Consider the following 53,095-nt stretch of genomic DNA (forward strand, 5'->3'; position numbering starts at 1 on the left):
TTCTCCGACGGATTACTGGTTCTGGGGTTATCTGAAATCTAAGGCATGCTTATCAAATCCACGAATTTGTCAGAACTGAAAGATGCCGTAAAACGTGAAGTTATGCAGTTTCCTCCTGCGATGTTACGTTCATCATTGTTGTCAAAAATCTCCCGCATGCAATGCTTTATCGTCTGCAAAGGTAGGCACGTTGAAAACTTGTTATTCCAATAAAAAAAAAATTCGTCCCCTCTCTTATATTGTCATTGCTCCTTTACAATGCTTTTCTTTGCAAATGTTTTACACCAGCAATTTTCGTCATACATATATCGCTCCAACGCCATTTATGGTTTTTCAGTGCGCTGATCAATTTGTGCAGGAAAAAAAAGTGTTACCATTCGAAAATTTCGGAATTTTTTTGCTGTAGCGTAATTGTAAGAGCTCTGTTGTTTTAAACAATCACTATCTACGGAGCATACCTTCAAATAATAAAGTTTTATTTGGATTAGTCGAGCGGATATTCCGCTAGAAGTTAGGCTCCCTGGGTGTTCATATATTGGGAAAGATTTTCTGTGGCCATCCTGTATTCAAAATATTAGAAACGCATTGTATTTATCATGCTTATAATATAAAATAATACTTATTGCTAAATGTTATTCAAAAATGCACAAAAAATTTCAATTTCCCTCTGATGAGCATATATCAGTGTTATAAGAACAAAGAAAAATAAAAGATCCTGTGTAATTAGTTGGCACCAACAGTCGTCCACTAACAGTTACCGTTAATGGATGACAAATTCTTCGTGATGCTAACTGGAGTAGAATTCTGAAAAATCTTGTCAGTACAGAATAGAAATTTCTGAAATTGTAAAGTAACCGGATCTGTGCATTTCAACTGTGTTTACTAAAAGAATTTATTTATTCCAAATTTTAGGCTGTTAAATTCTTCAGTAAAGCTAAGTACTACATTCTACGTCTAACAACAAGTTGCAATATCTATTTTGTATGTGATAATTAGTAACTAATAACCCATTATATGATATTTCTAACTAATAATTCCTTAGGTAAAAAAATGCAATAAGTTCTAGAATAGATTTAATTTCATTTTTATTTTTATATTTTTCAGCATATAAATCTATAAATACACTCGGATTAAGCCTACCATTCTTATGTACACTTAACAAGGCATTTCTTGGAATAACTGATTTATTAAAAAACATTTTTGCCTTATGCCCCTCTTTCACCATTGCCAGTAGTTCATTCCTCCCACTCTTTTTCAAAACCTGAAAAATACATTTATTAAAATTTGGATTATTTTTTAACATGTTTTATTAATTAAACACTAAAAAGTACAGAAAGGGTTGATAAATTAAAAAACTTGAAAAAAAAGTAGTCCCCCCCTCCCAATAAACTAAAACTAAATACTGAATAGTTAAATGAAAGGCTGAACGCATTCCCCCCTCCCCCTGAAACTATTATATGCCCCACCCATTGGTTGAGAATCCCTGCCCTAGGTGTGGGATATGTGGACAATTTTCCGTTAAAAATGAAGTATCTGTGCGCCAGTTAACCATTTGTAGATAAGTTTCATGAGAATGGTAACAGAACTACTCAACAGATTCCAAGGTCTAATTAACAGAGTTCCGAAGTTTTCGAAATGGGGGATTGCAAAATTTTGAAGTATGGTACCTGGAAGACTTTTGTATCACAAATCATTGGTGATTAATATTGAATTTAAGTCTCGCTCATTAACTGTGTGACATTATCTACATTCAGATCAAATACATATTTTATACAGTTTTAGATACAAATAGCTCGAATCGGAAGAAAAGTGTTAAACAAATCAGCGGTGTCTTAAAAAGCGTAACATCTTCTCACAGAAACAGAAGAAATACTGTACTTACTTAAATTTATTATCCTGTTTTCTGCAGAAAACAACTTTATTATGCTATTTAATAATTACTAGATCATAAATATGATTTTCTAAATTATTAAGTCTACTTTCCCGAAACAAAGAAAGACAAGAAAAGAAAAAAAGACCAAATATTTAACATAGGGGCTTTCAACCGGAGGGTGATCCTCCGTGGGGGGATTTCATAGTTTCTGGGGGATGGGAATTTTAAGTTTTTGTTGGTGTTGTCTTGTTCATGTATTTCATGCAAAATGGTTGCCAGAGGCTGAAGGAGGTTGGATTTCTTTCACCTCTATTTTGAGGGAGAGCGCCCTGGCGCGGGGAGGGGGGTGCAAAGCTCTCTCTCCTAAACCACAAAAGAGGATTTTCGACTCGCCATGTATTTCGAGTGCCCTCGTGTCGCAAAGACTATATACATTTTTAAACATCTAAGCCTTCTCCGGAATTCGAGCCCGCGCACTTCGTATGCCAGTAGGCTACCCTAAGCGCTATGCAGTCTGGACGGCATTGTAAGCTTTATGTTTAAGTTTATGAAAATAAAAACTACTTTTTTTTCAAATTTTGTTACTTATCGACATGTTCTATACTGTTTCTTGTTTAATTTATAAAGCACATTAAAAAATAACTAATCTAGATTTGAATAAACTTATATGTATTTTACAAGCGTTGGGAAGGAGTGGACTAATGATCGTCTAACAAGTGGTGAAAGAGGGTGTGGGGGAAAAAAAGATTGAGAACCACTGATTTAACAAAACAATATAATATATATGAAATAGAAAGAAAATTTGCTGCTAATTTTTTAAAGACTGCAAAGGGTTAAATAACACTAATTTTTTGTAAACGCGCTGATGTTTGACCTAGTGAACTTGATTCAAGCGCAAGTACGCTTAGAGAATTGTGAGAATGATTCTTCAAAACGCTCTGCACTCCTATTCCTATTGTGCAAAATTCCCCGAAACTTACCATTATACGAAACTTACCATTAAACATTATACGTACATCCCTTATAGTCGCTTCTCTGAAATAATGGTTTCACCTGTCAGCGACCCGTGTTAACTCGTAAGCAGGTGCCAATCATTGCACTTGCATTTATTCCCACTTGATTCAGGGTCATGTTCAAAACAGCGTTATGCATGGTTGAAAGAACGCAATAATTCAACAGCAGCTTTTTCTTACATCTGCTTTGTATATATATACTTATTATAGATGGAAATAGATCAAATAATGCGACATACAAATACTTTATTTTACCTCAAGAAATTTCGCATAATTATTCAAAATATCTGAACACACGTGGAATTGATATCCGTTAGGTTTTTGCAAGCCTTTAATAGACTTTTATTCATTCTATGGAATTTATGAAGCGTCATTTCACGTCTTTGCAAATCATGGTGTTAAATGAAGCTTCATATTTCACTCGATTGCCATTAAATAAAAAGTTTATTCATTTAATTAATTTTGTTTACTTAATGTGTAACTTAAAATTGTGCTCTTTATAAAAAGGGTAAAATTTACGGTACACAACTGACTTTTCTCTTCGTCTCCCCCCCCCTATTTCGTAACAGTTGTCAATTTTGTATATTTATTGTCTACGATGCTTTTTCTTTAATACGAGAAATAAAAAATAAAAAAAAAGCTGCTTTTGAAGCAAAGCAAATTATAAGCAAATTGTACTTTTCAATAGCTATTTTATAATTTATTTTAGCCAAACTCATTAAAGAAACTTTCTTTTTAATTTCTTATTCTGTTTTTCATAGATTTTTCAAATTTTAATTTTACATTTTGTAATTACTATGACATCACTTTCGAAAATTCCTTTACATTTTTACAATTCGTGACTTCAGCGTATAAATTAATTAATTTTAGCGTAAAAATGACTAAACGATTATTGTCCGAAATACAGGCAAAATTAAAGCTATAACCCTGATCAAATTATAGAATCATATCATCATAGCTTTGATTTTACTTAATTTTTTGTTTAATACTTAATCTAATTTTAAATCTGGATTACTTTTACTATGGATCACAACATAAAACGTAATACAAAATGTAAATATTCTCTTTCCCTTTAAAATCAAGCTTTTAAGTATTTCCTAAAATAGTGTTTTTAAAAGCACCTAACATGTTTTCGAGGTTAATAAATAAAATAAATAAAGGATGGAATTTTTCTGTTACACCGAATAAAACTGCTCTATTCCTTATCAAATTTGGAAGTTATATAAATACCCAGAGAAGTTTCATGCATTTTGCATTGAAATTATTATACTTTCAGTATCACGATTTATTGGACCTAGAATAACATAAAAAATTAATAAATTCATTCTAAATGTTATCCTTCTTCAAGTACAGCAAAAAAAAAGTCCTCAAATGATGAATATTACTCCTTTCTCGTCTTACCCTTCGTCGTTACGGGTAGTGCACTTGTCAGACTTGTCAGTGCGCTTGAGAGGAAAGAAAGTGTAGAGGTTGCTTTCGCGCCTGCGCAGAAAGAACAGGGAGAAACCACTTTAGCCGATGTAGGTGATTTCAATAAACTGTCGTAATGTTCTTTTAGTATTGAAGGCTTGACAAGTGAATTGACAAGTCAGTGGATTAAGGCAGCTAGCGAGATGCGTAGCTGGGATGATGTTCATAGAGCTGATAATTTAAGCTGAAATCGGATGCGTAAATATGCAGTTATTCATTTTTTTGTATCGAGCGACTTTCATCCGGCGAATTAGTGCTACGAGGGTGTTTTTTTTTACTTGCAGCGGGCTTGTAGCTTTGACCAGGAAAGAATTTTAAGAGTCGATTTCTGCGCTTAGAGAACAATTTATAATTAACTGCAAACATACTTGGTAGTTATTTCAAGCCTTTAATCAATTTTATAAGTAGGACTAATATTTTTTTGACTGAACTATTATTCCTTTTTAAATTTTCCTGCCTCCTCCCTCTGAGCAATTGATTCAAACTCTTAATTTTTAATCAGTATAATTTTTGGAATATAATTTTGTAAATGAGGTACATGCCTTTCTTTTTATATACAGGAAAGGCATAATCTTTCTGTTTTTAGCAATAAGAGACCTCAAATGTTTTCCCCCTTCTAATGCACTTTAGATGTGTCTCTGTAGGATTTGATAAGTTAAGAAACCTTCTCAAAATCAAGCTCAATTAATTATCAAACTTCAACGAATTTTTACAATTAATGTTAAAAATTTAAGTTATGTTTTCATTGCTTTATGTATTAGATACGTAAAATTTAGGGTTAGTTATGTAGGCGTCAACTGTTAAATTATGTCAATTTTAAATCAAGTACTTAACAATTTCGCTTAACTACATTTCTGCCTGTACTTCAAGTTACTTTTATGACTCTTAGATTTAGAGTTTTAGGGTTTGGGTATTCTCGTTTATGTGCACAGACGCACATATTTTTCAAATATTTATGTTTAGTAGTCTTCTCTGTTCTGCGCAAAATTTCGCTTTAACACTTCATATCAATTCATTAGTTCAAAAGGTGGTTGCTGAGATTGGATCCCTTTGATACTAAATCAACACTACACTAACCTCTGTTTAGTTTTGACTTATGTGTGGTTGGAGATCAATAAGTAACATGGAGAGACAGATCATCCAAGAATTCATCGAAATCTACAGAAGCGAACCTTCATTGTGGAAGGTCCGTTCTTGCCACTACAACAATAAAACCATCAAGAACATCGCGTATAGGAGAATGGTGGCCAAACTGAGAGAACTTTATCCAAATGCAGACGTAGAAATGGTAAAGAAGAAAATAAATGCATTGAGGACCAATTACAGAAAGGAAGTACGAAAAGTAGAGGCGTCCAGGGAAAGAAGCCGTCAGACGGGGGAACCAGTCTATGTGCCCTCTTTGTGGTACTACGAACTTTTCCATTTCATCGGTGATCAGGAGAATGAGCCGGATGTCCAAGAGCTTCTCCAGGTGGATTGGGACGAAAATGTCCCGTACGAAGGTGGAGAGAGTGAAGAAGAAGCGTACGAAGAAGAGGTAGGAAAACTATATTCTTCATTTTGTTCTATCTTAAAGTAACGTCTTGAATAATCATCATCATTATTATTATTATTATTTCCATTTACGGAAAATATAAGAAAAATATTCTTACTCTGATGTTCATGAATTAAGGTGTATGAAATGTTGTTAAATAATTTGTCATAATACTGTTAAATGTTGATGGCAAATACTCCTGTGTATTCCAAAAGTTCACAAAAAATCAGCTGCAGTAACTGAATTTGATTACTGATGAATGTCAGTGTACTGTTATGAATGAAGTGACTAATTCTTGCTGTTGGACAAACGGAGTTAAAGCATATTTCGATTATTCGGCGCGATCGCCTTAAAAGGCGCCTGTGCAAAAAAAGGCTAGGAATTCTTTGGTCAGAAACATATCTATGTCATCCTCAAGCACATATTAGATACCAGCAGTATTTCAGATATTTTCTCCTGACCCCTTTTTTCTCTTGTCAAGGTGTTTGACGGATTTAACGTTTTCAAACAGTTTTTGGAGTACCAAAAACAATACGACGACCAGTCTATGGAAAGGTACCTAAAGAGGCTTTTTACTACTACTTCCAGAAATGCCAGGAGTGTGTATTTCGATGCATGTTTCTTCAAAAATTTTTAAGTAAATTTTCTTTTTTACATTTCAAATTGCCCTTCAAACATTTTCTGACAACTTTTTTGAACAAAGGAGTATATTTTTAAATCACACTGTTTCGAAATAATTAATTTATTAATACTTAATTATAATACAAAGATCTGTATGTTAAATTAATGTTGTATGATACTTTATGTATTCTATAATTTTGCAATAAATTAACTAAAACCTTTTATTTATTTAAATTTGCAGTAATACGTAACCATAAAAATGTACTGAAAATTTTATGGAAGATCATCACTTTTCTAGCTGTAAAAATATATATACGCATGATGGTGTGAACTGTTTTACAGAATTTAGAGGAAGAGAATAATTATTTCTTACCCCTCTCCCATAGATATATAACAGATATAATATTTCTCATTAAGTTTTAATCTCACAAAATAAATGTGCATTTGAAAGTAAATGGCTGAGTTAATTTAAGTGTTTAGGCGTTAATTTGAAATTAAGTGTAAGTATTTGAAACTGTAATGTCTTCATGGAGCAGAGGCACGTAAAATTTATGGGTCCGAAAACTTCTCCGGTATGGTTGGTAATAGATTAAATGCCTGTGCTCTGCTTTCACTTTTCCGTGTTCAGAAAATTAAAATATATACGTCGAAGAACATATTTAGAGAAATAGCTTAACACATTTTCAGTTCAGCTAACTGAAGTGCATATGCGAGTACAACCTCATACAGATCGTAATTCTTATTTCCACTCAGTTTGAAATTATTAAAACATGACTGAAAATACGTTCACTTATCTAAGATACGAAGAACTGATTTGAGCTATTAAAAATTGTCTGGAAATTTACTGAGAAACGAATAAAATTTCTGTTTTGACATTAAACTCTTGATTACCTATGTCAGAATTTTGCGTGAGTCGTCCGCAAAGTATTAAAAATAAACCTCTGAGACGGGTATTTGTAGAAGATAACAAATATAAGAGTTTGAGAAGAACGGTTAAGTTTTTTGGCATATCATAGCTAAAGCTTTTGATGTAGTATAATTTCCTAAATCTCATTGCTAAGGCTTTTAATAACCTAACCCTAATTCCTGCCTGAAAGAAAAACTAATTTTTAATATCCGCTATTAAATAATGAAGAATCTGTTTGTATGTTTGTTTGACCCTCGCATTGCCTAAAAACGACGGTACCTAGAGCCACCAGATTTTGAACACGAACCTTCCATCCGAAGGTGTGCACCTCGAAGCTCGAATTTTGAATTTCAAGTTTGTTTTTCATACATTTTGTATACACTAAGTTACTGAATTTCTAATTAAGAAATTCAGCGATTTGAAAGTGAGCAATACCAACACTGTTCAAAATAAAATATTTTTATCTCCAGCTCTAGATATTTATTTTTCCGTTTTGATCAACAAACTTGCACATTTTTAAGCAGTGTGTAGCCACTGCCTGACATAAAATACTTTATCTTCCACGTGTTGCCATTCGGTAAAGCGTAAGATATTTAGCTTTCAAATTTAGTTCGTCTGTTATTAATTAACAAATTAAGCGATTTAAAAACAATAAATACAGTTTTTAAGAATATTTTTTCTACTTTTTCTGATTCATTTAAATAAAAATTCGTTTAAATCATAAGATATCTAATCAGAATTATTAAATTTTTAATAAGAAATATTAAATTTTGTGTGTAAAATAATAAATTTTGTTAGCCGGACTCTTTAAAATGATTATATATATATATATATAATGTAAGAAAAGCTTATGAACTAAACTGAAAGGACCTGGGAGGTCAAGAATTTTGTGCATTGAGCTGCAAAATTTGAAAATAAAATTAAAAAGTAATTCTTCAAGCTATAGCCTACGAGTAAAGTGATACTTCGTCTCTATGCAAATAAGTATATACATATTGTAAAGATCAAATTGTAATATAAAATGTAAAAACATAGAATGTATGAAAAAACAAGAAAGAAAAAACTAAAGATGAATGCTTAACTTGATTGTATATGTAAATAAAGTGTAAGCTATCTCATATAAATGTATGTAAATGTATGTAAAATAAAGTGTAAGCTATCTCATTACATATTAGATAAAATACAACAAAATATCATATTGAAAATTTATCGCATTTACATACGATATTATTATCGTATTTTACATACATTTTAACTTTTAAATTTCAATCAAGTTAAGCGTTCATCTTTAGTTTTTTCTTTCTTATTTTTTCATACATTCTATGTTTTTACATTTTATATTACAATTTGATCTTTACTATGTGTTTATACTTATTTGCATAGGAACAAAGTATCACTTTACTCGTAGGCTATAGCTTGAAGAATTACTTTTTAATTTTATATATATATATGTAATTTATTCAAACTCAGAAGCAATGACCAGGAAATTGGACGGAAAGCAGATTAAATCTTTAGTTTTATTTTCAAAAGGCTTACATTCTTTTATTACTTTGTAGCAAGAAAGCAGCAGCAGACAGACAGCGGCGTAGCTAGGCCAAAGTGTGGAAAGCAAGTGCGTAATAGTTCAGGATGAAATCTCAAGTCAGACTGAGTTAGTTTTGGTTCTGAAAGCATTTTGATTGGATAGTTAATATTGCTGCAAGACGCGTAAGAGCGTCTCCCCCCGTCCTTTCCCCTCCGCGAAGTTGACGTTCGCAAAGGAAGATCAAGTATCAAGGAAACACATGCTTTTATTTTCTAGTCTTAAGCAAAAATTTTGTCTAAGATGACTGCCCCTATCTAATTTATTCTGGCTCTTATTTTGGCGCAAAATTAGACCTTCTGAGTTTTTATATTTGTTTTCAGTGTGAAGGCACTTATTCTTAAAAGCTTTTTTTGGCTTAACAAAATTTTTACCGTATTAGAAAATTCCCTCTTTTGAATGATGACATTTTATTCTTCAGATGATGTGGAGGTAAAGGCGTTTATGCCTAAGAACTCCGTAACACGAACTTCCTTGATCCTTGAATTATCATTGGCTGCTTGAGTTTTAGTTCAATTTACATCACCAGAATTACGTAAGAGTCATATGACATAGATTTTTCTCAAAATGACGCAGTGCTGAGAGGGGTTACTATTTTTAGGATAGAGATGGGAAATTTAAGTTGCTAATTTAATCTTTTATATATTCTTTATCTTTCTTATCATTCTTTTATATTTCTTTATTTTTATTATTCTTTATTCATTTATGGTAATTATTTTAGGTGGCTAGCCGCATAAGCGTCTGTTATTATAAAAGAAGAAGGCTTTATTGATAAATAACAGTAAGAGAGTCGAACTTTTAACTTTTCTCCAACCTATATCCATAATTGCCGCCCAGTGTATACATAGGTTCCCGATAGGTTATACATAGGTTCCCGATAACTGGTTTAGTAGTTAGTGACGCTGACTTCCTTACCGGTGGGTGCGGGTTTGAATCTCGAAGAAGGCATGGATGTTGAACGACCTTGCTTAGGCTTTCTCTCGATGCATCCATTATCCTGGAATTGTCTCCATAGGTTACACACGACGCTGGGCGTTAAATTAAACTCTCTGCATATCTGGACTTGCGATTGGCCTGCCTCTAGCCTCCCCACAATTCGCCACCACATTCCATCATCTAAACGTTGGTGGTTACTCATTTTTACTGTTCCGATATGAATTTAACCGATTGCTGCCAATATTACACCAAGAAATTCGCCGGGGTGTGCTAGCGAACGCAATTCGTCTTACCCTCCACACGCTTATAAAGCCTGTTTTTCTGCTGGCTTCGCTTACGTATTTGCCGTAAAAGATTTGCATTCTTATCTAGAAGTAGCGGTTTTTCCTTCAGTTCAGTTCTTTTCATGCAATTCGATAAAATATGCAAATTCTATTAATTTATTTCACCAGTGTAGTAATAATCGCAGATAGATGTCTTGAGCAATTCTTGTAAAATTATGTATAGTAATAAGAATCTCCTGATCAATGAAAGTAATCTTTAAATCTTGATGTAAAACTTGACTTCTATGAACCGCGAAGCAGCCAGCACGATTCTGATGGCTTTGTTTGGAGTTTTTGTAAAACATCTTTTGAGCAGCAGCAGCCCAAACTAGAGATCCATAGAGCTTTATTGGCCTGATCATCTGTAAATAGATGACTTTTTTAGCTCTGAGGTTTAGAGTAGAGTGCTTATTTAAAATAGGATAGACACTCATAAGAGCTTAAACTGTTTTTTTCTTTAACCTTCTGTAAGATGTAGTTTGAAGTCAAGTTTAATGTCAAGAGAGACGCCTAAATATATCACGTAATTTTCTGTTGTAACTATTTGATTGTTAAGATAGAGATGGTCATTAATTGGCTTCCTGATTGTTCTTCTAAATATAATGTGGATATTGTTCTGGGAAATAATTTTAATTTTCCATTTGGTAAACCATGGATGGATGAAGTTAACGGCGTCTTGCAATTTATTTTGCGCATGTTGAGGGTTCATTGAAGTAGGAAAGAGAGCAATAGCATCTGCATACTGAGCAATTTCAATTCCAGGAATGTGAGGAATTAATATAGATAATAAAGAGATTAATATAGATAAAAAAAGATAAGGTGCAAAATTTCCTCCCTGAGGGACGCCATCACAAATAGATCTACTACAGGAATAAGAATTATTTACTTTAACTTGAAAAGTCTTGTTTTGCAGGTAGTTATAAATTAAGACAATAAGTGGAGATGAAAAGGCATAGTTGATAAGCTTATAAATCAGGCCAATATGCCACACTTTGTCAAAACCTTTCTTCACATCGAGAAAAATAGCTGCGACTGATTCTTTTTTATCAAAAGCCTTCGCCTATCTTTTCGACGATGCGGGAAACTTGATGTATTGAGGACTATCCTTTTCCAAAGCCATATTGGGTTGGAGAGATAATGTTATGCTGTTGTGCATAGTTGCTGAGTCTTTCTTGTATTATTTTCTCAGAAAGCTTAGAGATCGCAGGCAAAAGGCATATAGGTCTGTAATTTGTAGTTATTTTTCCAACTTTACCAGGCTTTTTAATTACAATAATAATTGCATGATTCTAGGTCTTTGGTATATAATTTCTTCTGAGGCAGGCTTTAAAGATATTGGTTAGAAAAATGAAGCCTTTTCAGGAAGATTTTTAATAGAAGTATTAGAACTTTGTCACAGCCACTTGCTTTTTTTTGGATTTAATTTTTAAATATGATCTTGTACTTCTTTGGGAGTTGTAGGTTCATTGGTTGTACTTCTATTGAATTCTAGGAAGGTAGTGACTTAATTTTGAATGGTAATATCTTCAGAACTGTGATAGTCATTTAGTTGAAATTGACTTTCATAATCATCAACAAAAGCATTGGCAATTTGATATGGATAGGAGATAGTGATTCCATTTTTGATGATGAGTCTTATATTTTGTTTACTATTTCTGAGAGACTTAGCAAGTTTCCAGATGGAGTGATCAATATGTGATAAATTACTAATGAATTCACTCCATTTTTATAATCATCACAAAGTTTTTTTGACCTCTGTGAGCCTGATTATAGTTAATTTTGTCTCAAAGGTCCTTTGCCAACTTTTTCTGAGATGACTCTCGTGCCTGATTTTCTTGAGATTGAATTTGGAAATGTTCTGGTCTTTTCTATTATATGTGGCTCTTGTGATGGCATTTTGAATTTTACTATTAAAATAGGAATCTGCATTATCTATGTCGTACTGGCTGGACATTTAGGTAGTAGCTGTGATATTATTATTCAAAATATAGTTAAAATCATGCCAATTATTCTTCGTAGGTAGGGGTGTTAAGTAATGTTGAACTCTATATAAGGTAAATAGAGCAGGATTATGGTCAGAGTGTAAATCAGTGATAGCATTATTACCTATTTCATATTTTTCAAAACTATAACGAATTTTTGATTAAGAAAAGCCATTTCAAAGCGAATAATGGCAACACAGTATGAAAAAAACATTTTTATCTCTAGCACGCCAGACTATCTATCGGAAATTCTAAAGATATGCTGTTTTTAAATATTTTGTGATATTGCTGTTGAACTGAAATTAAGTGCGAAGAACATAGAATTTAATAATTAAAAGTAACACACAAAATGTTAAAAAATTGCTCCTTTGGGTGTAATATAAAACCTGAAAGCCTTCAGATTTCTTTTTACTTTTTTATTTAAAGAATATTCTCCCAACTGTTGCCAATGCGCCAAGCATGCTGAAAATGTATCCTCTTAGTTGAATAGTAATAATTGTTTTCCCCCCTGGTTGGGCTGATTGGGCAATCGATTGACTGAAAACTGCTATCGTGAATAGCAACACGTAACGTAAAATTTGCTTCTCTAACCGATATTAAGAATTCTTTGTCATTTAAATCAGTATCTTTAATGCATGATAATACATTTAAGGGAGTTTCAGCTGCTGCTATTAAGCTTGTCTTATGAAGTGCAAAGAACGTGATACTTAATAAATAAACACATAAAATGTTAATAATAAAAAGGAAAAAAATTGTTTTCTAAAGCCATCTTAGTAAGAAAACTGAACATTATATGACGAACCGGAACATTATATGAGGATGAAAAGACCGGAAAAAAAAAAAAAAAAAAAAAAAAAAAATGAATACCAACACTTAAAGCTGCATCGGGGGGAATTCTAAATGTATACTGCTATGCTGCTGTTAAAATTTTTGTAATTTTGCTCTTGAGTTGTATGTGGCTTAAGGGCGAAGAAAGAAATTGATGCTTAATAATAAAGCTAAAAGACCAAAAAAAGGGGGGAAGCGGATTAATGAGTGTAACACGTAACACCAGATTTGTAGACTGCCAAGTAAAAATGGCCAAGTAAATATAAAGATAAGAACAAAGGGGGAGCCACCATGGAGAACTGAGATGATTAAACATACTATTAGATCAGAGATAGTCAAATTCTTTTAAGGCTATTTCTATTACATGTATATATGACATTTATTTATATCAAGCCGTAGAAGAGAATGATTTTTATAACAACGTTTCATTTGAAGAACTTCAAAATTCCTATAAAGCAGCCATGTTACTAAAAAATACACTTGCTATTCTCTTGCACTAATCGCAAAGTGCAGGGTAGTGACTATTCAGCTGTACAAAAAGTAACGAGCATTGTTTACTAATAACTATTATCGCAAGGATATACGTGCAGAACCAAATGCATTTAGAAGAATACGCTTTTTTTAATGTCAAGAAAGAGTGTCCAAATCATACAATTACAATATATTGTAACTGCATTCATTTTCATATCATAGGGGTATAAAATTCTTTATAGAAATTTTTCATTTCGGATAGAAAATGATTTTTTTCCTAATTATAATTATAAAATAATATCAGTAGAACTAAATTTAAACCGAAAAAAGAGAGTCTTTATTTTTCAGTCGAGTGATGAATAAGGCAGTAATTTAGAAATCGGAGCTAGAGTTTTTTTCCTCTAGCATCAAATCACATCTACTTTCTGAGGAAATACAAATATATACACTCTTTTTGCAAAAAGAAAATCGAAGCACCAAGAAGGACTTTTGCGATAGTGACGAAATTTGGTATGCAAAAACATCTTGATCGAACATGCAAATGATCAATGTTTCAAGGCAAATCAATGTTTGAAGGAATTGATCAATGTTTCAAGGAATTGCGATCATAGCGCGCATTTCTAGTGCGCAATTCGTATAAAACCAGTAACTGAGGTGGAAAATTTATCTTTTTCTGTTGCTGCCATTGTAATTTCTTAGAGAAGCAACTAAAGATGCCATTACAACGATGTCGAAGACTTTCAGACAACTAAACGACTTCGAACGGGGTCGCATTGTAGGGTTGCGTGAAGCTGGGTGGTCATACCGAGCAATAGGCCGCCACCTGCAGCGTACAGACACTGTTGTGCAAAGATATTAACAGCAATGGTTCCTACAAGGAAACTGCCGACCAAATGAAGGCTCTGGAAGGCCAAGGAACACAAATGCGAGGCAAGATAAGATGATTGCTCGCCATCCCCGAACCGCCCCAACTGTATCATTGTCGACTGTTCAGCACTACAGTACTACAGCTTATCAACGCACTACAGCCACGTCTGTACATCACGTGGTACCGTCCTCCACCTCACGGCGCATGTCTGAGGCGGGGTTACGCTTACAGAGGCCTGTAACGTTTGCCTTTGACTCCACAACATCAGCGGAATCTGGTGTCGAAGCCGATCATCATGGCCGCCATCAGATTGGCATCGTATAGTGTTCAGCGATGAATCCCGTTTCACTCTTGAAGCAGATGACCATCGTGTTCGTGTCTGGAGAGGACGGGGCCAGCGGTCCCAATCAGCCTTTGTTTTACAAAGGCATACAGCCATAACCTTTGGTGTGATGGTGTGGAGCGCTATTTCTTATGACCGCAAGTTATCTTTAGTCATCGTCCGTACATCTTTAACAGCTCAACGATATGTTGATACCATCCTGCGGCCGGTTGCATTACTCTTCACGGCACGTCATCCTGGGGCCATTTTCCAACAAGGTAATGCCAGGCCACATAACGCTCGCATATCTCTGGAGTGTCTCCGTACAGTTGATACTCTTCCTTGTCCAGCAAGGTCACCATACCTTTCACCAATCGAGCATGTCAGGGACATAGAAGGCCGCCAGATTCGGGGTCCACAAAATATCGCAGATCTAGAGCGACAACTGATGATTGCCTGGCAGAATGTGTCGCAGGATGACATTAGGAATCTCTACCACTTCTTGCATCGACAAATTCAAACATGCATTGCGGCCGCAAGAGGCGGTTCGACCAATTACTAATTTGAACACTCAATGAGTGATTGTGAGCCATGAACAAGTACTATAACCTTGACTTTTTAATAATTTTATTATCTGTGTATGAGCTATATATGTTATGTATTAATCGTTTTTATTTTCAAGCTTAAGTTGTTTTGCTTATTATTTCAGTTTTGATCTGTAATTCAAGTTCTAATTTTTTTTTTTTTTTTTTTTTTTTTTGTTTGTTTGTTGTTTAAAGTTGGTTGTAGTTTAAATTGTAACTTCTGTAAACTTTAAATTTAGGTTAGGTTACTTTAAAAGTTTTTGAGTTGAAGTTGTTTAATTTTAATTTGAGTTTAGGGACTTAAGATTTTTGGTTTTTGTTTCTTGTTGTTCTGACATTTAAGGTTGTTTAACTTTTAACTTTAATTATTTTAAAGCCTTGTTCTGCACTTTTGGTGTGCTAAATTTTTTTTTCTTAACCTTAAGTAACTTAATTTTTTATCCCTCTTTCTTTTAAAGTTAAACGAATACATATTTTCTGACTGGCGATAGGAAAAATTGATTGTAATTGTAATTCAATTTGGTTAATATGTGTGTATACTTTAATTGCGGCTGAAGGAACAATTTTTATAGTGCTGACATTTTTATTATGAATTATAATGTTGTGTAATTAGTAGTTGCATTTTTTTAAAATTTTTTTTAAAGTCATTTTTGTATTAACTTGGTTCAGAAAATTTTCACCCCTTGCCCTCGGCTTGGAATTCATTCTCGGAGACTCTTATCAGAGGTTTTACTGCACCCAAACGAAAAACCATATGTGGGGGATGAAGTGTTGGGTGGATACACCATATGGCGTTTCCCGGAAAGAGGACCCTGTTTTGCTGGACAGGCGAGCATGGAGAGGTTCTACAGGATCAGGGACAGCATATTTTATGGAGGGGAAAATATTCGTTGAGTTAGAAGCTTTGCATTGTCGACTGGGACCTCGAGCGAGGCTAGTTTCTTCCCTTCCCCTTGTTTTCGTCTGTGTATCTGATGACACATTGGTGTGGCCTTGGAAGCTGAGTGGAGGAATGGAGATAAATGGCTCTTCTATTAGTCGGGAAACCCCTTCCCGTGAAGATTTCTCGGTTCAGGTTGCTGGTTTTGGCTTCCTGCTGATCAACATCTACGCCAAATCTTCAAAAAACGCGCCAGCTATTAAAGTGGCTGCGCAGTGTTTTGGAGAGAAAGACGAGGAAACCATTTTGAATAACATGTTAGTTTTTGAAGGAAGGGACCAAGGAAATATTTTTGTTGTTTTCGATGACTTCCAAGATGCAGAGCAGGGACCAGCCGACGACGTTCCTGAGTAGACTAAGAAATTAAACAACTTACACCGAAGGACGGAGTTGTAGCACCTGAGTTGCAGAATGGCCAGCGTTTTGGTGATGACCGGAGTCCTGCCGGTTGGAAGCGGCTGGGGGGCGGAGAGCCTGGCCTCCGAAAGTGTTACACATTACTAATACTGATTGTTTTTCTTTTACAGAAACCTCTACCGACGAAATTGTTATTTCCAGAATGTTTGATGCCTTCGAAAGGTGAAATTGTTAAATTTGTAAGCAGGTATATTAAATTTGTTTCTTCAGAGTAAAGGCAGACCTGCCGCCACCCTTGTTAAAAATGTAAATTATTCATACAAATTTGCTCATTAATAAACGTTAGATTGATTTTACCTACTTAGCCTTTTAATTATTGTATTTAATTTCTTACACTGGACCTTAGACATAGAATGGGTTTAGCTTTCCACAACGCAATATGTTGAAATTTAGAATTGTTTGCTTATTTTGTTTTTATGTTACACTATGATAACTACTCATATACTAGGGTATGTGATTGATACAATATCAGTTGAAATGTTCTGTTATGTTACCCATATACATACAGTTACCTACCTCATAATCTAGTATGAACATTGATAATAGTAATTACACAGTAATGATGTTCAGTAGTAAATATTACGTATGAATTTCTATTATGCTATAATGATATAACATATACATATTTAACTTCATCAAAAACAACTACTCCCCTTCAAGGTGCTTCGATGTTTTTGCAAAAGAGTGTATATCATCGGGACGGCTGCGAAGAAACTGAGGTCGAAATAATAGAAATTATTTTGCTGTTAAATTTCCATGTTTTTTGCATAAAACGTAATAGTTTAGTGTGTCACATACAGCCACAGTGAGGATAGGCATACGATCATAGCTTAAAAATCATTTATTCGATTCGTTTAATATAGGAACTGAACCATCAGAATTTTCAGTTTCAGTGTACTTTTAGTCTCGAAACTTATTTTGTACCCGGATCACTTTTCAAATCATGGCCACCAAATGTTATCGCGATGTATTATTTTAAAAACAAAAATTAAATAATGAGGAATCTGTATGTATGTATGTATGTATGTTCTTCGCATTGTGAAAGAATGATGGCACCTTACAGCCTCCATATTTTTAATATATGTAGCACAACACCCGAACAATGGGCTCCTCGAAGCTCGAATTTGGAATTTATTTTTGATTTATTTCATATTTTGTGCAAATTTAACAATTTTTAAAAAAACTCAGCAATCTGAAAGCAAGAAGTAGCAACACTGATCGAAATAAAACATTTTTATCTCCAGCATGACAGACTGTACCATTCGGCAAAATGCTAGATATTTTATTATATAGCCCTAACCTTGTGTAATTTGATAAATAAAGTTCGTAATCCAGATGAGAACATATCGTATGTTTTCGATGACAACTCATCAGTGCGAGGAAACAGTAGAATTACTTGCTGGCAGGAAGGGGAAAATGCAGTAGCTATAGGTGGAAAAAAGAGTACCAAAGTTAGCAGGCTTTCAGGAAGGAGAAACTCTCACAGAAACCATACAGTTTAGAAGGAACAGGACGAAAATGAGGGAGGGGTATGAAAAAATATATCTAGAATAACTTATAAATGAATTAAAAGCTAAAATTAATGTAGAACTCTAAGGATAGCGCCGGGTTGATTTAATTCATATTAGGTTGATGAATTAGGATAGTCTATTGACTTATTGTTAACTTTAATATCCTAAAATAAAGTTCTTTGAATGCTAGAATACTGAAGAACAGTTTGGCGACTATTCGCTGAGTTCATTTTACGTAACAATTCCAGATAAAATTACCCATTTATTCTAACTCAAAAATAGATTCACAGTTGGCCCCTTTCGGACGTACAAGAAGCCTCTACTTTGTAGGGTTTATATTTATTTTAACTAATATTTGTTTTAAGTTTAAACTATCTTTCCTGTCAAGCCTTACTTTCCCCTGGAATTGCCAATGCCAGAGTATGTAAATTTTAGTAGAACGCGCAAGGATTCAAATTGTCAGCGGAAGTAATCTGAGTTAAATAGAAGGGAAACGAGTTCGAAAGTGTGCTTTCTTGCTTCACGAGCGTGGAGGTGGCTAGTTAGAAATTGAAGAACCACGCGTTTCGGCCTGTGTGCTTGCCTCGGCAGTTTGTTAATCTTTCAACGTAATATTCAGAAGTTTGCTGGATTATCAGCGGTATTTTAGAACGTGGTGAGGTTAGTTACGTTTAGAGAGCCTCGTAGTTAGTCACTTGTTACTATTCTTTTCTTAGTTTCTTATTTTTATTTTACCGCCGAGTCGGCGTAGTTTGTGAGCGTCAAGAGCACGCATTTGTAATTTCTAAGTTGAATAAAAAGGGATTTAAACCCTTCTCAAGACTTTGTCTACTTTCCAGTTCTTAGCAGCGCAACATTATAACTTTGAACTCGAAATAGAAAATATAAAGCTAACGAATGCTAAATAGATTTAATCAGCCAAATCTGCACAGAATCAGTCTCGCGTAGTCGGCAGGTAGCGGTTGCTACATCATAAACGTTATTTTTCTGTTTAAGAATAACTTTACACTACTATATTTAAAAGAAAATGATTTATTATTCACTTTTTAAAGACGTTCTTTTTTAAACATCATCATCATACGACCTTTCATTTCTACTACTGCCACTACATTATTTACGTTATTTTTTAAGAATAACTTTACAAATCACGTCGTAAGCTAACAAGTTTATAAAACGTACGGCCTTAAAACAGCAAGCTTTAACTAGGCAAAAATGTGGCTGAAAGGCAGAGCATGCTCTCCAACTGAAGTAATTCAGACCGCAACTTAAATACTAGTTTCTACCCTATTTACGTAAAGCGTAAAGCTAAAAACTCATTCTGTTTGGAAAATGAGAGCGTATAAGAAAGACTTGTCTTAAAATAAAAATAACTACTAGAAAAACAAAGCCCTACAACTTTATAAATATTTCTGAAGAATTTTTCGGTATTTTTGGTTATAAAATATGAATGGGTTTGATACTCGTTTCTTCATGGATCACATTGTTCATGATGAATCAACGTGAACTTGTTATTTGTCCTAGAATTCTCTGAAGAATATCACAGAAGTGCAGGTAAATCCCCAGACAAGAAAGACGTTTGTGATAATTGGTCACAATATTATCTTACATTAGATTAGTAGCTTGTTATGTAAGGAAAGAATGGAGTTCCGAACTTAGAAATTACATGTATAGTGTGGGGTCTTTATGTGAGTCATTGGTCTAAAGCAACACCAATATATTTTACCTGTTTGGCTTAAGGAATAATATTATGGAATTTGTGCAAGAATATTTCTGCGACGAGTAAACATTACTGCAACTATTTTGCTCAGGTTGAGCTTCATTTTGCACGACTGAAACCAGGTCTTCAGTGCATGTATGGGATTTTGCAGTGACTAAGCTATAGAATACAGAGTTGCATTTTGTGAAAGGATCGCGTATGGTCTACATACATTGCTAGTGAATTATTGGGAGAGTGTGAAATGTCGTTCACATAAAGTATGAATAATACCGGACGTAGAATACATCCTGATGGGGGAACGCCTGATTAGCCGTCGTGTGAAGTATGCGGTTTTGATGGGAACGACAAAGTTTCTGTCAAACAGATATGCATTAATAATGTTGGAAATGTAATCTGGGAAACTTAGATTGATTAATTAGAAGGTGAGCCCCTCTATCAAAACACAATCAAACATCTTCGAATTATTGAGAAAAAGTCCACCATTTGATTTTCGATTTTGAAGTCCATCTGAGATATAGTCAACCACTGTAAGAAGTTTATAAACAGTAGGATATTTTCGCCTGGAAATATATTCTTCCGAGATGATTATTCTATTTGCACCTGGTCTTAGAAAAGAAATTGGCCCAATTGCAATTTTAAAGTAAGTTTACCAGAATATTGCACAGAAATTAAATTCTCTTCTTTTATCAGAAATTTGAAGTACTTCGCAGTTCAGAATCTGTAAATCTAGGTAATTAATATCATTCTGTTAAAGGCTAGTTTTTTTTAGTCAGAGGCAGGCTGGATAAATATTAGCTTCTTCGATTGTTTCATAGTTGTTGAAAGCTAAGATGTCATCGACATACCTGTAAATATTGTAAAAACAAGTTTGTTGGTCTTTAGTAAGCTGTTTTTGGAGTTAAAGTTCTCTAGTAAAGAGATATAAATTACAAATGGCCGAAGATGAGTTGGAGCCCATTGAGATATCGTTGATTTGTTTGTATATAGTGTCATTAAATTTGATGTTATTATGAACTAACACACTTTTCAGGTAAAAATGCCAATTTTCTGTTGTAACTATTTCGTAACTACAGTTGTAGTTTTCTATTCATTTTATTCTTTTTCCTAGTGATTCGAAAAAAGGAAGGAAAAGGAAAATTCCACGTGTAAAGTAACACGTTTCCACGTGTAAGGAAAATTCTGAATAGATTTGAGATTCAATTTAAATTGAATTTCAATGTTTTTATTGAAAATTTAATTGAATCTTTTATCGGTTTTTGATCTCAAATGATTCAGAAGAACGAAACATGTATTCAAGACACATTAATCGACTTTTATGAAACTTTAATTCATTTTCACCTGAAGAGTTTTGAGCAAAGGTTTCAGACAAAAATTAATTCTTAGTTTTTATTTCTATTACCAATTTGCATTTTTATTTTTCGTGTTTATTCTATTGATGAATTATGAATTCTTATACTATTAATTTGATTATGTTTACCACCATGTTAGTCTTTTTATCCAAGGCTGTATTATTAATATTAGGGAATTGCCTTGTTTTGATTCCAATTTAATTTTAATTTTGGATTCTTTATGTTTAATTCTGTCTTTTCTGTCTTATAGCTCTAGAGTAGGAAAGGTTAAATTTTTGTTTTTAACCTATTACATTGTTTTTCCTTGTATATATATATTGATTTTTTACATATTTATAAGAAATCTTGGATTTTTTATTTTACTGGTTTTGAATTTCATTTTTTTTTCATGACTTTGTGGATTTGGTTCTAAATTTCCTTTTCCTTGTCTCTCTCTATATATTCTGTGAGCTTTCACTATTCAAAATAGGGCCAGTATCTTAATTTCAAATTCAACCACATATAAGTACTTGACAATTAGGTTTTTATTATTATTATTATTATTATTTTTAATTCGTCTTGCAAATAATTTCGAAGGTGTAGTAACAAATGCACCATTATTTAAAACCTGTAATTCAAATCGCCATATCACGAAAAAAGGAGATAATAGAATCATTACATTTACATTTTACAAATATAAATGGGAGAATGAAGATTAAAATTTCAGGTAATTTTTAGATACAGAATATGTAGAAATCCGAGTATCCTCCACCTTTAGCAACAGTAGTAACTATTATATGGTTGAATGTGAAGTCGAATAGATTTTGGATGGTAATTAAGGGTATTGCAGTTAATGTGGGTTCAAATTAATGCCAGTACATCTATCATACTAGCTGGCCGGTATTGTCGCGCTATTTTCTCTGATACCTTTGACAAAAAATTTTCATTTGATGACAGATCTGAAGAATGCGCCGGCCAAAGCAAATGTCAAACATTATGCGTATTCTTCAATATAACAGTGGGTGGACAAAATAAAAGATAATGGCCTAAAGGTAATAATAATAATTTTGTACTCCGCCCCGTCCACTTAAGGACATTGCGGGGAGTGAGAAATTTTGACACCTCTTGCCGAAAAAGCCGAAACAGCTGCCGGTCGTACGCTAGTACCACGCGGCCTATCAAGGCTGAGGGCGTGCCGGACAAGACACTTCCCCTCTGTCTGGAAGATCTGTTGACCTCGCCATCGGGACCCACTGGTCCTTTATTTAGAAATACATAATAAAATTAGGAAAATATATACAATGGGATGTGTACCTAATAGCCAGGTCGAGCCAGTATGGGGGTGAAGAGTGCAAGCATCTAATGTTCGTTCTCTTCCGTGTCTCCGCACACGGATAAGGCGATCATGATGTTGTAAGCAAAAGCGAGAATCATCAGAAAAAATATAATGCGCCTATGTATGTCATTGAATATACCAATCATAGGCACTAATTCCGGTGCTGCAGCCTCAATGGTCACTTCGCTGACAATCCGTCAATTCGCTGACAATTTTCTTGCCTTTTCGATGATGTGATGTTACACTTCTTGGAAAATGCTAATTCAACATACTTCTCAGAATGCCTTGGAAAAGTACAATCATATCAAACATTATTAACTCTGAAAAATAGAGAATTTTTGCAGGGCTCTATGTTATTTTTCTTAATATCATATATCCTTATCTCCTCGCAAATAAATATTTTATTTATTAACATTTCAATCATTTGCATTGCCTTTTAACTTCGTTTACAATTTTCTGGGTGTTCTTAAAATAACCAATAGTTGTATTTTTTCGAAGCATTTTGTACTTTAATATAGTGCATGAAAATTTTAATTCAGTATTTGGTTTCAGAGAAGATTACAGTGCATAAACTAATTAACATGATTATTCAATTTTGCTTTTCAGAAGCTGATTAAATGTTTCATATTTGCAAATCATGGTTTATAACTTATTGTACTCACATAAAATTATGGCTGGTAATACTTTCAGCAGATATTTTAAAGTTAAATATGAGTTTCTTCATCTTTGACGGGATCTAGCTAAGAAAAGAGGGGAAGGTATACAGATCAAGATCTGAATTAATTTATAAACATCATAAGTAATTAGCAAAATAAAATTATGAACAATATTATGAAAATATTTGTAAGGCTGCTATTACATACCCATTTATTTTCGACGAACAACTGTTCCAACAATTTTTCTATCTGATATATCACAAAGAAAGATACAGAGGCTGTTCACACATTTTTTAGACGATGTATATTGTATTCACAAAACTAAATTACATAAAATTCTTGTGTTTTAAATGTTCAGTTTGACATCCCTTATTCTGAACTATCTTTCGACACCGCAATTTCCAGGATAATAATGCCTTTTGAAGTGGCAGAAGAGATATTCTATCCCATTCCTCCCGAACAACTTTCCAGAGTCCTGTTAGGGTTTTGGGACAACGATTGAATAATGCAGTTTTTAAATGCCCGAAAGCACAAAAATCCATAGGTGACACATCGGGAGATTTAGTAGGGATATCAGTGAAGGGTATGGCCTTGATACCAGTTTTTTGTTCCATTTCTTTTAGGAAATTTACAATGGATTTTGATATGTGACCGCTAGCTTTGTCCTGATGGAGTCTCACAGATTGATGGCACTGTGAGTAAAGCGATGGTATTTCATTCAGAAAAATTGGCGATAAAATATGTTCCTGATAGCATTTGGAGTTAATCCTGACATTTTTTGCACTCTCTTTATTTTTAACTTGTCATTATAAGAAAAACCAGCAACAATCATGAATCCCTTAGAGAAACTTCCTTTCGATTCTTTGAACCATGTGTAAGGATCCTAAGTTTTACTAACGTTTATTTTATTTTAAAACTGTACTATCACTTCTTATTTTCTACTTCCGGCCAGAATTAAACCCTTTAACTTATTTATGCAAATTGTCTTGCTAACGCCAAGTACTTAAGTTGTGGCTTTTTGCCAAGCGAGAGAGAGGAAGGAGTTATTGGAAGCAAGCCGCTTGCCACTGTAGTTTTACGAGTTTTCACTCTGTTGCTGGTTGCCTTCAAGGCCAGAGGTTTAGCCCTCTTGATAATTGCAGACGTATCGTAGTTTTAGCAGCTCGGCGTACTACATACGTACCTTTCTTTAAATAAAGGCCAATCTTAGTGCTAGGCACTTGTATACTAATTCAAAGTTAGTTTTAGTTAGTAGTTTTTATATTCTTACGTTTAGACCACAAGTGGTTGGTCTCTGTATTCCGAAGTTTCGGAAATTCCTGTAAAATATAGAATATAAAGCGTTTCGTATACCTTCCTGCTTGTATTGTCTACTTCACACATTCTTGAACATAGCTTGAGTAAGCTCCCTGTTACTATTCAGGACCATTCATGTTTCCAAAACAAGTCAAAAGAAACACTAGTCCTGATACATGTACTTAAATTTTTTTCTCACCTTTTATGATAATGAATGGCTCTTTTTTTGTTACAATCATTTAAATACACCCATGCTTCATCTATTGTGACAACTGTTTCCCATTTTTCTTTGGATAAGTGTTTCTTATATAGAATTCTGCAGCGTGTCCTGCATTGAGCGATATGCTTTGGAAGAAGACGATGCACATTGCGTTTTTTCGCTTTCTTAAGATTTAAATCAACGTTTATCGTTTTGTTTACAGTGGACACCGGGCATTTTAATGATTTTGCAACTGTCCTTTGACTAGGGGGATTTTCTTTTAACATTAAACAACGTACCTTTGCAATAGTCGAAGATGTCCGTTTTTTCCTTGGATACTTGTTTGGAATTTTTGTCCCACTTGAGGCTCCAATTTGACGTTTTTTTGTTAAATTCGCCATTTTAAATAAAAACAAAACTTTCAAGCCACAGGCGATAATTTTGACTTTTAAAAACATAGTACAATTGCAATTACTTCTTTTGCAGCAAACGAGTTTTTATTACCGCTTACCAAAATCGTTTAAAAAAATGTGCAAACAGCCTCTGTACATGATTTTTTTCCTTTCTTTCGCAAAAAATTGTAAAATGTTCATTTTCAACCAATCAGCATCAAATCCCTCATCATCATAATAATAAAGAACCTATTCCTCTTAACATGGTAACCCCCAAAGTGATTTGTGCTGATTGGCTGTTTTATATCTTGTGACAAAACAGAAAAATTGGACTAAACAGTTGTTCTTCTGAAATGTTTTGAACGTATAATACAGCCTTTATTAGTAAAATGAAATTATGAAAAACGTATATTACTGTATTACGCTCCTGTAATGTCCGCGTTCATGTAATGTCTGTACCCCAACTTTACAGATAAAATTTATTTAAAAAAAAGTAACCCGCACAATGTCCGCGCCCCAAAAACTAAGAATTTCTTACTTTAAAAAAACATTCAAGTAAAAAACATCAAGATCATCAAGAAGTTAAGGAAAAGAAAAGCGCCCGCATTCGACAAATATTAACGAAGTTGCACTCAAGTGGCTTCCACTTGGAATCATCACTAGGTTTACCTATATTTTAAATGCATGTCTTTTCAACAGCTACTACCTCAGGCATTGGAAAAGAGCTAAAATGATTGTCATACCGAACCCTGGAAAAGACCAGACGGAGGGCTATAGGCCAATTAGCTTGCTGCCCAGCATGGGCAAGATTCTAGGGAGACTGATTCTAAGCAGAATGCAGCCGTACTTTGAGAAGTTACCCTTGGAACAGTTCGATTTCCGAAAGGCCCTATCTACCACGAAACAGCTCGTGCGTCTCAATGAGTTTATTGGGGGCGCCTTGCATAATAAACAGAAAGTCGCCTTACTCATGCTGGACGTGGCGAAGGCATTCGACCGCGTCTGGTATGAGGGGCTTATCTTCAAACTAATTGTGTTCCAGTTTAGCAGAGAACTCATATTTCTCATTCACTCTTTTCTCAAGGAAAGAAAGTTTTTCTTGCAGCTTGGAAAGGACACTTATGATTGCAAGCACATCAACGCTGGCGTCCCGCAGGGTTCGATTATCGGGCCCGTGTTATATCTGCTTTATGTTATATCTGATTTGCCTACTATGAATATAGACCTGACTTACTATGTTGGATGTTACGCAGATGATACTGCTATTGCAGCCAAGTCCTTCTGCCTGAATCATGCCACTAAAAAACTTCAGAGACTCATGCCTCAGCTCGAACAGTGATTTTCGAAATGGAGAATTGCGATAAATGCGGGAAAATCGAATCTTAATCATGAAGAAAAAGCGCGCACAGACACCAGTCACAGCTCAGCTCAAGCTTTTCGACACCGTTGTGCCGCTTGCCAGTAAGGCCACCTATCTTGGTGCCAAGTACACCACACACTTCAAGTGGAAGGAACATATCAGCTATGTAAGGGGAAAAGTATTCAGAGTCATCCAGAGCCTCACGCCTCTGCTTGCTGCAGACTCTAAATTAGATCTCAGGAGGAAGCGGCATATTTATATTGCCATTTATCAGGCTCCTTTTTGCCTACTCGTCGCCTGCCTGGGCTGCGGCTCGCACGAATGACTTACGTAAGTTACAGATCACTCAAAATAAGTTCTTGTGCCAGATTACTAGTGCACATCACTTTGTCTCCAATGATATGCTCCATAGAGACCAGCAGATCGAAACTGTGGACAAGTTTCTCCACAGAATGAACGACAATTTCTTCAAGAATGCTCTGACTTGTTCACACCTTGGTCAACTTAATGTCTGCAATTATGAAATTCTCGAAATGGACTCAGAAATTAGACCCCTCGCGGCCCAACTCACCTGGGACTCAAACTTCACTACCTAATTTTTGTACATACTCATATATATATTATTTATACCTTATTATATCCTTTATGTATCTTGTATTTCAGTAGTATTTTGTTGTAATTTTTCCCTCTTATCTTTTACCTCGTATGGTATTGTGTAATTTGTCATGTACAGTCAAAAGTCGTTAATCCGGACTCGTCGGGACTTCGGCGATTCCGGATTATCGATTTTTCCGGATTATAGATAATCAGTTTAAGTCTGGTAAGATGGCATGCAGAAATTATAAAATTAAAAATATGAAACCGTAATTTATGAAATAAAGAACAATTATGATCTAAAGGGTATCAAAATTTACAAAAAAAAATGGCTTAATATTTATTTGTTTACTTTATTAAACATTTCTTTCAATGTAAGTTGTTTAAGTTGCTTCGTTTTATGTGATAATACTTTCTCTTTAATTCTATTAACAGACATAATTTTTTCTTCAGTTACAAAGTTCCGCTGTTCAAGTCCTATAATTGCTGTGTCGAGGATACCGACTAATTTGTCAATCGAAATGTTTTCGTTTTCAATAACCTCTGTGTCACTTTCTTCACTATCGGAACCGAATTATAATGACAAGGAATTTGATTTAAATCATATCAAAGACGGAGTACATCGAGATGAAATACTATATTTAGTAAGGAATTATAAGCCAAATAAAATAAAAACATCTGCCCTGAAGATAAGGATAGTGCTGACAGATCAACTTCCAATTCATTGCGCGCCGCGGCGTTCCCCCCCCTCCCGCCGCAGAGCAGCGTGAAATTGATAAACAGATTTCGGAATGGTTAGAGAAACGAAGGATATGCCTTTATCCATTTTTTGCAGCAATTCCACTTTTTGTTTAATGGTCTTCGAAACATCCTTTCGCTTTGCAGATCCTTTACATATTAGTAAATATATATCGGAAAGTCTATGATATAATCGAAAGTTCAGGCTTGCTTTTATAAAATTGCTCTAACATTCTGCAAAAATTAATAAGCCGGATTCAATTCGAAGATTAAGGAACAACGCAATCTGCAACATTAACTGAATTAGATAATTTTAGCTTAGCTTATACCATCCGTTATACATTAAACGCGCATGCATAAACGTATTATGCGCATGCGCACACGCATATTCGCAGCCGTACAGGTCTTACACGCATGCGTCAACGCGACGCATGCGCAGAAAATAAGTAGTTTTGAGGTCCGGATTATAGATCATTCCGGATTATGGGTGTCCGAATTAACGACTTTTGACTGTATTGTATATATTTATGTGTGCTTAATTTATCATGATCTTGTCTTTTTCTCTTAGCAAAGCGCAGACATGCCTTAGTTCTCCCTCGCTGCTCTGACTTGTTTGTATCCTCCTCTGTCTTTGACCGTTTTGGACTGTGACTCCTGGTCACCCCCTTTTTACCCAACTTAGACCTCCACTTCACTACGTCCGACATTTTCTAACGTCATGTGCCTTTTAGGCCTTGCTTATCATCGAGCCGGACACTGTGCGCCTTGCCCGATATTCCGGCTATAACTGTTCAATGTGGATGTGCGCAATTGGAGCAAACAGCGTGATCAGCTGGCGGCAACTAAGAAACAAGACGTGCCTTTCGTGGTTCGAAATGCAAGTTTCCGAACTTAGAAAAAAAAGTAGTTGCGTATGTTGGTGATATGCGTTCTGAAGGGTACGCAGTAACACGGGAAATGTGCCAAATAAGAGGGCTTGCTGCGGCACAAAAAGAAGACATTCCAACATCCCAATTCAAGGCGAGTGAAGGCTGGTTGCGGCGAATGTTGAAACAAAATGGATTTTCATACAGTGCGTCAGAACAGATTTTTTTAAAATAATGTGTGCCAGATATTAAAAGAATCAACGTTTATTTAATTTGTGTAAAAGTAAATATTACACGTGTTAGTTAATTTGTGCCTCTAAATTGTGCTTCAATGTGACCTAATACGAGCCGAGTGTTGATAATGTAAACGGGGTAATGTATGTTATATATGTGGATGGGAGAAAGTGAGTTTGTAAGTTTTAGCTAGCTATTAAACAACTTTAAATTTGATACTTTTACTATTTATGCCCCTTTTTCCCACTTAGAACTTAACTGTTTGAAATGAAATTTACATCCAAACTTACTCACGAGAAAAATGCGCGACATTTGAACAACCTGTGTAATTGTCCGTACCTGCATTTTAGCGATGTAATTTTAGTAAAAAAAAGTGCGGACATTACCGAAGCGTATACGGTTTATTTAAAATCTTAAATATCAACATTATACTAAAACCTTTAACAGGAGTGTTATCTAAAAATAAATATTGCTGAATAATGTTTTATATAGTTATTATATTAATTTCAAGAAATTATTCACCACATAATTACAGTAAAACATATCTATTGTAATATAAAGCTATACTTAATGACAAAGGGAAATGAATGCAATCAATCAAAAGAAGAAATCAATAATTTTTTTTTAATAGTTTCAGATTTCCAGTCCAGAAAGTACAAAGAACTCAGAGCATAACTTACAAATGGTAAGTGCAGAAAGTCAGTCTTCTTTTCCACCGATTCAAGATTCAAACAGCCGTAAAAGAAAATATGAATCATTTAATGTTCCAAGCAATCATCATCATTTTAAATCCGAAGTACCCCCTAAGCCAGACAGTCAGGAAATTTTTGGACAATACATTGCTTCTAAACTACGAACCATGGAAAGTTCTATGCAGATGTTCTCAGAGAGATTAATTTCAGAAATTTTATTTCGTGGACAGATGGGATTGTTGAATAAAAACACTTGTATACATGAAAATGATATTTTAGTAACATCAATCTCAAAGAGTGAATAGAACAGTTCTGAAACTTCTTATCCTTAAAGACATATGCTTAAATTTCCTCATAGTGAAAATTTTGTGATATATCTCATTCAAGTTTTATTGTTGTAAGATGTTTTCATAATAATAGCAACAATAAATTATTTTCTTTGTTAATATTTAAAGAAAAATAAACATTTGTTGAAAAAATTATTTGAATTTTGAGTATTACTTTAGAAGATAAATATTTAGATATACTTTTGATTCACATAAATGGTATTTTAAGAAATTTTTCATATGTGAAGACTATACTGAACATACTGTTTTCAAAACGAATATCATATTTATTTGCATATTTCCTCTTTTCTACTAAACTGAACCTCTGAGAATTATGAAGGGAAAGTTATGCAGTTTTCTGTGGGAAAAATATATGGGAAGAATTTTGCAGATTGAAATTCATATAAAAATAGATGTACTTGTGGCGAAATGGCCCTGAGAAAATAAAAATCCACTTCACCGGTTTTAAAATACTAAGGTGTTTATTTTTACGAAAAGAATACGAAAACGTAGTTAGAACAGACTCACATCTTTATTATGATTTTTAAACTCAACTGCCCGATAGAATATTCTAAGTAAACAATAATTTCTGTTGCCATTCCAAAAAGGTAAATATAAAACGATATAACTGTATTCATTTCCAACATTCTTCCCACTTTGCAAAATGGGGGTTTTGCAACATCAGTACTGAAATTTAAAAGGATTTTGAAAATCAATAAAGTTCATATAGTTCCAAATTCTCAATAAAATTCATAAGTCCAGTTTTTGTGGTGGATGTATTTCTCTGCCAATACGAGTTTTTCTAAAACATCTTGGATTACTTATTTCCTGTTCTTTAGATAGGTGTATATTGAACCTTTGATCGTTTTCTTTTATTTTATAAATTTGTGTGTCTCCTACATTATTTCTCATGAGAGGGAGTTTATCTGAATTATTTAATGTTGATATTTAGGATTGTTTAGTTCGGTTCAAAGGGAGTTTGTTTTCGAAAGGGAAGAGGCGTTGAATTGGCCTAAATAACAACTCCAGAGGATGTTTTTAACTTCACAAGAAGCGTGATATTATCTTTCCCTAAGAATAATTCAAGTACTCGATCCAACATCCAGTCTATTCGTTTTTTGTTATCATTTCCGATGAGAACAATGCCATTCACTTAAATTATTCCTCTTTTACCCTTTGCAATGTTTTGGAGAAAGCCTAGATATTCCTTCTTAAAACGATTTCTAAGTCCTTCTCTAACTCTTTGTAAATATTTCCATCTTTCTATTATGCTCAGAGAATTAATTTCACCTAAATCATACATATTACTTACTGCCAATTAAGTTGTATAGGTACATAGAAGATTTCAACGGTGACAAATCATCACCTTTCTCCGATAGGTAAGTCAAAGGTATGATGTTCATTAGGCTTTCACATTCGCACAGGAGGGTTAGAAATTCTTCATATCCTAAATAAGTGTTTCTCAATTTTTTTCGGAGGAGATCCTTTAAAATTTTTATTAACCTCTCCCCAAATCCTCCCCACCATGACGCTATGGGAGGATTGAGTATCCATTTTATTTTCATTAAGGTACACTTTCTTTTGATATCAGCCCAATCCAATTGATTCATAGCTTTATTTAAACCGACCAAATTCGAACCATTGTCTGAGTATGTGACTTCAACTCCACCTCTTCGTGAAATAAAACTTCTAAATGCATCTATAAAGACTCAACGAAGTGATTAATTCAAGATGAACAGCTCTAAAAACTGCACACGTATTATTGATACGTACACTTATTATCCAAGCTTTTAAATTCCCTTTCAAGAAAAACTGGGCCAGCGAGATCGAATCTTGTCACTTGAAAAGTTTTCAGCATTTGTCCTGTCTTCAGGCAAAGGAGGAAGAGGTACTTCTAAGACTTTAACAGCATATCTCTGGCATATGACACATCTTTTTACCACAGAACTTACAGTTTTTCTACCTTTGATAATACAAACTTTTTTCTCAAAATCATTAGAAGTGACTTACAGTTTTTCTACCTTTGATAATCCAAACGTTTTTTCTCAAAATCATTAGAAGTGTTTGTGTTCCAGCATGTTAATGTTTTAAGTGTAATTCGATTTCTTCTTTAGAAACACCAGTAAGACAATTATCCATATAGAATGTGCCTTTTAACTTTTTTACAATCTTGCTTAGATGTTCAGGTGGATTTTTTAACAAATTATTTAAGCATGCTGAAAGAAGAAATGGAGAACAGCAAACACCAAAAACTACTCTGCAGTGACTAAATTCAACAATATTTCCTTTTTCCCACCACAAGAAGCGTAGGAAATCTCTATCTGCTGGACAATTTCAATTTGTAAAAATGCCTTTTCTATATCGGAAGATAAAGCGATTACATAAATTCTAAAATTAGTTAAAACTATCGGAATTAAATCTATTAAATTTGGTCCATCCAACAATTTTATTAAAATTTATTTTTATTAAATATTAAATCGTTCAGAGAAGATCCATTTTCTTACATTAGTACTACATTCTTTAAAAACAGCTGTGTGTGATAAATAATGGTTCCTTTCATTTGCATTTGTTTCTGGTACAATTTCAGTTATTCCCATTTTCCATGTCTTTAATAGCATCGTCATATTCTTGAAACTTGTTTAGTTTCTTCAATTTCTTCGATATATTCTGAAGTCTTTTTTCAGCAGCCTTAAGATTAGATTGTAAGGAAGGGTAACCATCAGTCCATGGAAGACGTACTACATAACGACCAGTGGTTTCATTTCGTTTGGTAGTATTCTCAAAAAATTTCATGACTTCTTTATCTTTTCTTCCTGTGTAATTCTTTCAACAGGATCTGAAATGCGTAGTGTTTCTAACTTCCAAAATTTCGATGTTTCAATAGAGCATTTCATTGAAATAAGTAAAGAGGAAAAAATAGACGTTGGGTCGTAACCTACTATACCTGAAATGGTTCTGACAGCCACTAAATTCTTTTCAACAGAAACCACATCAGGTATTACAATTTTTACCCAAGCGTCTGCGCCTAATAATAATACTTGAATATCTTCCGAATAATGATTATCTTTTAAATAATCACTTATCTCAATTCCTTTACTTTTAAGGATTCGATAAATGTTCTCATTTTTAAACCTTGGTACGTTAGTACAAATTTGATCAGGTCTAATAACATCAAATTCAAAAACAATTTTAGAATCAAGGCTTGATAACTTAATAGTTTTGTACATATTATGTGTCGAGAACGGAATCATCTTACCACCGAACAATACTTGCGATAAAGTTACCTTGCCCTGTGTATCAAATTACATTCTTTTGCAATCGAATTTTTAATATAACTTTTCTGATAGCCTTAATCACATAATACACTCACTAGATATGTTTTATTATCAACAACAATATGTGCAATCAAAGTTTGTAAATATGAAACGGAATACTTAGATGAAATAGATAAAGTTTTAACTACTTCTGATTCATTTTCAATCTGAGAATCTGAGACGTTTTATCACTTTCATAGTTTCTAATTTTAGAACACATTAAGAATAATGCTGACCTTTACATAACGCACGTCTTACAAAACTTCGACATTTCGAATTCATATGGCCCGTTCTTAAACATTTAAAACAGACATCTTTTCTCTGCAGTATTTTATTACGTTCATTAATTGAAGAATCAGCAGCTGTAGCATAGTCTTGGGAGTTATGACATTTTCTATCACAAAAAATGCAAACTCTTTCTTTAATTCGAGAATTCTCTGTTGAAACTAAGGCAGCAGTCGTAGGAATATCATTATTTCTGCTGTTAATTCTCGAATTAGCTTTTGTTTCGCCATTAAAAGGAAATTTTCTTTTGTCATTAAAAGAAGCTTTCCTAAGTTTTAATCTTTCCTCATCTTCTACTTCTATTTTTAAAAACTCCAATAACTCGCATAACCAATCATCAGGATTTTTAGTTGAAGCCTTTTTAGTTACCCGGTGTCTGTCCCAGATCTTAAAAATACTTTCTGGAATAGCCTACTCAACTAACGGGAAAAGCATCGCTGCATATTTTTCTTTAGTTACGCCTATAGATTCTAAAGCACGTAACTGTTTCTAGTTTATCATAGAGTTGCGAAATTGGAATATTTTCCCCTTTTAATAGAACTAGAGACAATAATTCACGAACATAGAATTGTATTAAAAATTCATTTTCCCATATATGGATTTTAAAAGCTCCATAGCTTTCTCATAATTTTCTTTTGACAATAGGAAACCTTCGATTAATTTTTGCGCTGATGACCCAGGTTTCATACTCAAATATTCAAATTCATCTTCATCTGGCTAAAATTCCATAAGCGGGGTAAGTTGGCGCCAAACTATTTTGGCCTTCAAAATATGGCGAATTTTTTAGGCGCACTAAATGAAAGCACTAAAATGTGATTTTTAAACGTAAACAGAATAGTAACTTTTAAGTTTTGCAGTAATGAAACGCCGTTATTTTACGTAAACAGAATAGTAAAATGAGATCATAAAATACTAGATGAGAAAAACAAAGTCCAACAGCTTTGTAAGTAAAAGCATAGTCCTCTATATATATATGTAATTCATCATAAAATAGTAGAATGAATAATTCTGGTAAATAATTATTGAGTAAATAAATGTATACACTTATAAGATCAGAGCACTGCGAAGTCAGTTTTAAACGTAAACAGAATAGCAAATTATGCGTATTCAGCATCATAAACTAAATAAAATATTCAAGTTACTATCGTCGTGGAATTCAGCACACTAAAACAACTTTCGTTCAAAGCTTTAAATATTCCACATCTTTCAATTGCCTCATGCAAGAAACAAAACTTAAAAAAAAAAAAAAAAATAACTAATTAAAATTAAATGAAAACATTCATAAATTATAAACTTCATGTCATATGAAATCCAACATTCCCCCAACAACAACAGCTTAACCTTCTGCAAATATTTATATAAATATAATATTAAACATATATATAACAATAATATTAAACAGTAAAACTTTTAAAAACAAACACAGTGTTTCAAAATTAAATTTAAACAAAAATCTGGCGACACTAAATTCGCGCTCTTACAGTTATCGAAATAAAGCTCTAGGTGTTATGTCGTGAAGCAAAAACAATTTTACTTTACACCTGACTGCCACTGGCTCCGACATAGCAATGTGAATACTCTACATCTAAAATTTTAAAACACCATTCCAGAATTTTAAATGTTTATTTAATAGAATTCTATTCATATATTTGCAAATTATACACTATAAACACAATAACAAAATTTGAACTTATCTGCACCAGCGTGAATAAGCCTGGCATAAAATTGAGAACTCGACGCAACTTTAGGAGGAAAAATACCGCAAATTCAAACACAAGGTTTCATCCTTTCCAACGCAGCTAATTTTCTAAATATATTTTACTAATATCCGCAGCGGGACAGCGGATTCCATTTCATTCACCCAAAACTCAAATGTTATAACGCAACAGTATCGCAAAAGACGCAAAAAAACCTCGACTCAAAATCAAAAATATCTATAGAATATCATCCGCTGTTGCCATTCCAGCACTGCCAAGTTTTTCTTCCTGCAGCTGTTGCCAGACTTATCCTCGCTGTATGTGAGAGGTACAACATCCTCCCACCCTGATTTTCTTAAAATCAGACATTGCACAAAATTTTCTGACATTACGAATAAAACAAAACAGTGCTGTGTATCAGTTTAGAAAACACATAAAAGAAACTCGGTTAACATACAATATATATGACAGATCATTCTAAAATGAAATCAATAAGGAATAAACTTCTAATTAAAGTCATTGCTAAAGAAAAGAGGATATAAGTCCAAAACGTCTATATTGTACATTATGTCTAAGAGCATGTCCTTGGTTTTAAGAGTCTACCGTATCTAGATCTGTTTTCAATTGCCAGAGTTAGCACAGGATCATTGGTAGTTGAAACTTCTAGTGGATACAGTTTTTTGATTGGTTTTACCAAATATCCACTGCTTGTTTTTACCTGTACCACTCTTGTAGCCCCATCTCTACTGTTGAATATTTTTACAATTTTGCCCATTGGCCACATTACACGTTTTTTATTGTCTAGTTCTATGAGGACTACGTCCCCCACCTTTAGGTTTTGACATGAAGCGATTGCCTTCTGCACCAGTTGAGACAGATATTCCTTGCGGAAGCGACTTCTCAGTTCTTGTCTCAACGTATTGCAGTAATTTACAAGCACATTCAGTTTCTGGGAATCGATGTAATCCAGATCTGGTACCCCCACTTGTTTTATGTCTTGCAAAAACAGGGAAGGTGTCAGAGGTACGAGCTCTTCCGAATCATCATAGATGTACGTTAAAGGACGGTTGTTTAATGTGGATTCAACATCAGACAGGACGGTCAGTAACTCCTCAAAATTCACCGACGATCTCCCTAGAATTCGCACGAGAAGAGTCTTGGTGGAACGAACTAAGCGCTCCCACTATCCCCCCACCACTCAGCCGTAGGGGGTGAATTTTCATTTTATTGGAAAACACTCGTTTTCTGTGATTTTTCTCCAATCCAGGCATCTCAGAGCATTGTCTGCTCCGGTAAAATTGGTTCCGTTATCTGAATACACTGTCGCAGGACGGCCTCGTCTGGCAATGAACCGTCTCAGAGCCTGTAGAAACGTTTCGGTTCTCAGAGAGGTGACAAGCTCCAGGTGAATTGCCCGGTATACGGCGCAGGTGAACAAGACGATCCAAGCTTTACTCTTTGGTCTCAGAAGTAAAGATCCACAAAGATCGACTCCAGTTGTTTCAAAGACTGCCGAATCTCTTATTCTGTCAAGGGGTAACTGGATCGGAGGGGATAGATAAAGCCTTAGCGGTAAATCTCCTACATACTACACGTTGACTTACGCAAGATCTTATATTACGTTTCGACGAAATGATCCAGTATTGCTCTCTTAACTTAGCAGCTAATATCTGCACTCCCGCATGACAGTTCTTTTCATGATACTCTCTTATGAGGCATTCAGTTAAATAATGCTTGGATGGAAGCAACAGGGGATAAAGGAAGCAGAATTCATCATCACGTTCAATGATTTTAGTTTTAACTCTGAGGACTCCGTCGTTGTCTCTCACTACCAATAATCCATGGACGGAATCTCCTTTCTCTTGAAAGTGCTTCCTTCGCTCTAAACTCCACAAAAATGTTTCGGCGTTAGTTTTTTCTTCTACTGTTAAGGTATCCAAAGAATACGAGGGCTTCTTTAGGAGTTTATTAGTAAAGCGTAGAACCCAGCAGAATACTCGAACTATTTTAGAAAAACTCGAAAAACGTTTGTACCTCTCAGAATCTACTAATTTTATACTCAAATTGACAATTACTCCCTTCTTAATTTTTGCTGCAACAGAATTTTCGTCTGGAGTAAACTCAAAGTCTGGCCATTCTTTCGGAGAGCTTTTCAGAAATTCGGGGCCCTCCCACCAATTGCATTGCCGCAAATGTTCAGGCGTACAGCCACGAGATGCCACATCTGTCGGATTCAATTTCCCAGGGATATGTCTCCAACATTCCTGCTTCGAGAGTTTCCGAATCTCCTTTACTCTATTATTCACAAATACTCCACAGTTTTCCTCTCGTTGTATCCAGCTAAGAGCCACAGTACCGTCTGTCCAGTAATATATCGGGACATCGACTAAGCACAGGGTTTCAACAGTATACCTGGCCAAGCGTGCACCTAGAACACAGGCTAGCAACTCCAAAAGCGGAATAGTTATTTTCTTTAAGGGCGATACGCGTGATTTTGCTATGACGAATTTCATGAAAACTTTGTCTTCTTCCTTACTTCGTAAGTAAATGGCAGTTGCATAAGCGGCTTGACTTGTATCGCAAAACACGTGTAGAGTCCATGAATCCTTAATTCCATGACCCATGCGACGAGGTAATTTAAGGCTGGAAAGACTAGGCAACCTTTCGTACCATCTCTCAAATCTTGTTTGAAGTTCATCTGGCTTAGCGCAGGTTGATTTTGTTGCCCAAGCCTCTTGAAGAATTAATTTCGCAGGTAATATAACGGGCACAAAGAAACCTAGCGGGTCAAAACCAGCATGGATTAGAGATTATAGTCTCCTTTTTGATAAGTCTCTTTTAACGATTTCTCTTTGGATGGATATTGCAAGGCTGTCATCTCGTCGATCCCGCTGCAAGCCTAGAACTGCACAGACTGGATCACTAACTTCAGCTGCTAGCTCTTCATCACCATATTGATTAAAAGTCCACATTCAAAGATCCATTTTGGCTTCTGCCATAGTAGTAATCGACTGGCTCATAAAAACTTTTAGCTCTTCGTTATCATCGACTGACGTGACACAGTTGTCAAAATAAAATGATTTGGCAAGTTTATTCGCAACAGCTTTAAATTCAGGTGAAACGCGGGACAAATGAAATGAAATCACAGCTGCCAATAAATAGGGGCTACTAGTTAACCCAAAAACAACCCTCTTGTGACGAAACACTTCAATTCTATTATTTACCCACCACAAAAACTTTAAGTAATTTTGATCCTCACGCTCTACCTCAATCTGTAAAAAGGCCCGCCTAATATCGGATGTTACACCAATTGCCTTTTCCCTAAACCGCATTAGAATGGCTGAGATTTCTTCTACAAGGTTTGGACCTTTTATCAAGCAATCATTTAGCGAAAGCGAACCAACGACTTTGCTCGACGCATCGAATACAGGCCTAATCTTGGTAGTGAGGCTACCTAATTTTATTACTGGATGATGTGGTAAATAATGTCCTCCGTCATTCTTTATTGATTTTGGGACAATTTCTATGACATCTTCCGCTAGCCATTCGTTAAATATACTCATCAAATTTATTTAATTTTCTCAATTTTCTCGTAGTAGCAAAGAGCCTCTTTTCTGCAATATGCCAGTTAGAGGGAATATCAGGAGGGAATTTTAGAGCCCAAGGTAAACTCACGCAATATCTACCATCTCCGGTTCTGCGAAGGCCCCTAAGAAACTGCTCTTTCGCTGCTTGATCTTCTGCGACCCTGGAAATGCTTTGCGCATCATCTGCAATACCGATAGTTTCTAACTGCCACATAAAGGAAGGTTCCATGTCTTGAATAAGAAGATTAGTTATTAACATAGATGGGGTACCCTCAAAACTTTGGATAATTGTTCTTTTCGATTCCCCGCACAGCGTCCATCCCAGTTTAGTATTCATGGCTATCAAACCACCCTCAAGCTGAATTACTTCACCAGTAAGTATTTGCCCATAAATATCACTCCCTATGAGGATTTCTATTTCCGGGTGACCCTCACCGACATCTGAAATCCAAATTCTGTCTCTTTTTAATTCCTTCAATAACGGTCCTTTAGGTATGCGTGGTATGCCTCCACAAATGGTATTTTGATCCAGAAAACTAAATTGGTACACTTTGTTTTTCCCAACCGGGCTTAGACCTATAGAATATCTCTTGTGAATTTTTGACTCAGTCATTTGTTCCGCCAAATAACGCGTGAGTTAAAGTCTCAGAGGAAGTGCTTTTCAGATTTAAAGCTTCAACTGTGGATTGTAAAACGTAAGATCATTGGGATCCACAATCTAAGAGGCACCTGACCACCTTCTTTACAGTGCCTACAACTATTTCAACCATTAACGTCATAAGAGTGACTTCATTCATACATGAGGGAGAGGACATTGTACTTTGTACCATTACTGACTCGTTTCGGTTTTCCTTATTGTCAGCATTGTTTTCTGATACCTCCGGACATAAAATTATAGGGTGAGATCGCCTACACAAATAGCATTGAATAAACTGTGGACACTTCTTCGCAAAATGCCCTGGTTTAAGACAGCGGAGGCAGCATTTTAATTCTCGTAATTTGTCTAATCTTTCCTTTAAGCTCATAGATCGAGCTGTAAAACATTCTTTGCTTTCGTGAGATTATCCGCAAAAAACACATTTTTGTTCTTTGGTAGCAACTAGACTTTCTGCGCTAGCAATTGGTTTTTTGGTCTTAACTTTTACATCTTTAGAATGTTCATTGCGCGAAGTAGAAGAAATTTCAAATCCAGACCCGGCTAGTTTAACTCTCTGCTCTCCTTCGACCTCTTTACGCAAAAATTCCAGGAGATTTGTGAGACGTGATCCTTCTTTACTGAACAAAACGCTTCTCTGCCATACTCGAAGCATCTCAGCAGACAGACAAGACTCGACCATGGGATATAACCAGGAAACATTAGTATTCAGGTCTAAGCCTAAAGACTCTAGAGATCTGAGATGGAATTCGATTTTGTCAAACAGGGACACTAGCGGCAACCGATCCTTCCCTTGTGAGCGTACATTTTGGATAGTTAATTTTAACAATTCCCTCACATATATCTATCTCAGTTAAAATTTCCTTGTTTCCAAAACGCTTCTCAAACGCAGAAATGGCTTTCGGGTAATTTTCAGCCGTTAAAGGATAACTATCTATCAACTCACTAGCCCGAGTTCCGGGTAACATTGATTGAGCTAAATAATGGAATTTGTCAACGTCATTAAGCTCCTTATCCTCATGGATCTTTTTAAATTGACCCCAAAATGTAAGGTAACTTAATAATTGTCCATCGAATTTTTTAATTTGAATTTTCGGCAACTTGTACCGTTTTTCATTAGAAGCACTTATGCTACTATCCGTGTTAGAACTCGTATTGACACTACGGTCAACCGCATTATCTATATTCTCTTTTACCCAACGATTAAGCGTGATAAACTCATCTGAATATTCTTCGCAGCCTATGACCTCTGTTTCCAGATCATCTTCAGCGGCTTTTCCCTTAATCATTGAATCTAGTATTTCTGAATCGCAAGATCTCAACTCAGCAATTATCATCTGCAAATTCAAAATTTTGTCTTTCAATACATCTCTATCCGCTTGAACATCTTTACAAAGTTCGGTTTTTAGAATCTTAGCCGTCCTAGTAAAGGCACTGCGTGCCGTTGCACGCTTTTCTTCAACATATCAACATCCATTTTTACTACGTGTACTTTCTATTTTCTCTTAAAAATAACAATAATAAATTGTTTATTATTGTAAATTAATATTAAATTCTTTGCTTTTAATTTACATTTATAACATTTAAGCTTAGGCGTTACTAATAATAAGTATAATAAATTGTTTATATTTAAAATTACCATGATACAGTGAGCGAATTCTACCAATTATTAAAACGTAAACAACGTCGCAGTCTCTAATAGTTGTAGAGCTTCAATATTTTCAAAGATTTTTATTAAATTATTATTATTATTTATTATTTTTTTATTTATACAGATAAACTATTTTTTTTTTAAATTTAAATTCATATTGTGGAACATTTCAATTTTATCATTTTTACAAATTACTTTCTTGCTACGTAACGACATAATTCCTTACATACCAATAATTAGACAATTTTCATTATTTCTAAAAATTTTAAACTTTAATAAAAAAAGAAGAATATTTTTTATTGCATATGAACATCATTACACAGCTTTCATATCAGTTTCTAAAATTCCTAAATCACGTCATATTCTGTGTGGGCATGCTAGAATTCTACGCATTAATAAATAAAAAAATATAATTTCTCAGAATGAAAGAAAATAATATAATAAAATAAATACTACAAACTTGGAACACTAAGCAATACTTCACATACGCACACACATATTATCAATGAACTCATATTATCAAGTGCAATTACGATACCAAACACTACGTATTAAAATATGAGGTAAACGTTACTTCAAGGGTTAAAGTTTACACTTTTGCTACTGTTATGTCAATCGTCGGACTATCCATATATATCGTAAGTCGGAAAGCGTTATAAACATATCAAAAAACAAAAAATTAAAAATACAATTTAAATAAAAAATGATGTCTTAAATATAATTCACAATTAAAACAACAATACAAATTTAAAATACACAAACGATATGTTAAACATTGCACATAAATAAAGTTACGTTACTCCTCGACATCACGCACAACCTCGTTTACCCTTTTACACAACGATCAGTATTCCCTAGAAAAACATCAAAGAATTCCACAAACTCGGTGTCCATGTGCTCATTTATCTATTTTCACTTAAAGAAAAATCAGAGAATTGCACAAACTCGGCATTGCGCACCACATTGGCTTTGCCCATGTGCACATCGACCTATTTTCACTTAAAAAAACATCCCGGAATTGCACAAACTCGGCATTGCGCACCACATTGGCTTTGCCCATGTGCACATCGATTTATTTTCACTTAAAAACATCCCAGAATTGCACAAACTCAGCATTGCGCACCACATTGGCTTTGCCTATGTGCACATCGATCTATTTTCACTTAAAAAAACATCCCAGAATTGCAGAAACTCGGCATTGCGCACCACATTGGCTTTGCCCATGTGCACATCGACCTATTTTCACTTAAAAAAAATCCCAGAATTGTACAAACTCGGCATCGCGCACAAACTCGGCATTGCGCACCACATTGGCTTTGCCTATGTGCACATCGATCTATTTTCACTTCAAAAACAATCCCAGAATTGCACAAACTCGGTATTGCGCACTACATTCGGTTTGCCCATGTGCACATCGATCTATTTTCACTTAAAAAAACATCCCAGAATTCCACAAACTCGGCATCGCGCACAACCTCGGCATTGCGCACCACACTGGCTTTGCCCATGTGAACATCGATCTATTTTACTTAAAAAAATCAGACATTAAATAAATTCTCCATTGCTCATATACTCAGAAATTTGCTTTCACTTCAAGAAATCTTCTCTTTTCTTTGCTTCAAGAAATCAGAGAATTGTAGAAACTCGCGCGGAACCAACTCCATTGATTCGAGTTGCAAAAAATGTGTCCAGAAAAATGATACAAAACAAAAATAAAGCTGCCAGAATAAAACAACTACGAAACATCCAAACTGCCATATTAGAAAAGCACCCAATATTTTACTTAAGTTAATAATAATAAATGAAACTTACCATCAGTCCTCTGCTTTTGCAGAATATATGGCTGTGATCTCACAGAGAAATATACGCATCAGTTGGCTGGCGTCGGATTTCTTGTGTTTCCTTCTCCAAATATATTCCGCAAGATAGGAATCAAACTGTCCTTTTGCCTTACTAGAGCCACGGAAACTTCTTTTGATTGCCGCCCAAGTTCCTTCAATACTATGGTATGCGCACCTGTTTCTGGATCTTTAAAACTCAAGCTATGATTGACTTTCAGGTGCGCATACCCTTCGAACTCGAGACAGTCGTACGCTTTCCAACAATCGGATATAATAATCGATCCTGGTAGAACATTCTCTTTAATGATTTCTAGCAATCTTTCGGCACCTCTGTTTTCAACAACTCTAAAGACGCATTTATCTGTTCCTCTCGCAACCAAACCAAAAACCCATTTTCCTTCGACTCTTTTCCCTCTATGATACTTTTGCTTGCCAAACTTGCTTTCGTCGATTTCGACAATGACACCTTCCCCACCCAACTTAACATTCTCCTTCAAACATAACTCCATGCATACTTCTCTACAAAAACTTTTCCAATTTGTCACCGTATTTTTAGCAATACGTAATTTCGTTCGTATAAAATCATTCCCGCACTTACCCAACCACATATAGGTAACTCGCAAAACATCACACATGCTCAATTTACTCTTCGCAAACCGGGAGTTCTTTCGAACTGACCTTGAAATTCGATGCCTACATTCGCCTCCAGTATCTCTGCACATCCACTCAAAACCATCTATACGGTTTTTTCGCTCTACTAGTTTCATATTTGTTCCACAAATCGGGCACTTATACGATATTGCAATCAAACCTTTCTCCATACACCACTCAATAACGCATTTTTTATCTCTTCGCTCCTACTGATAAAAGAAATCCAGATATTCAGATACTCATCCATTCTGCAGTAAGCACCGAATTAGACACACTCATGAATAATCAAAACATTCTTTAAGCAAAAGAATTCTTTTCTGTATTTTCAGAAGTTACGGTTATAATTTTTAATTCATGCATTCAATATTTTCAATCGTTTGCTAATGATCGTTTTCAATCGTTTGGTATCTTAATAATACATTTTTGAGAGATAATTCGTTGCGTTACATGCTAACAATACCACACAACACACAAAAGTAGATTTATAATTTAAAAAATCTCGCACAGAACATTATAAACCTACCATTTCAACTCAGTTAAAATATAATTTAAGTTTTCTTTAAATACGAAGCTATAGCATACTTATAACTTGTTTTGAAGAAGAGGCGTAACCAATATTACGTCATGAAAAGGCGTATCCAAGCATAAGAGAAGTAAACACAGCATCGACTGATGCAGCCCATTCTGCGATTTAGCCCCAAAAATATAACTCAATATAATAAAAATGAATAGGCACAGCTTTAGTATAGCCCACCCGGAATTTTAAACAAAAACAATATCGCCAAGAGCGGCGATAAATGATATGATCTGGTAACCCATACTATTCGCCAAACGCAATGTAAACAAGAGGATGGAATTACGTTTACAGCTAATTTAGTAGTCAGTTTGATTTATCCGTTTACTCAAAGTTTAATGCATACTCAACATATCCGTTTACTCAAAGTTTAATGCACGTGCCCTGTATTCTTACTTTTCCGGGATACATTTCTCTTAAAATTTGTCTCACGCTGCGTTGCAGAAGGAAATACAACATTTTAAATTAGAATTCTATTAAAATTAATACCTAAATACACAATTCGTAACACTGTTATTGGCGATTGTTTAACGCTCAGATACCGTGAATACTATTTTGTATATATTTTCTTGGCTACTTGAGGTGATATTTTTGCGTTTAGTTATTGCTTGCTCTAAAACTGCTGTTAGTGATGTTGTAATTAAATATCAGGAGATTATAAAGGAAAATTTAAGGTGGGAGTTTTCAAACAAGCGTAAAATTTTGGAAACAGATATTTTATGTATGAATTAACAATAATATGAACTTTTTAGAGGATTTTTGATGGATTGTCGATTATTGAAGGATAACGTTTTCTGTGAAAAATATAAGATACCATGTTGGTTAGTTAGTCAGAAAAAGTCATCGAATGGTAGTATTTGCAAGAAATGTACGGCTGAGAAATCAATTAGGCTAGGATCTTGATTCGCCTGTAGTAAACTCAATTTTTCTAGAAACTTTATTTTTTTTTAAGCGAATCAATGGAGTTGCTTATGCGCGAATTTATGCTTATGCGCCAATGTAGGGCGGAATGCCGAGGTTGTGCGCGATGCCTAGTTTGTGCAATTCTCGGATTTTTTTTAAGTGAAAATAGATCGATGTGTACATGGGCAGAGCCAATGTAGTGCGCAATGCCGAGGTTGTGCGTGGTGCCTAGTTTGTGCAATTCAAAGATGTTTTTTAAGTGAAAATAGATCGATGTGTACATGGACAAAGCCAATGTAGTGCGCAATGCCGAGGTTGTGTGCGGTGCCTAATTTGTGCAATTCTAGGATGTGTTTTAAGTGAAAATAAATCGATGTGTACATGGGCAGAGCCAATGTAGTGCGCAATGCCGAGGTTATGCAATTCTCTGATATTTTTAAGGTGGAAATAGATGGATGTGTACATGGACACCGAGCTTTGATGTTTTTCGAGCGAATGCGGATCGTTGTGTACAAAGGAAAACGAGATAATGTGACTGTAAACTGTAAACTTTGACCCTATAAGTAACTTTTACCTCATTATTATAATACGTAGTGTTTGCAATCGTAATCGCACTTGATAATATGTGTTCTTTGATAATACAGTGTCTAACAAAAGTGATGGGACACTTTTGCTTTAAAAAAGGAAACTGTAATAAAATAAATTAAAAAAACATGTAAAACTTTTTTTGCGAGTGTGTTTCATACTTAAATTTAGTAACAATTATTACATAACATACATTTTCTCAAAATATTAATTTAATAAAAATACAATTGTTTAGAACGGAGCAAAAAATGGTTCACATAAGCGATGAGACACCATTAGATACTACTACATACTATGCAACAAAAATCGTTTTTTTACTCAAAAGCAATTGGCAATAATTTATAAAATCGTCTGCAGTATTTCTCTCCAGTTTGTTTTGGAATTTTTGTGTTTTTTATCTCTGTGCAGTCATGAATGCTAAACGAAAAGAAACTTTGCCTGAAATTCGAAAATTAGTTATTAATTTGCATATTGAACGTGGAAATTCTGTAAGAGAAACTGCTGAAACAGTTAACCTGAGTTATTCAACAGTTTTCAATGTCATTAAATGATATAAAAAGAATCATATTATTCAGGATAAAAGAAGACCTGGCCGACCATCAAAGCTATCCAATGGAACAAAGCGAATTATGGTTCGAAATATTAAAAAAATATCCAAGAATGAGTGCTCCTGAAGTTGCTGCTGATTTACAAGCATTATATGGAATAATTGTTAATCCTGAGACTATCGGAAGAGTAATTCGATCTGCTGGATATCCCGGTAGAGCAGCCAGGAAAAAATTCTTCGTGAGTGAAAAGAATAGAAACCTCAGACTGGCTTTTGCAAAATCCAACATAAATAAGAATTCTGATTACTGGAATGAAGTTATATTTGCTGATGAGAGTAAATTTAATATAATTGATTCTGACGGTAGAATCTTGGTGTGGAGAAAACCAAGGGAAGAATTTCGCAAACAGAACTTGGAGCCAACAGTAAAACATGGTGGAGGAGGAGTTATGGTATGGGGGTGTATGTCGTCCGCTGGAGTTAGTAATCTTGTTTTTATTGACAGTATAATAGATCAGTACAAGTATATTGACATTTTAAATCAAAATTTAAAATCTTAAATACGAAAATTGAACCTTCATAACGATTTTAAATTCTACCAGGACAATGACCTCAAGCACACTGCTTTAAACGTTAGACTCTGGCTGTCCTGAAATAATAAAAACACCACCACAATCTCCAGACTTAAATCCCATAGAGAATATTTGGCAAGAATTGGAATCAAGACTTCACAAACACACCATTTCTTCAAAACAACAATTAAAAACGGTGCTTCAAGAAGAATGAGGTAAAATCACTCCAGAAATCGCAAAAATTTAGTCGATTCCATCCCAAGAAGGTTAAATTATGTTTTAAAAGTAAAAGGAAATCCAACAAAATATTAAAACCTTTTATAAAGTAAAATTTTTGGATAAATATTTGATGGAAAAGTAAGTGTCCCATCACTTATGTGAGCCATTTTTTGCTCCGTTCTAAACAATTGTATTTTTATTAAATTAATATTTTAATATTTTGAGAAAAATGTATGTTATGTAATAATTGTTACTAAATTTAAGTATGAAACACACCCACAAAAAATTTTTACATGTTTTTTTTTAATTTATTTTACTACAGTTTCCTTTTGTAAAGCACAAGTGTCCCATCACTTTTGTGAGATACTGTATGTGTGTGTGTATGTGAAGCATTGCTTAGTGTTCCTAATTTGTAGCATTTATTTTCTTATAATATTTTCTTTCATTGCGAGAAATTAAATTTTTTATTTATTTATGTGTAGAATTCTAGTATGCCTGCCTACAGAGAATATAATGTGATTTAGAAATTTAAGAACCTGTTTTCCATTAATGTGAAGTTTAAAATTTTTAGAAAATAATGAAAATTGTCTACTTACTGGTATATAAGGGATTATGTTGTTACGTAGCAAAACATTAATTTGTAAATATGATAAAATTGATATGTTCCAGAGTATTAATTAAAAAAAACTTTTTTTTTTTTTTTTTTTTTTTTGTATAAATGCTAAAGCTTAAAAATCTTTGAAAATACTGAAGCTGTATGAAATACAAGTATGAGAGACTGCGACGTTCTTTATCGTTGTAATAACTGGTAGAAATCGCTTACTGTATCATGATAATTTTAAATATAAACAATTTATTATACTTATTTTCAGTTACGCCTAAGCTCAGAAATGTAAATTTAAAGAATTTGATGTTAATTTACAATAATAAACAATTCATTATTTTTTTAAAGAGAAAATACACATTACGCGTAGCATGGAGAATACATTGTGACATCACACCAAATTATTTTTTAAAGGTGAAATAGCTAAAAGTTTCCGGTATTGTTTTTAAAATTGCATCCTTTTAACCTTAATCATTTTTATTAATCATTTCTTAATATTTCTTTCTCTTAAAATCGTTTATAATAGTCGTAATCTTATTTCTACTATCCACGATTTCTGGTGAAAACAAGATGGCCGCCATTTTTTGAAACACGGAGTTTCGTCGAAAATCTGGATGGGGTGCTACTTTGGTAGACGGTTGCACGGTTTTTTGGCGATTTACGTTGGCGGAATTGTTGGCGCGATTTTTACAAACGTCAGCCATCTTGAAAAACGCTGTTTTTACGCATAGTAAAGTATTCCAAAGTTAAAAAAATAAATATCATTAAAAGTAATGGATTAATTTTTTGTTGAAAATGTCGTTTTTTAAGATGGCAGGCAAATGTAAATAAATACATTTACTATGAGTATAAAATACTAGACTAAGGTTATTATTACTTTCATATAGCAAAGAAGAGAATAAAAACACCGCTATAAAAACATTGGGCCAACGTTTAATTAGATTAAAATATTACTGAAATTGACTATCGAATTAAAAACCATCATACCAACATTTAAAAGAATTAGAATATTATTAAATTCAAATACTTTAAAATACGTTATATAGAATATAATTAACATTAAAACATATGGAAAATAATTATCTCAGCAATTTCTGAAAATAGAGTATTAATTTTTTTAACAAAAATTGAAGTATACAATTACAAAATAAAAGAAAAATATGTACTTAAATTTTTTTGAGTATTTAACCTGTTGTTTATTGATAAGTACCACAAAAAAATCAGAAACATAATTTAGATAACATCTTTGAAGGAATTCGAAGATATGAATTAAATTTTAAAACGACGCGGAAATGCACAAATTGTTAGTAACCGATCAGATAGCTGATTACAGCTCGTTAATGCACAAATATTCTATAACCAATCAGAGAGCTTATTACATCACGGCTAGAACTAAAATTATTTAAAAATTCATACATAATAAAATCATTTTCTAAAAAAATTCAAAATTAAATTGTATTTTAATATTTAACAGCCATAAATAATGTTTAAAACAATAGATTAAATTTATACATATTAAAAAGAATTACTTTTAAAGTGAGGTGACGTCATTGACTACATCATCCACAACATAAAATTTCATAAAATATGATAAACAATAAAATTTTTATTTCAAATAAAAATGCAAAATTAAATTGATTTTTAATATTTAAAAGCCATAAATAATATTTTAAACACGGAACTTATGCACAATAAAACGTATTATTTTTTAAATAAAATTTAAAAAATAATACGTTTTTATTGTTTAATTATTTTTTAAATATTTTCGACGAAACTCCGTGTTTCAAAAAATGGCGGCCATCTTGATTTCACCAGAAATCGTGGATAATAGAAATAAGTTCACGACTATTATACACGATTTTAAGAGAAAGAAATGATTAATAAAAATGATTAAGGTTAAAAGGATGTAATTTTAAAAACAATACCGGAAACCTTTAGCTATTTCACCTTTAATAAATAATTTAGTGTGACGTCACAATGTATTCTCCATGCTACCCGTAATTTGTATTTTCTCTTTAAAAAAAATAATGAATTGTTTATTATTGTAAATTAACATCAAATTCTTTAAATTTACATTTCTGAGCTTAGGCGTAACTGAAAATAAGTATAATAAATTGTTTATATTTAAAATTATCATGATACAGTAAGCGAATTCTACCAGTTATTACAACGATAAAGAACGTCGCAGTCTCTCATACTTGTATTTCATACAACTTCCATATTTTCAAAGATTTTTAAGCTTTAGCATTTATACAAATAAAAAAAGTTTTTTTTAATTAATACTCTAGAACATATCAATTTTATCATATTTACAAAGTAACGTTTTGCTACGTAACAACATAATCCCTTATATACCAGTAAGTAGACAATTTTCATTATTTTCTAAAAATTTTAAACTTCACATTAATGAAAAACAGGTTCTTAAATTTCTAAATCACATTATATTCTCTGTAGGCAGGCATACTAGAATTCTACACATAAATAAATAAAAAATTTAATTTCTCGCAATGAAAGAAAATATTATAAGAAAATAAATGCTACAAATTAGGAACACTAAGCAATGCTTCACATACACACACACATACAGTATCTCACAAAAGTGATGGGACACTTGTGCTTTACAAAAGGAAACTGTAGTAAAATAAATTAAAAAAAACATGTAAAAATTTTTTGTGGGTGTGTTTCATACTTAAATTTAGTAACAATTATTACATAACATATATTTTCTCAAAATATTAAAATATCAATTTAATAAAAATACAATTGTTTAGAACAGAGCAAAAAATGGCTCACATAAGTGATGGGACACTTACTTTTCCTCAAATATTTATCCAAAAATTTTACTTTATAAAAGGTTTTAATATTTTGGATTTCCTTTTACTTTTAAAACATGATTGAATCTTCTTGGGATGGATTCGACTAATTTTTTTGTGATTTCTGGAGTTATTTTTAGTTTTACCCCATTCTTCTTGAAGCACCGAATTTAATTGTTGTTTTGAAGAAATGTTCTGTTTGCGAAATTCTTCCCTGGGTTTTCTCCACACCAAGATTCTACCGTCAGAATCAAATATATTAAATTTACTCTCATCAGCAAATATAACTTCATTCCAGTAATCAGAATTCTTATTTATGTTGTATTTTGCGAAAGCCAGTCTGAGGTTTCTATTCTTTTCACTCACGAAGAATTTTTTCCTGGCTGCTCTACCGTGATATCCAGCAGATCGAATTACTCTTCCAATAAATAGTCTCAGGATTAACAATTACTCCATATAATGCTTGTAAATCAGGCAGCAACTGTGGGAGCACTCATTCTTGGATTTTTTTTAATATTACGAACGATAATTCGCTTTAGTCCACTGGACAGCTTTGATGGTCAGCCAGGTCTTCTTTTATCCTGAATCGTATGATTCTTTTTATATCGTTTAATGATATTGAAAACTGTTGAAGGACTCAGGTTAACTGTTTCAGCAGTTTCTCTAATAGAATTTCCTCGTTCAATATGCAAATTAATAACTAATTTTCGAGTTTCAGGCAAAGTTTCTTTTCGTTTAGCATTCATGGCTGCACAGAGATAAAAAACACAAGAATTCCAAAACAAACTGTAGAGAAATACTGCAGACGACTGCGATAAATTATTGCCAATTGCTTTTGAGTAAAAATAAAAACCCAAAAAAATATTGTTTTTGCTTACTTCAGACGATTTTTGTTGCATAGTACGTAGTAGTATCTAATGGTGTCCCATCACTTATGTGAACCATATTTTGCTCCGTTCTAAATTTTTATTAAATTAATATTTTGAGAAATTGTATGTGATGTAATAATTGTTACTAAATTTAAGTATGAAACACACCCACAAAAAATTTTTATATGTTTTTTTTAATTTTATTACAGTTTCCTTTTTTAAAGCACAAATGTCCCATCACTTTTGTTAGACACTGTATTATCAAAGAACACATATTATCAAGTGCGATTACGATTGAAAAAACTACGTATTATAATAATGAGGTAAAAGTTACTTATAGGGTCAAAGTTTACAGTTTTGCTACTTTTGAGTAGATCGTCGGGCTATCGATATATATAGTAAGTCGGAAAGCATTATAAACATATCAAAACCAAAAAATTTAAAATACAATTTAAATGAAAAATGATGTCTTAAATATAATTCACAATTAAAACAACAATACAAATTTAAAATACACAAACGATATGTTAAACATTGCATATAAAAAACGTTACATTACAGCTCGTCATCACACATAATCTCGTTTTCCTTTGTACACAACAATCCGTATTCGTTCGAAAAACATCAAAGCTCGGTGCCAATGTACACATCCATTTATTTCCACCTTAAAAATATCAGAGAATTGCACAACCTCGGCATTGCGCACTACATTGGCTCTGCCCATGTACACATCGATCTATTTTCACTCAAAAAAAACATCCTATAATTGCACAAACTAAACACCGCACACAACCTCGGCATTGCGCACTACGTTGGCTTTGCCCATGTACACAAAGAGCCCATCCCTCCGCCGAGGAGGAAGACGTGTGTGTTGAAGTTCCTGGATTATCTTTCGTAATTAGCGGAAATCCTAATTAAAAGTGCAAACAAAGTTGATAATCAGCTGTCTAAGTGTTAGTGGAGCAATTCGACATAAGTTTTGTGTTTCTGCGTGCAGTAGTTTTCAAGTAATAAGTGTTCTTGTGATTCGTCTATTGTTGTGTCATTGTCAGCGTTCATTGCGTGTTTACAGCATTGTGAAGCATAGGATAAGTGTATGGGATTTTTTTTTCTAAGTCTCAAAATTAGTGCATTAATTGTGTAAAATTCATTTCTTTGGATTACCTCGTTGTAACAAGTTCATCTCATCATTACCAAAGTAGGCAAATTTTTAACTTGCTATTGAGCTGTGTATTTTCCTAATATCTTTGATAATTCATATAAAAGCATTGTTAGTTAAATCGTAATATCTTATTTAATTTTGTACTGTTGACTCTGATTTTTTACGTCAGCCATCTTGCCAAGAGGACGCAACAACAACTCGTCCTTGGCAAAGGTCACATACACAGCTCAATAGAGCCTAGTAACAGGCACTTCCTTTGTATCACAGTTTCTATGATTGAACAATTTTAACTCAATAGTTTATATTAATTGTAATACAGCTATTAGCATTTAATATGCCTATTCTACTCTTAACTGAAAGTTTCTCTTTGTACATCACATCTAAATGTTTGATAACTATGTTTTTGTAATATCTTGTATGCAACAGCAATCTTAATAGTAAGATGTTCACTGGTTCCCGTCTGCGTGTCAACTCTTCAATGTACCTCTTGTAATATAAAGTGTCATATTTTTCTAATATACTTAGAACAACCAAAATTTTTATATCAATATAGTAGATCGAGTTTGGCAAACATGTCGAGGCAGAATTTTGATCATTCTTTTTGTTTAATTTTAAAAAATTAATATCTATAAAAGTTATGAACACTGGTT

The 53,095-nt window shown here is 33.8% G+C and overlaps 1 protein-coding gene and 1 long non-coding RNA gene across 3 annotated transcripts; one reads left to right on the plus strand and one right to left on the minus strand.

Annotated features, from left to right (window-relative positions):
• Positions 1 to 1,123: 1,123 nt before the first annotated feature.
• LOC146997702 (uncharacterized) lies at positions 1,124 to 43,739 on the minus strand. 2 transcript variants are annotated; one of them, XR_015040797.1, is made up of 3 exons: positions 42,918 to 43,739; positions 23,226 to 23,303; positions 1,124 to 1,261 (listed from the first exon to the last, which is right to left on the minus strand). It is a non-coding gene; the product is annotated as an uncharacterized LOC146997702 (long non-coding RNA). The 2 variants fall into 2 exon arrangements; XR_015040796.1 differs by lacking the exons at positions 23,226 to 23,303; positions 42,918 to 43,739 and adding an exon at positions 9,916 to 10,334.
• On the plus strand, positions 4,398 to 30,072 carry LOC118204893 (uncharacterized). The gene is made up of 2 exons (XM_035377191.2): positions 4,398 to 5,893; positions 29,530 to 30,072. Exons 1-2 carry the CDS (start codon positions 5,453 to 5,455, stop codon positions 29,893 to 29,895), a joined length of 807 nt encoding a protein of 268 aa, XP_035233082.1. The 5' UTR covers positions 4,398 to 5,452; the 3' UTR covers positions 29,896 to 30,072.
• Positions 43,740 to 53,095: the final 9,356 nt, after the last annotated feature.

This window comes from Stegodyphus dumicola, chromosome 4 (assembly GCF_044657685.1).
Source record: "Stegodyphus dumicola isolate Sdum_Otavi_A_Nest chromosome 4, ASM4465768v1".
In the NCBI taxonomy this organism is placed as follows: domain Eukaryota; kingdom Metazoa; phylum Arthropoda; class Arachnida; order Araneae; family Eresidae; genus Stegodyphus; species Stegodyphus dumicola.

Bases quoted from the DNA above. Each gene is read 5' to 3' on its own strand.
- LOC118204893 (XM_035377191.2), top strand. From the start codon at position 5,453: ATGTGTGGTTGGAGATCAATAAGTAACATGGAGAGACAGATCATCCAA. The intron at 5,894-29,529 runs GTAGGAAAACTA...TTTTTTTAATAG, and splicing joins AAGAAGCGTACGAAGAAGAG to TTTCAGATTTCCAGTCCAGA.